At 41.6% G+C, this 72,089-nt stretch overlaps 3 protein-coding genes across 3 annotated transcripts in view; 1 reads left to right on the forward strand and 2 right to left on the reverse strand.

The window, feature by feature from the left end:
• Positions 1–297: 297 nt before the first annotated feature.
• LOC137750956 (transcription elongation factor A protein 1) lies at positions 298–30,842 on the reverse strand. Its single transcript, XM_068525364.1, has 10 exons — positions 30,628–30,842; positions 23,466–23,528; positions 18,534–18,639; positions 14,018–14,105; positions 10,918–11,063; positions 9,722–9,778; positions 7,884–8,038; positions 5,089–5,235; positions 2,543–2,614; positions 298–845 (listed from the first exon to the last, which is right to left on the reverse strand). Exons 1-10 carry the CDS (start codon positions 30,688–30,690, stop codon positions 837–839), a joined length of 906 nt encoding a protein of 301 aa, XP_068381465.1. The 5' UTR covers positions 30,691–30,842; the 3' UTR covers positions 298–836.
• A 9,212-nt stretch (positions 30,843–40,054) lies between these two features.
• LYPLA1 (lysophospholipase 1) lies at positions 40,055–58,962 on the reverse strand. Its single transcript, XM_068525365.1, has 9 exons — positions 58,792–58,962; positions 57,972–58,003; positions 51,788–51,853; positions 49,906–49,953; positions 48,025–48,095; positions 45,582–45,655; positions 43,365–43,466; positions 41,869–42,045; positions 40,055–40,252 (listed from the first exon to the last, which is right to left on the reverse strand). The coding sequence occupies exons 1-9, from the start codon at positions 58,858–58,860 to the stop codon at positions 40,199–40,201; spliced, it is 693 nt and encodes a 230-aa protein (XP_068381466.1). The 5' UTR covers positions 58,861–58,962; the 3' UTR covers positions 40,055–40,198.
• A 10,931-nt stretch (positions 58,963–69,893) lies between these two features.
• Positions 69,894–72,089, forward strand: part of MRPL15 (mitochondrial ribosomal protein L15) — a 5,166-nt gene continuing 2,970 nt past the window's right edge. The window contains exons 1-3 of the mRNA XM_068525753.1: positions 69,894–70,055; positions 70,877–71,031; positions 71,624–71,789. Coding sequence (XP_068381854.1) covers positions 69,948–70,055; positions 70,877–71,031; positions 71,624–71,789 — 429 coding nt within the window. The 5' untranslated portion in view covers positions 69,894–69,947. The remainder of the gene's footprint in view (positions 70,056–70,876; positions 71,032–71,623; positions 71,790–72,089) is intronic.

Here is a 72,089-nt window from a genome sequence, read left to right on the forward strand (position 1 = left end):
CCTACAAAAGGAAAAAACAGTCAAAAGTTTTCATTCTTTGCCTGAGCTGGGATTTAGGAAAAGCCTACTAAACTACAACAGTGTTCTGCAAAAGTAAAATACACTACAAAGTCAAACAGGTAAATAAACAACAAACCAAACTGATTTCAACAAAGTCAAGTCATGTTTCCAAAAGTAAAATCTATTACAAACAAGTAATAAACATGTACAAGAAATTACAAGAAATGAGGATCACAGTTAGTTACAAATGCAAAATAATAACTAATTATCCCAGACTTGTGAACATAATAATTAAAATCAATTTCATATGCTAGTTGAAATATTATGTACAGTTTAGATAAGCTGGTCAAGTATTATCTGAATACACACCATGTTTGATAAACTTATAATTATATTACCTCTTCTCCTCTTTTAATATTTGCAGGTACATGCCAATATAGGAAAAAAATGTAATTTCCATTTGTGTATTAACTGAGAAGAATACCATTTTTACTGTGTATGTTTCAGATTGTAAAAAAGTTAAGGTACATTTTCCTTTAAGAAGGAAAAAAAAAGGTAAAAATAAACTGCCAAAAGTTTAATATCAACTTACTTATAAAAATGGAAAAAAAAAGTTTTGAAACAGATACCATACAATTATTATGTGGTCTCCTTACTGCTCTGAAACTACAGAAGGCATTTAAGGAAGGGATCCTATGTCAAAAACAGAGACTAACCCAAGGGATATATGTTACTTTAAAAATCTGATTTGCAAACTAGTTGGTTGGGCCTAGTCTTAAAGCTAATTACAAAATCCATTTTCTTAATGGTCCAGACGTTTTGCCAATTCTTCCAACTCAACAGAACTGTCAAAAAAGAAGAAATATTTTGTGAGACCTTTAAATACAGACAATGGGGTGTACCCCTTCCCACATTTAACCCAGCATACACCTTAAATTGCTAAAGAAAGAGGCATTTTTTAAAAAGATGCTGTGTTTTCCAGACATGAATAGTCACCTATATTAAGTGTTTGGCTCTTCCAACTTAGAATTACTAGGAATACATAAATAAAGAAACAGTATAAAATATTTTCTTAAGTACCTCTCTCCTTAATTTCAGGTTAAAAAAATTAATTCCACATTTGAACTTCTAGAGTTAAGCCACTGTAGGCATCAGCTTTCTACATTAAATTGAATTTTCTTAAATCCAACAGGAACTACGTCAGCACTTAAGCAGCAAATTGCCTGCATTCAATACGAACTGCAATATACCCAGTCCTCCTCCTCATCATCCTCATCATCACCTTCATCATCACGATGCATCATGTAAACAAGTCCAAGAGCGCTCTGGAAAAGCCAGATTTGCCCAACAGGACTGAAAAAAAATGAACATCCCTCTCTTAGACCAATTAAAAAACCTGCCAACTCAGGAAGGGAGACACTGTTTCAAGCCATGAAGACACTCTCAGTACCATTAATCTCCCGGCCCAGAACGAATCTTTGTAATAAAATGTGTACTGTCCTCAAGCCCGGAAAGAGTGCCGAGAGCCAAAGTCTCACACTATACTCGAGAAGGATATTCTCCCATTGTCTGCCTTTTAATTCACTTCTGATTTTCAGAAAATGCTTTAACCTATATGAATAATTCAAAATAAGCATTAGACTAAAAAGTCTAACGTAAGTGTAACTTAAAAAAGAAAAGAATCTTATACAAATTTCACAAAAGCTAATAAAAGTAGCCAGCATTTTTGGAGCACCAACAATGACCAGACACTTTAAATATATTATTTCTACCACTCACCACACCCTGTAACGTGGGTCATGAGAACATCACAGTTCGGTAACGCTAAGTGGCAAAGCAGTTCAAAGCCTGTTTGGCTCCAGGGAGTATCTTCCTACCGTGTGAGCCCCCCCAATCGCACACTCCTAGTATCCCCAACTCTGTCTCAGGTATGATGTGTAATTCTTCTCCCAATTTTAAATTATATTTCTGTGGCTCACAAAAATCACTCAGGAATGAATCATTCAAATAACACAACTTGCCTGTGCGGGGCTAATTCAAGAGAACACAGACCGTACAAAGGAAGGCTTAGTGGAAAGCCTACGAAACCACAGCGGTGCTCATCTGGATTTCCTAAAATAAACACTAAAACCATCGGGCTGGATTTCAACAAGGTAGAGTAGTTTTTCCAGAACCAAAATCTATGAAGACAAGCCATACACTTGTACAGGTTTTCCGGAAGAACAAGAGTGGAAGCAACTGAATGGATATAGTATATACAGGACAGTGACACTGTACTGCACATTTAAGATTCAATCCTGTCATTTCTGCAACAAGACGACATGAAGGTTGGCAAATTAAGTCAACCTCTTTATTTCTAGGAGGGCAGCAAACAGTACGTTCCACGACAGACTGCAGCCACGGCCTTCCCCAGCACTGGGCAGCGTGAGCACGTGCACGCACCGGGACATCCAGGCGGCCCCTGAAGCAGACCCGGAGAGACCAGCCCATGGAGAACCACCCCACGTAAACAGGTGAGACGGGAACCCCAGGAGGCGCGTACCTTCCACCGGTTTCCACACTCGTTGCAGACAACAAACGTTGTCATCGGTTCATCAGCACTCCGTGTTTGGACCTGTGGCAAAGTCAGGTGAAAAATACTACTTTTCATAATACTACAAAAAGTCCAACCTAATTAAGAACGGTACCACAGTAAAATGTATAAGAGCCCGAAACAAGCTCAGATAAGCGAAATAATGTCAAACAAACACACATTTCCAAACTTCATTTTTCTAAGTCCTTCCTTGTCTTTTCATCTTTTATCTGTTCATCTAAAGTCACACATTATACTACTGATAAATGGCTAATAAATATGAAAATTTTTCATCGTAACTAAGAAGCACAGAAATGTTAATTAAAAGACATATCAATTTTCTCTTACAAATTAGCAAGGATGTAAAAATTACAAATATTTCATTATGACAAATATAAACTGCCACAACCTTTCTAAGTTAGGCAGCAACAAGAGCCTTAAATACCCATCTTCTGTGACCTAGGAGCTTGATATCTGATCTATCATAAGATGGTAATTAGAAACACAAAGATCTGTGTGCAGCTCAACATCACTAATCATTGGGAAAATGCAAATTAACACCACAAGAAAATATCACCTCACACCTGTTAGAACGGCTATTATCAAAAAGACAAGAACAAGCAAGTGTTGTCAAGGGTGTGGAGAAAAGGGAACCCTTGTGCACTGTTGGTGAGAATGTTAAGTTGGTGTGGCTGGTGTGGAGGTTCCTCAAAAAATTAAAAACAGAGCTACCATACTATCTAGCAATTCTGCATCTTGGTACACATCTGAAGGAAATGAAATCAGTATATCAAAGAGATTATCTGCACACATGTTCTCTGCAGAATTATTCACAATAGCCAAGACATGGAAACAACCTAAATGTCCTTCAACAGATAAATGGATAAAGAAAAAATGGCATATATACACGATGGAATATTATTCAGCCATAAAAAAGAAGGAAATCCTGCCCTTTGAGACAACATGGATGAACCTGGAAGGCATTATGCTAAATGAAACATGCCAAACAGAGAGAGACAAATACTGTATGATATCACTTATATGTGGCGTCTTAAAAAAAAAAAAAAAAAAGCTGAGTTTACAGAAACAGAATAGATGGGAGGACATGGGAAGATGTAGATCAAAGGGTATAAACTTTCAGTTATAAGAAGAATAAGTTCTGAGGATCTAACATACAGCATGGGGACTACTGTTAGCATAGATCTTAAGCATTCTCACCAAAAAAAAAAAAAAAAAAAAGAATGAAAATGTGAGGTGATAGATGTGTTAATTATCTTGATCTTGGTAAGCATTCCATGATGTATATGTGTATCAAAGCATCATATTGTACACTTTAAATATATACAATTATATTGGTCAATTATTTTTCAATAAAGTTGGGAGGGGAGATCTGTGTACAAGGATGTTTGAAGAGTATAATTTTATAATAACACAAACACTGGAAACAACCTTAACATCCAACAGGGAAATAATGAGATAAGTTAGAGTCTATCCATCTGATGGAATATTATACACAGCTATTAAGATGTTTATAAAGGTTTAAAAAAACAAACAAACAAAGGAAAATGCTTACACAAAGTGAGGAAAAGTATATAAAATGGTTTACAGTATTTAGCTGCAACTAGGTTTTTTAAAAATCCACAAAATACTACAAGCACCAAAATATAGATCATTGTCCTCTCTGGATGGCAGATTAATGAGTGACTTTAAATTTCTTGTTCATACTTTTCTGTATTTTCAAAATTTTCTATAAGTAGGTATACGCACAGAATAACAAATAAACTACACATTATTTTTATAAAGTGCTTAATTTTCTGTCAATCAAAAAATTCAATCCCCTAAGTCTCTCTAGTAACCTGAAACAATTAGTTGTTCTTTAAAGGGAACATTTTGAATTTAGCGGATTACAGACATAGCACAAACAGCCTAGTTAGCAACTGAAATTAATGACAGTGAGAAAAAATTTTGTCACATATGCACATACAATCAGAACAACTATAACGCGGCTCTTTTCAGCGGTTCAAGAACAAAAAGGAAAGTCAGTCACATCATATATGAAGATAAAAGCCATCAATAGGTTGCAAAAAAGGAATAAATGTCTGGAAACCAGTTAACCTAAAAGTACCCAGGCTCCGAGTGAGGAAGAGCAAAGAACTTTCCCTAAATTACATGATCGTGCCAAATAAAAAGAATTGTAGCCTGTTTATATACTAACCAATAATCAACTGCTTATTAGCTCTTAGAGAAAAAACATGGCCATTTTATTAAACTCTATAATATTTAATCAATTTCAGTTTGTACAGCTTTCACAGTAACAATTTCTATGGAAGTATAACTATTTCAACTTATTTTCAATTAACTGGAATCTGCTAGTATTAAGAATGCATTGTTATACTTAAGAGATATCTCCTCTCAAAAAATATCAAAATACTGGTAATTATCTTTACTACTTGTTTTGAAATAGGAGTTGCAAGCATTCTTAGTATGAAAATAAGAATCTATAAACAATCACAAACCTGTGTGTAAGTGCAGTTCTTCTTCTTGCATTTGCCACATGTGAACAAGTCCGTCTGGGTCCCACCTGTCTTGGCCATCTGATGCTCTCTGATGGCTTCTTTGGTCAAGTTTTTCCGCATCTCTTTGAGCTCATCGCTGGCCATCTCCTGTTCGGAAGGTGGCAATACCACTCAGTTACAGGCATCTTCTATACATATACGGAATGCTTTTTACGCTCCCTTAGTTTAATACTAACAGGATCAAAATCAACTTTTAAAGTTTTAAAAGTGAAAAATTAATATTTTTCCTCAAAGAACTCATAAGAGTTTGCTTACTCTTAAAATTTTTTCAAACACTTATAAGTCTGCATGTGAAAACTGGATTTAATTACTGTTCAAAGGCTTATAAACAATGTAAGCCTGTAGCAATGAGCACCTCTAGGATCCAGACTATGGTCTCTACTACTGCACCCCCCCGCCCACTACCAAAAAAGGAACCAGAGGCCTCTGGAGGAATGTCTGGTTCCAGTTTTGAGTCAAGAAAAGCACAAGATAAGTCAGAGTCATCTTGTGCCAGAAAGCGCGGAAACTACCTGACTACTGTGAGTGAGTCACATGGACAGAGGAGCTACATGCAGGAGCTCCCACTGGCCAGAGGGGATGATTTCTTCAGCCAACAATACGAATTACTGAAAAGACCAATCCCCACTGGATAAATAAGAAGTCACAAGTCTGTGATGACACTTAAAAAAGGAGAGCACAAACGCTTGCAAAAACGGCTTAAAAAAGGAGAGCACAAACGCTTGCAAAAACAGCAACAAAAGCCCCCACTGGCAGTTAGTAGGGCGCCAACTCCTCCTTCTGATAACTGTTAACCAAAAGGAAAGAACTACACATTTACCCTGCCTTTCCTGTTCTTACCAACAGTGTAACCAAGAGCCTTCGACTCAGGGAAAGTGCTTATCAAAGAAATCTAGCTAATAAATGTGAAAGGAATGACACAATTTTAGAAAACTCTATTTTGCAACTCCTAATGAAATCACCAATTCAGTGGATGAACACATAGATGAAAGGCTGATGCAGAACTTTACAACAGAGGGATCAGACTGTCAGTACACCAACCCCTGATCAATTTCCGCACCCTTAGAGCAACAAGGTATGTGTCTCCTGATGTGATGCAATATGAAATAAGAAGGACCACCGATGAAGAATTTATGCAGGAAAAGTTAAACTTGCATGTAACCAAGCCTATAGAACTAGCTTCCAGTTCATAGAAAATAAAGGGGACAGAAAAGTTAAATAACATCATGAGGAAGAAACAGGCAATTCATACTGTGAGATATACAAGAGATAAACTGGATTCTTCAACAGGTCAATGTTATGGAAAAAAAGGGGCAGGAGCAGGAGAAGAAACTGCTTTAGATTTAAATATGTACACACAAAATCTTAAGAGACCAAACTTAAGGTAACATCTAGACTTTGGATCCTGATACAGAATAAATGTACAATCAGGAACATAATACGAACATGAAATAGGTATTAGATATACCAAGGAATTATCATTAGATTTGTTAAATGTCATAATGACAATGTAGTTACATAAGAAAAATACCATATTTTTAAAGATATCTCCCAAGGATAGAAAGGTAAAAGGATATAATGTCTGGAATTTGCTTGAAAATAATTCAAGGGAGGGCTTCCCTGGTGGCGCAGTGGTTGAGAATCCACCTGCCAAGGCAGGGGACACAGGTTCGAGCCCTGGTCCAGGAAGATCCCACATGCCACGGAGCAACTAAGCCCGTGCACCACAACTACTGAGCCTGTGCTCTAGAGCCCATGAGCCACAACTACTGAGCCCACGTGCTGCAACTACTGAAGCCTGCGTGCCTAGAGCCTGTGCTCTGCAGCAAGAGAAGCCACAGCAATGAAAAGCCCGCGCACCGCAATGAAGAGTAGCCCCTGCTCTCCACAACTAGAGAAAGCCCGCGCGCAGAAACGAAGACCCAACATAGCCAAAAATAAATAAAATTATTAAAATCAATCAATCAATCAATCAATCCTGGATGTCATTTCTAAAAAAGTAATAGTAATAATAATAATTCAGGGGAAAAGAAAGAAAACAAAAAAAGGGATAGATGAAGAAGGTGACTAATTATTTAAAATACTTGAAGCTTGGGTGATGGATATATAGGATTTCATTATAGTTTGTTCTCTACTTTGTAAAAGTTTTAAATTATTTTGATGAGGTTTTAAAAAACGAATTTTAAAAATATAACAATTTTTATTAGCTATACAGAAAGAAATTCACTGTCTTGGATGCTTAGTCAGATAGTGAGACCGCAGACACACTGCAGCTATTATCTATGAACAGCTACAAATATAAATAGCAGACAATGAATTCCATTTTCTCCATCATTTTCTAAATAAATATAAGGAATAGTCAATAAGATACAACCAACTCTTTAGTATTTAACCATGAAAAGAGCTTAGAGGTTACAAAGTCTGTTTGCAATTAGAGATTCGACTCTTTGATTCTACATGAATCTACAATAAGTAAAAAACACTTTTGTTTTTAGACAATAATTTATTAAGGCAATCACCCAAAGATCACGGCACAGTTCTGAAAGGGACAAAGTACTGATGCCAACAGATTCAATCACCTTAAGTATTTGTCTGGTATACTGTATATATAAGTATATTAGAATAGCTAATAACAATTTACTAATATGTAGTATTTATATAGTACTTTATGATTTACATAGACTTTACACTTGATATCATGGAATACCATCATAGAAATGTACAAATATACTCACCTCTGCCGTCATTCTAGCAAATAAGTCAGGAGGAATATTCCCACACAGCACATTTTTCCTTAAATTTGGATTCTTAGCATCCTTAAGATTTGATATCCTACTTCGTACTCTATTTTTGTATTTCATGTCCGTATTCCTTATTTCTTGATAGATAGGTACTAGGCCATTAAGGAAAAAAAGGTTAAGTTATAAAGATAAGATAACTTTTTCCTATTCTGCCACAATAAGAATTCCTGAAAGTTCTAAGCAGTGTTTCCAATTTAGATTAAGTTAACAAGGCACTGTTTCTGCCTGATTTCTTGATCTGTATGTAACTGGCAAAAAATAGTGATCATACTTTTATGCTATGAATGAGCAATACTTTCTCAATGTTTAATGCCAAGCAAGACACAAAGTAAAAGGGTTTCAAAATGTAACTCAGATATGCAATCTGAGTGAGAAAACTTGAGAATAAGAGCTTGAACTTACACATGCTTTCCCTTGCCCAAATCTGCATTCTACCAAGGATCCTCAAAGTCTCAAAAAGACTACACAGGGACTTCCCTGGTGGCACAGTGGTTAAGAATCTGCCTGCCAAGTCAGGGGACACGGGTTCGAGCCCTGGCCCAGGAAGATCCCACATGCCGTGGAGCAACTAAGCCCGCGAGCCACAACTACTGAGCCCACGTGCCACAACTGCTGAAGCCCGTGCGCCTAGAGCCCGTGCTCCGCAGCAAGAGAAGCCATTGCAATGAGAAGCCCGTGCACCACAATGAAGAGTAGCCCCCGCTTGCTGCAACTAGAGAAAGCCCGCACGCAGCAACGAAAACCCAACGCAGTCAAAAATAAATAAATTAAAAAAAATAAGGGCTTCCCTGGCAGCGCAGTGGTTAAGAATCCGCCTGCCAAGTCAGGGGACACGGGTTCGATCCCTGGCCCGGGAAGATCCCACATGTCGCGGAGCAACTAAGCCCGTGCGCCACAACTACTGAGCCTGCGCTCTGGAGCCCGCGAGCCACAACTACTGAAGCCCGTGTGCCACAACTACTGAAGCCTGCGCGCCTAGAGCCCGTGCTCCGCAACAAGAGAAGCCACCGCAATGAAAAGCCTGTGCACTGCAACGAAGACCCAACACAGCCAAAAATAAAAACAAACAAATAAATAAATTTATTAAAAAAATAAAATCAAATCAAAAAAAAAAAAAAAAAAAAAAAGTCCACACAGCTCCCTGGAGGGCCTTCTGAGAGAAAACCTTTCACAGTAGCCCTGAGGGATCATTTCCTCCTTGGCTCAGCAAGAAGCTAGTTTAGCAGGTGGTTTTCTCAAGAGAACAGGCAACAGCAGGGGCCCAGCTCCAGAGCAGCTCCCTTTCTAACAAGGCCATTTCCTCAACCAGGACAGTCCCGCAGTCACACTGTCACCTAGATGTTCCCTGTTCTCCAGACCCACGTGCAAGACCCCTCCCTCTCCCAGAGCCCTTCCCAAGGCCCCCAGCATGAACACACTCCCGTCCAGGATAATGAGCTCAGGGGATTCTACATGCTTTGCTGAGAACCCCCAAAGATGAAACCCTACTTCCCATTTACTAGCATGTGTGTTTCCCATGCCCTTCTGCACTTCAATTGAGATGCTACGTTCTCAATTTGCAAGGCAGAAAAATAAAAATACTATCAGTACTATGTGTTTTACTTTTGAATGACAGGAAAACAAGAAGAATAAAATGACATGGATGGCCCTCCCCTTTCCCAACAAAACAGTCAAGATAGAAACTGAAGAATAAAACTTTGAATTCTTTACAGAAAGAAAAAATAATCTAGCGGATTTCTTAAAACAATTATGAATATACACGCAAAGGATATCTTCCTCGATTTGAGATCCTAATTCTTCCTCATCAGCTCCAATAGCGATGTAGTCATCTAAACACAGGCACAGAGAATTGTCATGAAAAAGTGATTATAACACATTAAAAGAAAATCTCAATACAGGGTCAATTAAACTGTATTCCTATTTCTTCAACCCCACTTGCCCTGCACAAAGAATCCTTTCAGTTTAGCTTCACTGGAATCTTGTCTCTCTACTACCCACTATGTTCCTCCTCTGGCTTCACCTAATGTCCAAAGGGCTCCTGCATGGATGGCTCCTTATCCCTCAGGAGCGGGGAAGTAATGCATCTAGCAGGCAATTCCTCACTTCACAACTCCATAAATTCTGGTTGCTCCAGCAGAGAGGAGAGAAAGTTATAAAGAACTGTCTTGTCTCCTGTGACTCAGGCTTCGATGCTAAGAAACCATTCATTTCATCTGCCAGTCACATATACGGACATAATCAGAAGACTCCTATGCAAATATTCAAAGGGATAGAAGGAAATAAAAAGAAACTAGGAAGAAAAAGAAAAAATATATAAAGAGACAGTAAAGGAATCAGAGTAGAAAGGGCAGAGTAAGGAGAAAACTAGGTGATACTAACTGTGGTTCAGTACAGTAGAAAAGAGAAAGGATGAATTTGTATAGGAGGATAAATATTTCTATACATGAAACTTTTAAAAGCAAAATTTTACTTAAGAATGAGTACCTCCAAATTAAATTAAAGCTCCCATATATAACTCAAGATCTCTTTTCCACTTAAAAAAAAAAGTAGGAAATGAAATTATGTATATAAAACTTACTATATGTCATACTAACATTTAACAATGGGACCCAAATACAGTATTGTTAACTCCCAATCTTGAGGGTAGAGTACTTAGTTTGCAGATTAAACGTGAGGAGAAAAAAGACTGCGAAGAAAAGCTTAAATTACTACAAATCAGGGGAAACATCCACATATTAGAAGGAACCCATTTCTCAGAAATACACAGTAATAAGCAGAGGCCCAGTTTGCGCCCTCCGCTCTGCCACCAGTAACCCCCCTCACAGCAAGCCCTCCCTGAGCTGGGCAGTGGCAAGCAGCTGTCATCAGGATCCCACCGGGAGGACAGACACAAGGAGGCGGACAGGGCAGCAGTGGCAGTGGTCAAAGGACTGACCGCCGAAACTCACGAGGCGTACGCAAAACTCACCTCCCGTTCGGAGAGCCGCGGCGAGCATCTCCCTACACTTTAACCGCACAGAATCAGAAGTGCTTGGTGCCCGAGGAAAAGATGAAACGTAAGTGTCTCGGGCATTTGTCTCATCCTTTCTGCTGCTTACGTTGCCACTGGAGCTACTGAAGTACACGTACACACACACACACACCAAAAAGAAGTCAGGAAAACTCTCTTAAAGTGAACATCGTTACTATCACTCTCTAAAAACAAAAATTTGGGGCATAAATAAATGAAACAGTATTTCAGTGACTCTTACATGAAAAAAAAATTGCCTGCATATAGATTAAAAAGAAGTTAAAATTTTAATAAAGATGACACAAATCTCATGTCTTTTACTTTTTTAACCTTGATCATCCTTTTAAACATTAAACAATATTTTTCATACAGAAAATACACATTACAGCTCAATACAACAACTGCAAAGCAAGGATCTTGGTTATGAGAGGGGTAAGGGGATGGCACCAGAGAATATGACCGCTCTCCACCGAAAACAGAGGGGAAAATGCTGGAAAAACCCTGTTGCAATTAGACAACCAGTGAGGTTTACACGTACAACACCCCTTTCGGGATAAAAACCACGTGTAGTGAGAAGTAGTTGTGAAAATACAACGTCTCTTAACTTCTCCCCAGAAACATCAATTCAATCAGGACAGTTGGGCAATTTTTCCAGTCAACCTAATCATTTCCACTACTTCTGATTAACTTCTTACATTAGATTCTTAGCAAAATGCCTTTCTGACTGGTTTCAGTTAACTTTATCCCAGTGCAGATTTCTGCCACAAACCTTTCCAGACGAAGCCAGCCCTTCACCCCACGGATGTAAGCAGCCGTGCTCGCAGACAGCCCGCGCGGGCAGGGCGGCCGCGGTGCAGGCAGGCCTCCTGAGTCCTGCTGCCCGTCTCCCAGAGCGCCGTCTACACACAGGTCTGTGCCTCCCGCCGCCAGCCCGAGCTTCTCACGAGCAAAGGTGAGCATTCACTCAGTTCACTCCTCTCTGTGCCCCGGGGCACAGTACCCAGCCTTCAGCGCACACCGATGAACACGCCCTGTTTAAAAACGCCACTCTCGGCTCCTTCAAGGACAAGCTCACTCTGTGCCCGTGGCCCCTGGGAGCTGCCAGGAGGACGAAGGGCCTTCTCTTCCCTCACGTCACTACCTCTGGCACCACTTCTGACGTTCTAAGCAGCTAACCGCACCACTTTCTCCTTAAATCCTTACACCAAGGCGTAAAACCCTTCTCACCTGCAACTCACTTAGATCTAACCTTCTATCTTCCTTTAGATGATACCTCAGACTCACTTCTTCAATATTTTATACTTTTTCTTCACTGTTTGAATGAGTGAGTGTGTGTGTGTGTGTGTATGGAAATACCAATCACTTACCTCGGCAGACTTCGCACAAAATAACCCTATGCTCTTGTAGAAAGGCTCTATCCCTAAACTTCAATCACTTAAAACTGATGAAAATATACTAAGAACTCACTCCTCCTTCACTGTCTATTTAAAATATTTGTCTGTACCTTTATACATTATATTCAAGGCATTAAATCATTCATTACTTTGAATGTAACACAGCTGAAAGCATGTGTTAAAAAATCCATAAATTATGGCCTGTACTTTTCAAAAACATCAAGGTCATGAAAGACAATGACAGACTGAAGAATTACTCTAGATTAAAGGAGCCAGATATGATAACTAAATGCAATGTGACCCAAGATGATATTTTGGAAAATTCTTTTTCCTTTGCAACAAAAGATATTATTGGGACACATGCTAAAATATGAATAAGGCCTGCAGATTAGGAAAAAGTATCAGATTTATGTTAATGTTCAGATATTGATATCTGTATTGTGGTTATCTGTGAGAAAATGTCCTTGTTCTTAGAAAAGACACATTGATGTATTTAGCATGTAGGGGTGTAAAGGGCATAACGTCTGTAAATTATTCTTGTCTGGTTCAAAATAAAACTCGTGTGTGTATTCATTTATACACACATATGTGTATACATATATAAATATCACTGGGGCAATTTGGGAGTTCTCTGCACTATTCGTACCACTTTCTACAAGCCCAAAATCACCTCAAAATAGTTGGAAAGAACTGAATGAACTTTATTAACAACTGGTGTCTAACCCTATCCTTTAGCTTACCTTTTTTAGCATCAAGTTAGTTAGCACTTACACATAACACACAGCGTAGGGGTATTAATCACTCTGCTGACTAACAAAACATGAGGAACGCGTTACCAGCCCGGGGAAAATACTGAGAAGCAAATGAAGTTAAAGCCGGCGGCCTAAAGTGTGCGTGCGCCAGAGTCACCTGGAGGGCCTGCTACAACACTGGCTGGCACCGCCACCAGAAACCCTGGTTCTGTAATTCCAGGGTAGGGCCCAAGAATCTGCTTTTCGCAAAGCTGCCAGGCTTGCTCCTGGGGACCGCCCTTTGAGAACTACTGCTCTAAGTCAAAGTCAAGGCTCCCAAGAACAGAGGGTCTGTATTTAATCTACTGAATACTAGGCACATCCCTGATCACGTCAACATGGGGACACGGCACAGTTCACTACGTGTCACAGGAAAGAATAAATGCAAAGAGGCCTCTTAAGTGGCCAAGGAATAACTTGAACTCCTCATTACTGAACACGTTTTAAGTTCTTACAACAAACAGCTAAATCGGGAAGGAACACAGAACCATGAAGAGGAGAAACGGATTCAGGGACAAAAATATCTAAAACAGAAATGTGGCAAATAAAGGAAGTAACCACATGAACCCTAGTCACCTAGTCAGTCCCCCCACTCCCAGCTCTCCCAGTGCCACCCCAGGGCCCATCCAACTACACTCGCCAAGTGCAATGTAAATCATTTCTCTTTTTCGTAGTATCTTCTAACTCTCTTTTAAATTACCAAGAAATCTTATAAGAAACCTTAGATATTTGGCTATATACATTTATACTGATTCCGTGTGACTGGAAAAAAGAAAGAGGAGTACAGACATGGGATCATAAGACCATGGAGGAAGTGACGGTCAAGTAAAACTATGACTTTCAACATAAATGAGTTTCCATAAAGTGAAATACCTTTCTTCTCTTGCTTCAGGGCTATTCTGTGATGTAACTGCAGTATCTTTTTTCTTTTCTTCAGAGTCTTTATCTGTTGCTGGTCCATCTGAAAATTTATGAAATTCCTAAGTTGTCAGCACTTGTTTAAACAAAACAAGACAAAACATGGGACTGCTACATGTTATCAAGCTATTTATGCAACCAAAAAAACCCCCGCTAAAATCCTAAGTTTTTAACAAGTAAATGAAGTTTATGCAAGCTATTCTATTAGCATATGTACATGGGGGCTCAGCCGGCATTCCCAAATAAACTCCTTCATTTGGGGGGAACCATAAATTCATTCGCCAGTGGTAACATAAAAGGGAGAAAAGTATTCAGAACAAGGGAAGGAAAGAATATGGAAAAACATTAGCACTGTCATTTAAAAAACTGAAAGTGCAAAGCATATACAGCAATATCGTTTTGATAATTTTTCATGAAGTCAAAAAGTTTGAGGTGGTACTCAAAATACAAATAAATATTTCAGGGATAGTAAACAACATTTTCAAAGAATATACCTCAGGATTATTAGTTACGCCTACCCAGCACCTCCTCTACCTTAAATAATCTGTAAACTAATACAGATTATTAATACTAATAAAGCAAAAGCCTTAAGACTGAAGGAAGTGAGCAATTAGACATGGGGAAATAAAGTATGTAAAATAGGTTGGGTCAAGGCAATAGTTCAGCACTGAAAAGAAACATTCATGTTTAAATCAACCAAAACAGCCTTGAAGCTAGGTTCAGAAAATTGTTGGATCTACTGTGTAACCCACTTTGATCTACATTTTGATCCCTACATGAGCTACATAAATAAGAGCTACATAAATAATTCCATTCTCCACATCCCTCTGTACAGGATACAGAAGAACAAACATTCAACTGTGTGGCAGGACCACCTAGGCAACTCTAAGCCTGTCCTTGTGCTCAAGCTCCCATCCCAAATCATGCCATCCACATCTCTGGCGGTGAGGCATGAGTGTCACCAGATGACCTAATACACCAACCTGGATGACGCCGACTGACCGAGAATGGTCTCAATCACAATTCTAGAACTTCACTTGTAAATGTTAGGGTGACCAAACCTGAAACACAATTCAAGTCCCTATGACACACGTCAGTTCTCACACACCAATTTTATTGCCCCCTTTATTCTATAATTCCCCTGGAAGGCCTAAAGACGCTACAGTATTGTGAGGTAGAAAACAAAGATCAATAATGACATTACAGAATACAGCAAGGACTAAGACGTATTCCCAAAGTAACAGGTAGAGAGCTTCGGAGAGGTGATATAACCAGGCGATACTAACAGGGGTCCAGTGATGGGGGGGCAGTAAAGCAGCTCTAGTGCAGTGTGTACTGGGGCAGTCCTCTGGGAAGGCAGGGCAGCAGAGGTATGACCAGTCATGAACAGAGTGCCGTGGGTAATACAGCAGAACCCCGGGGAAGTGCTCCAGCTCTGGGCTCAGACTGTCTGCAGATCACATCCCACCCTGGCGACTCACCACCAATCCAACTGCGCACAAGGCGCCTAATCTCTCAGTGCCTCCTGTGCCTCATCACCAAATGCGGGTTACAGTAGCACCGAGCGCACCGGATCGTCAGGAGAACTAAATGCACTAATACAGGTCAACGCTTGGCATATCTTAAGTATTCAAAACTGTGCCACCTAGAAGCAGTAGTAGACCTTCCAGAAATCTAGCTAACAATCTAAAGAAAAAGCTTTAAACAGAGAGATATTCATCACCCAGTAGATTATTCTGAAGCCAATAAAAATGAGCTACGATGATGGAAAAATACAAAAAAATTTCACTGAAAAGACAATATAAATAAGTATACATAGCATAAGTAAAATTATAGTTGAAGCAAAATTCATGCACCAGGAGGAAAAAGAGGAGAAATACAAGATATTAACTGACAGTTGTATTTAGAGAGAGATTTAATAAGGATTTTTCCCTCCTCCAACTCTCCAAATTTTATTTAATGAACATGTAAATCTTTTAGGATAAATAAGATTTTTAAAGAGGAACTTGTACTGATATTAGATACCTCCAATAAGTATACAAGAGTAAAACTTCTTTAAGATTAAATGAACATAACTGCAATGTCCACTCTTTTCTCCCACAAAACGTAAACCATTCTTTCCAGAAATAAAAATGTACATATATGGTCCTTAATCAACTTTCTGTTGCTAATTTTAATTATTATTTAATTTTAATGTGGAATTAATTTAAAATTTAAATGAAATACAGAGTTTCATTCTGTCTTTAAAGATCAGCCTTTTTTAAAAAGCTTTTTATTCGGAAAGAACTTGACAGTTGCACAGATGTTATAAGAACATTACAAACAGCTTTACTCAGACCGCCCCCCCCCCGACTGTTAACATTTTGGCACGCTTCCTTCCTCGCTCATTCATCCTCCACCCCCTGCCACGTACATACACACGCATGTGCAAACACATACACACTCACACGCACCACTGTGTGCACAAAGACATCTCTTTTGAACCATCTGAAAATGAGTAGCAGATACTATGCTCCCTTATCCCTAAATACTTCACTATGAATTCCCTAAGAATAAAAGAAATTCATGTATATAATCACCGTAAGTAGATCCAGCAATGATACAAGATCGTTTACCTACCCACTGACCTTATAAAATTCTGCCAATTATGCCAATAATGATCTTTATAGCAATGTTTCTTTCTGGTTAGGAATCCAATACAGGATCATATATTACATTAGTTTTCTTAAGATTAGACTTTCTAAATTTTATAGGCTTTACAATTTTTGGTTCCTAGTTTCCAAGCTCTTGTAAGTAATAAGTCTTTTATTATTACTATTGCTGTCTATGAAATCTTAAAAGCTTCACTTTTTCTATTTTCTCTTCCATATAAGGCTGATAACTGCTAGGGAAATGGCTCATTCCAGGGCTGGGTTAGATAAGTCCAACATATTTTGTGATGCCAGAGTGTAAGAAAGAGATAAAAAAAAAAACACACACACACAACTGAAGGGAGCTTGTCAAAGGGACACAGGAGACAGTCTGAAGGGGTGCCCACGGGTCAAAGCTGGGACAGTGTAAATACCAAAATAAATATGAGCAGTAATGGATTATAATCCATTATATAGAATAAGAATCCACGTGCCCACACTAATAATAGAAAAAGAACTGGGAGGTAAAAGGAGGGTTCTTTCTTATAGAATGATGATATATAAATACTGAAGAAGCAGAAAAGCTAGAAAATCATAACTTTGCAACTGTCACTGTAAAGGGTGGTTTCGGCCACAATCAGTGGGTACTAAACGGGGGGGGGGGGGGGGGGGGCGGTCCGATGGAGAGCAGGACGGTTTGAGGGTCTTAAAGTGACCGCCACAGAACTCCTACTAGACACAAGAGGAAAAATCATAACGATGCAGTGCACACCTCGGCTGGGTCTCAACCTTAACACCACCCTGCCTCTGCACGCGATACCTGGGAAAGACACAACACACGTATGCAGTACCTCAACTGTGGATGTGCAACCAGATCTAGTCATGAGAAAATGCCAGATAAACCCCAAATAAGGAACATGTTATTAAAAACAAAGCGGGGAATTCGCTGGTGGTCCAGTGGTTAGGACTCCGCGTTTTTCACTGCCATGGGCCTGGGTTCAATCACTGGTCAGGGAACTAAGATCCCACAAGCTGCGCTGTGCAGACCAAAAAAACAAAACAAACAAAGAAACAAAAACCCACACACAACCACAAAGGGGGGAGGGGGGAGGGGCGTGCGTTCTTCAAAAGTCAATGTACTATAAAAGAACTATTCCACATTGGCAGACTAGATTACATGGCCCTGGACTAGGTCCTGTTCGGGAGGAGAGAAAAGCTGGAAGAGTGGTTACTGGGACAACTGACAAAACTGCAACATGCACTGCAGAGTAAGGTACTGCACCAATGTTAAATTTCCTGAATTTCCTGTATTATGATTACATAAGAAAATAAACTTGTTCCAAGAACACACACACTTAAGTATTAAAGAGTAAATAAAGCATGACAGCGGCAACCTATTCACAAATGGTTCAGAAAAAATAATGTGTGTGTGAGAGTATATACATACAGAGGAGAGAGAATATGACAAAACAAATATGACATATGTTAAAAATTAATGATCTAGAAAAAGGACACGTTGAGTTATTTTTATTATTCTTGCAAATTTTCTGTAAGTTAGAAAACTATTTCAAAAACCTTTGCCAAAAGTGTCACACCTTCCCCTTGGAGGAAAATTTTCTTCTTAAAGAGGCAATTCAGTTGTAAGTGTTGAAAAACAAGAAAGCTAAATCTGACTAGTTTAAAAAGTAGAACCCTCAAGGAAGTCAGACTAAAGCCCCCTCCCGTATTATAAGGCACTGATTTCAAAACACCTATATTCATTAAGAGAAAAAAAATTCAACAACCCAATGTCTGAAGAAACCAGAACATCATAAATATATGTAATGGAAGCTCTATTATACCTAATAACTTTTTCCAGGATTTGATGAGGGACTTTGCTAAAGATGTAACTTCTTCATCTGTGCTCTGCTTGCGAATAGCATTCACTGACATTCCGATTCTTGTGGACTGCAAGGCAATGACAAAAAAATACGTATAAGCGCTTTTATTTCAGGCAATTCATTGTTTCCTTTTCTTCTTTCCCAGATGCCTGTATCCATTTTAGAACAGGAAAAAAAATCAATTATCTGAATTCTTTTAGTGGTAGACTGTAGACTTAAGACACAGACATCTTCAAATCAAACATTAGACGCATCAAGGTTCTCATCACTGAGACCTGCAAGCATGTAACTTGCTGCTAAAGTAAGGCTGGTTAACTAGCAAAACGAAATCAGTCTTTCCCACAAGAGAAGAACAGAAGATAAAGTGTCTGTGTTTGTACACAAGGCAGGCTGATGCAACCACGGCTAACACACGCACTTTGCTTCTCTACATTCTCCTACAGATTACTCTGTACACCACCTGTTGCAACTTATAAGGACACCCAAACAAATACCACCACCCACATAGGTTTAAACACCAGCACATAATCACAGATATTAAGAATGGACGTCACAGAACACACACAGATAATTTGACTTGTGGCGACACTACGTGCCTGGGGTTATGCTGGGAGCATCCATATTCATTACCCTAACAGCCCTTTAAAGTCGAGATCATTATCCCTGTTTTTAAAGATGAACAGACTGGAAGTATCAATAAATAACTGCCCAGCATCACACCACTACTAACTGGAAAAACTGGATTTTAATCCAGGTCTGTCACCTCTGAAGTCCATGCTCTTTCCAACACATCAACAGTTTTCAAATTGTGCTTAAAGAACACAAAGGCTATGACAGGCCAATTATGGATGATAAATAAAAAATGGTAAATTATTTAGTAAGTTCAGGTTGTCAGTAGACAATCTTTCAAAATATGGATACGGAAGAAAAAAATAACAAAAGGAATTGTTAGTGAGAAAAAAAAAAAAAAAGAGAAGGGAACCCCTGCTATAAACTTTAAGGTTGAGAAATAAATGGGTCCTTAGGATTTCCTTTTAAATTATTCAATGTACTCAACGAAGAGAATCGGGACAGTTGCTGAAGAATCTAGAATGTGTGTCTGGCTGGAGTGCCCTGTGTTCTCTCTTGGAGAGCTGAGCAAGGCGGATGAAGGTTCCACAGCAGAGAGACACAGGGGACTCATGGCTCTAAAACCCCAAGATGATTTGAGATTAGTGTTTTGGGGATTTTTTTCCCACAGAAAGTGGCTTCTTTCCTGTAGAAAATAATATGTTCTCAGAACTTTTTTCAGTGAAGAAAAGACTTTTAGAACTTTAGAATGTTTTAGAACTTCTCTAAAACACTACTTTGTTAGCTGGTGTGGCAGGCACTTCAATGTAGAAAACCTTCCAGAGGCAGGGGCCTGGGCGGACGGCACAGTTCAGTCGCGTGGTCTCCGAGCTTCCCCACAGGATGCCGCTAATGTGCTGACTGCTACCGCCCCGATGCCTGTGGCGTCCCTCCTTCCCTAGCACCCGACCCCCGCCTAGAAGAAAACCCAATTTTGGAATGAGTGGAGGAAATAACTTGAGTCACTAATACAGTTCTGGAGCTTGGGATCAACATGGATTGGCAAAGAAAATGGGACTTTAGGAGGTGGTCAGAGGCGAGCAAAGGTATAAGGAGATTATGAACAAACCGTGTGCTGTAGGGTGACTGCTTTTTAATTATCACAGAATGTTCTGATCACTAAAGAGACCAAACCTAAGCTCTGCTTAAAACCTAAGAAAACCCATAAGGAGAACACAGGGGTCTGTAATAAACATGCTCACTTAAGGGAGAGATTGTCCGGTCAAGAATAATAAGAAATGAGGCTGTGGAGGTAGAGTGAAACACTAAGATTATTTGAGTAAGTTTGTTTCTTCCTTTTAGGAGGTATTTTGGGAAGAGCAGAAGAAAGTAGAAAGAGGAAAGGACTATGAAGCTATCTGACAGCACCGCTCTAGGATATAAACTCAGCTACATAGCAGAATCTACATCTGTTTCACAGGCATCTCAAAACCCAATGGATCCAAAATTATCCTTTATCTCTTTACCCTTCCACCTTTATTTCCTTCTCATCCCAACCCCACCACATTAGGTTTTCTTGAATTTTGCTTTACTGTAAAATGGCACCACCTACCCAGTCACCATGGCAAACACCTCAATCATCCTAAACTCCACCATCTCCTTCACCCCCCCCAACCTGGTCGGCTACCAATTCTTGTAGGTTGTCCCTCAATAACAAGTACCCCTTCTCTCCACTACTACTGCTACGCCCTCAGTTCAGGCCCTCATCACTGCTCCCTGAGTACCTGCGTCAGTCAACAAGCTTCCCGATTCTTCCTCCCTGCAAACCTGGTCACGCACTCCCCCGCCCCACGCCGCCAGGCAGGATGCTCTCAGGATCGCAGCTGCAGCCCGGCATGCCAGCCAGCCTGTGTCTTCAGCCCTGCATCAGACTTCCTCCACCTGAACATGTCGTACTGCTTCCACATCCTGCCTTCTCTGCTGGAATACCCTTCCCAGTCCTATCTGCCTAGGGAGAACCTATTCATGTTTTGAGACTCAGTTTACACTTTATCACCATATGAAGGCTTTCCTGAGCCTCCCAGGTTAAGTAATCAGATTAAGAAGTAAACTTCTTTGTGCTTCTTTCTTGCCCTACCTATAACAAATACAATAAATCCCCCACATACAAACCTTCAAGTTGCGAACTTGCAAAGATGCGAACGGGTGTTCGCATGTCCAATCACATAAGTTAGTTCTATTTGAGGAGGCACTGTTAGTTTTTGAGGCACAGGACCCAAACGTAGAATGGTACACGAAGGTTGCAGAGGCCGTTCAGAATGCAATCCAGTGCTACCATGTCATCTATGACGAGAAAAAAAGAGCTACTACCCAAACATCACTGGACCGTTTTTTCAAGAGGGTAGATAGAATTGAATCCAGCAAGGACCCAGAACCTGTGCCATCAGCGTCAGGTGTGAGTGACATTGCAGCTTGCCCTCCGTCTCCTATTGCTGACCATCCTTCAGCTCTACCATCTCCCACCTCCTCTCCCTCCTCCAGTCAGTAACTCTTCCTGCCTGTTCACTCGATGCCAGCCCCTGGCCTGTTCACTGGATGCCAGCTGTTGTACTGCGCTACTGTACTTTTCAAGGTACTGTACTGTAAGATTAAAAATGTTTTATTTTTTGTGTTTGTTTTTTTATGTATTATTTGTGTGAAAAGTATTATAAACCTATTACAGTACAGTACAATACAGCCAATTGTATTGGTTGGGTACCTAGGCTAACTTTGTGGGACTTACAAACAAATTAGACTTATGAATGAGCTCTCAGAACGGAACTCGTTCGTATGTAGGGGACTTACTGTAAATCCTACACAGACTTCTATCCGGGCAACTATACCTTTCTGTTTGTTTACGTGGCAGTTTTCCTCTACTAGACTTTAAGCTCAATGAGGGGGAAAGACCATATTTTATTCATCTTTATAACCCCAACACAATTTCTAATCCTAATAAAAACTCAAATGTTTGTTATATAAATACATAAACTTTCCAAGGATTGAAGCATATAAAAAAATCAAAGTGTATTACAAATGATAACCCTACCCAAACTCCACACCCTCTATAAAACTACACATCTCTTAAACAAACACTGAGGTTACTGTTGTTTTCGATGTGATTATCCCCACACAGAACTGCTAGGATAAGGCCACACTAGGTGGTGAGGTACTGACACAAACTCAAGGTCATTCTCAGAACTGATTTGCCAGACCTGCAGATCCTTGGACAGGATATCTGAACTGAGAAGACAGGACTTAATGGCTTGCTTCCTTTCTCCTCTTGGTTCTATTCTTAGAGGAGGCATTCTTAACCTTTTTTCCCCACCATGGATCCCTTTGGTAAACTGAAGCTTATGGACTCCTCCTCAGAATGCTTTCAAAATGGATTAAATACATAGGATTACAAAGAAAAGCAGTTATATAAAGTTACAAAATGTTTTCTTAAATGTGATACAGTAATACACATGCTCCTTTATTAAAACATTAAATAAGATCTAGCATAACATATAAGAGCTACCATAATAACGGGCAAAAACACACATCAACATATCTATAACACGTATATCTACAACATGAGGTTAAAATATCTGTGATTTCTTTCAGTTAGTCATAAATACTAATTCAACTGTGGTTGACTGCCTTCATAATTGAAAGAAATGCTCGGTTTCAGTTAGATGTTAGTGAAAATACATGTGATTTTTTTTTCCTCAACCACGTACACACCCCTGTCACCCTTCCCTAAATTCTGACTTAATGGAATGGAAATATCAAAGGCGGCACTCATGGATAATAAGAAATGTGTAGTAGAAAATAGCCAGATTCATCTCACAATTCAGTTTCCTTTTTAACATTCTGACTTGTGTTAAAGTTGTATTTTTATGTTTTAGTCCTGCTGCAACATTAAGACTTGAGTAATGACTCTACACAATGACGACCAGACACCCAACTGTGCACAGGGCAGGCCGGCGCTGAGAGAGGGAGAAGAGAGAGCGACCCTTGCACCCTCACCCTCAGGCCAGCTTCACGCAGCACAGCTGGCGACCACAGATCCAGAAAGGGAAATCTTGGGACGTCAAGTCAGGGCCAAGAGTCCAATTTCCTTTCATAGTGAGTTTCACTCCCACTGTCAACCTCAGAGGGTATGTTTTATTCTTCCTGAGAAAGGCAACATTTTTCTACAATGGTAACTTAGTAGACTACTGATTTATGTTACCATCTTAAAAAAACGAAAGTTAATAATGTTTCACCATAACAGGAAAATACAAAAATACCTATTCAAAAATTATGATACATATTAGCACATACCTGTAATAATTCCAAGGTCATGGGAATATTCTTAAGCTCCTTCAGTAAATCCAATGCTCCAGCCTGTAAAATAAAATAATTTCAAATTGAATTTCCCAGATAGTAAAGCAAGGAGTAACTAGAGATCTAAATTTATATTTTCCTATCTACAATTCACTAGGGCTCACTTATTCATGTGAGGAGAATGGTATATAGATATATAGATGAGAGAGAGAGAGAAAGAGTTTTCCAAACAGGGGTTGCGACTCACTAGAGGATCATAAAATGCATTTACTGGGTTATAACCAGCACCTAAGCGTTGTTTTGTGAAAGTTTACTTTCAGCAGTATTTGTCTATATGTGCCCCAACTGCAAACACAGCACACCCAGGGAAAACAGAAAGCCCTGCAACACATCCCTCATACGCACCCCAAAGGGAGAAACAAGCATGGAACCTCATGGTATCAGTACATTTCTTAAATTTAAAATCAAGCAGAGGTTTCCAGTCAGATAATTTTTCCATTTAAAGCTGACAGACAGACTTGGCTGTAGAGAATAAAACAGTATTAACTTTTCTTCTGGCAACAAACAGAGACATCATTTTAATTTAACCCAGTACCTCATAAATAAAAACTTAAGTTCAAAAGAAATTATGAAACAGACTATTATGAAGGAAGGATGTTAATGATCCATTGCTTACAGATTCCTTCTGATCATAAAATTCCATAATTTTTCTTTAGAGGCAACTAAAAATAGTAAAACATTAGAGTTGTTCAAAAATAAAACACTGGTTTTAAATTTACTATTAATCAAGAATTTGTATAGGCACGACATTTTTGTGAGCGAGTATCTTCAATCCCGTATCTGCAAATCCCCAAACCAAAATCCCTTGAAAACCAAAAGACTTCTCATTTCTCACAGATCTTCAGTAAACTCGCTTGGCAGCAACATCCCATCTCAACAGATGCATAAAGCTATTTATGTTCTACTTACCCCACTTAATGCGAAAATGCTGCATTTCACTACAGAAATGCTAATATCTGATTACTGGGAACTGCCCAGATCTCACTGAGGATATCATGAAATATATGATGTTTGTACTACATCATCTTTATAAACCTGAAAAATTTGGAATTCTCAAATATATCAGACTCTAAAGGTTTTGATTGCGAGACTGTGGGCCTGTATCCTTATCTACCATAGATGTTTTTCTTCTACCCATGTCTCCATGGTCTTTCTGAACGATTTCTGACCTAGGATCAATTAAAAAGGAAGATAGGACTTCCTTGGTGGCGCAGTGGTTAAGAATCCGCCTGCCAATGCAGGGGACACGGGTTCGAGCCCTGGTCCTGGAAGATCCCACATGCCACGGAGCAACTAAGCCCGTGCGCCACAACTACTGAGCCTGCGCTCTAGAGCCCACAAGCCACAACTACTGAGCCCACGCACCACAACTACTGAAGCCCGCGTGCCTAGAGCCCGTGCTCTGCAGCAAGAGAAGCCACCGCAATGAGATGCCCAAACACTGCAACAAAGAGTAGCCCCCGCTCGCCGGAACTAGAGAAAGCCCGCGCGCAGCAACGAAGACCCAATGCAGGCAAAAATAAACAAATAAATAAATTTATAAAAAAAGAAATAAACAACTTTCATGATCTGGGTGAGTGAAAGGGCAAAAAAGAGATGATCGTATGTTAATTCAGTGACAAAAGCTTTTGAGTGTCATTGTGTGCCAAGCGCTGTGTTAAACACTTTACACGCAGTATCTCATTTCATCTTTACAATAAACCCTACGGAAGCAGGGAATCTTATCGTCCCCGTTTTACAGAGGAGGAAATTAAAGCCCAGGTTAAGTTAAGAAACTTGCACAAGGTCACATGATTACTAACTAGAAAAGGTGAGATTTACCCCATTCTGTCAAAGGACACTTATTGCCTCTCAACAAATACCCAACTAGCACCATGTGCCAAGCTCTGCCCTGCGCTGAGGACACAGCAATGAGCACAACAGAAACCCTTTCTGACCTCAGCGAATTCAAAAATAGGCGGAAACCTTTCAGCATCTACTTCAAACCCTCAATTATACAAGAAAAAAACCTTAAACTCAGAGAAGGTAAGTGACTTGCCCGAGGCCACACTGATGGGTAATGTAAAGGGACAAGAATCCAGTTTCCTGACCCTTACACCACTGCTCTTTCCATGCCATAACCCCTCCCCCAACCCCCGTGGCAGTTCTGCTCTGTGAACTCCGATGAACAGCATTACCAAACAGTCCCCAATCATCACCTGCCTCTAAAGGTCAAGTCTACTAGATTGCAGCATCTCCTATAGACAATGATGCAAGAGAAAGAAAGATTCTACCTTAACTTCGAGAGTCAAATTTAGTTCATAGTACTGGCTAAAAAATAAATAGCTACCACACTACCATATGACATAGGTGGTACTCCTACCTGTCATCAGAAAGAAGTACTTTTATAAAATGTATACTGAAAACCCAGTATATACAAGACTGTACAGGATACAAAAATCCTTCTCTTCAAAGGGACGTAAGAGAGAAGGAGCAACATGGAATATACAGTTGAGAACACGGGCTGCAAGTATACGACTGATCTAGATTCAAATCCATGTTCTGTCATTTCCAAATTATAAGATATGGGGAATGTTACTTGGCCTTCTCAAGCTTCAGCTTCTTTATATGTACATGAGCATAACACGCCAACCTTGAGTAGTTAAAATGGTCAAATGAGGTAATGTAACACATATGAAGTATCAATCTAGAGTGCCTAACAGAGGAGATGGTTGATAAGAGGTATAAAAGATATAAAAATTATCTGTTTCTACCATAACAATATTCTCAAAGAGCCATAAAGCCAGCATTTTAAGAGAGCATTATTTAAGCCCAATCAACTCAAAAACAATTCTTACTAAGAATTATGATGAGATTTTAAGGTCTAAAAAATTAAGATGCTACTTATTTTCTTAAAAAGGAAACAAATTATAAATATGTGAGTTACAGCTCAGCAACATCACTATAAACTAGGAAATATAAATTTACTATGTCGCCTCAAATTTGTAGTTATTCTACACCAAAAGCACAAGCAACAATAGAAAAAATATATAAATTCAACTTCATAAAAATTAAAAGCTTGTGGGAATTCCCTGGTGGTCCAGTGGTTAAGACTCAGTGCTTTCACTGCAGTGGCCTGGGTTTAATCCCTGGTGAGGGAATGAAGATCCTGCAAGCCACGCAGCGTGGTCAAAAAATGAATAAATAAAAATTAAAAAATAAAAGCTTTTATTTTTATTTTACTAAAGTAGATTAGTGGTTGGGGTAGATATGGTGGTTACTTAATGGACAGTTTCTATCTGGAGCGATGAAAATGTTCTAAAATTAGGTAGTGGTGATAGCTGCACAAATGTGCAAATATATTAAAAACCACTGAATTGTGTACTTTAAAAGGGTGAACTGTAATGTACAGCTAAATAAAGCTGTTATAAAAAATTGTGCAGTCATTCTAAATTTCAATTTATGCTAATTAATCTAACCCTGATATGGAAACCAAAGTTTTCTTTCTAACCCAGGTACAATAAAGACTTAGAAATGTACATATTTCAGGTATCCCTGCTCCTAGGAAATTCTAACACCTAGTTTCAGTTTCTCTCTCTGCAATTTAATTCTACTCAGCCCTGAGCCTTCAGAGCAGAAAAAATACACAAACCTCAACACCCCACAAAATGTGTCCGTGAGCTTGAAAATTCCACGCTCTCACCTGACTCCTCTTTCTACAGTCTAGTGCTATAAATCCTTTACAAAGATAACCCAGAAGTTTTTTTAGCCTTTACCATATCCTAGGCACTGCCAACAATTTCATATTCATCTAATCTTTACTAAACTATCTCCAATTTACTACCAAGAAAAACATTTCAGAGATGTTAAGAAGCTTGCCTAAGATCACACAGCTAAAGTTCAGAAGAGCCAGGATTTGAACCAAGATTAGGAGTCAAAGACTTGCTTATTGATAAAGTCAGAATGACAAGAAAAAAGCTATGTAAAAAACAGCTAATACCCTGGGGCTTCCCTGGTGGCGCAGTGGTTAAGAATCTGCCTGCTGATGCAGGGGACACAGGTTCGATCCTGGTCCGGGAGGATCCCACATGCTGCGGAGCAACTAAGCCCGTGTACCACAACTACTGAGCCTGCGTTCTAGAGCCCGCGAGCCACAACTACTGAGCCCACACGCCACAAATACTGAAGCCCACGCGCCTAGAGCCGGTGCTCCGCAACAAGAGAAGCCACCGCAATGAGAAACCCGCACACCGCAACGAAGAGCAGCCTCCGCTCGCTGCAACTAGAGAAAGCCCACGCACAGCAGTGAAGACCCAATGCAGCCAAAAATGAATACATAAATAAATTTTTAAAAATACATTATTTAAAAAAAGAAAGCTAATACCTGAAAATTTGGCACTAATTCACGTGATTCATCATGGCCTCAAAGTGTGTACTGTTTAAGATCAAGTACACACGTGAGGCAACACCCTGGGTAGTACCAGGTCAAGATATTGTTGGGATATTTAGGGAAGCCCGTCTGCCCCACGACAGCAAGTGCCCTGGTCGTACAACTGTACCCAGGCAAGGTTCAGATACAGATGCAAGGGTCTCCTAGAGATGCTGTAGTTGAACAGAGTAGTACTGGCTTTGAAACAAAATAGATTTAGATTCACATCTTCATTTGGTCTCTTTGTAGCTATTAGGCTTAAAACAATTCACTTAACTTTCTAAATACTTCATTTCCTCATTTTTAGAATAGAGATAATACTTATCTCAATAAACTGAGGAATAAATGAGATAAAGTAGGTAACTTAGTAGAATGCCTAGCTCAGAGTAATAGCTCAATAAATGGTAGCTGTTTTACTATTACTTAAAAGTGACACCTACGGTTTTATTAAAACAATATCTAATAACAGCACTTAAACTTCAATTCAGAGGATAACTATTACTTTTCAAGCAAAGTTTACTTTTTCACAGTATCAAAATAATATAAAAAATAACTCACAGAGAAAATCTGGAAACCAGACACACAAAAAAGAGAAACAAATCTACCATAATCCTAAAACCCCCAGAATGACTTCTGTTAAATTACTGAACACTTAAAAAACTATTTATGGGCTGCTGATGTGCTCTGGAGGGCAGAGAGGGAGAGTCATTCAGACCATTTCCCTTTCTCTATTTCATTTGCCTATTTGAATTTCTGTAAGACAGACAGGAAAAGAGAGAAGGAAAAAAAAGTAAAAGAGCCAGTCAATTTTACCTTTCTTTTGGGGGGGCAAGTTTTTATACTGGTAAAGTTCTGTACTACTACAAATATAAGATTTGAGAAGAAAAATGAGACTTGAGGATTATCTGCGGAGCTTATCCTCATTCTCCTGCTGACGCATTATGTGTTTATAATTTGAGAACTGCAGATAAATACAAACTGGTCTTCTCCATACTTGCTCACTAAGGAATTCCTCATTTCTAGGAAACGTCTATTTCAAGGAAAGGAAACAAACAAAAACACCTAGTGCACTAGATGATTAAAAGGTACACATTTTATAGCCTGAGTTCAAGAAAAAAATTACCCAAGAAACGGCCTTTTTCCCTAGGAGCCAGCTTCTACTAGGGGAGTCTAGGGTTCTCTAGGCAAAGAAAAAAAAACTTGCCAGTTTAAACAGAATAACAGAAACGTTCAGCCCATCAAATATACAGAACTCACCACTTGCAGTGAGGAATGAAAGGCCTGTATCAACAGAAAAAATAAATGACACAGGCAACGTCTGGAACAGAAAACAAACAGGAAATACTTTAAAAAGCCAAAATTGCAAATACAGATTAACAGGGTATGAAATTGCACGCTGGGCAATGCACCTGTTAAAGGAAAAGAGGTGCACACCAAGTCTGAAGTCTTAAGAATTCGGTGTTTAACACTACTTCTGCAGGCTGCCCAGCAGAAAACTCGGGTCCTGGCTTAATCCACAACGCACACTTCATTTAAGGAGGTGACCTGCTTGGTCTGACTCAGTTTCTTATTCTGTAAAATGAATGCAACACAGCTGTCGTGAGTCCCCAAAGAATTCTGCACAGACGCTTTGTAGCTCCAAAGTGCTGTGCAAATCAGAGCAGCCCTTCTCTCCTTCACATTCGTTTTACTTAGAATTTCAGAAGTTTAGCTGAAAACAGACGACTCGGAAGCAAGGGACTGAGAGTGGCCCACACAGGTGGACAGAAATGCAGAAACAGGAGCACTTCATACAAACCACAGGAGAACACGTTCACGTGCACACGTTATCAGTAACAGAAAACGCCACCGGTATCAACCGCAAGCCACTGAGAGAGGACCAGCAACGACATGTGTCCAGATCCAGCCGGCAGCACGGCCTCGTCGGCGGCAGTGCCTTAAACACAGCTCCCCGCACTCCGCGACCTAACAAGATCCACTTTTTCAAAAAAGTTTAGCAACTTGCCAAGTACACTGGCGTAATTCACCTTTTTTAATTGCTAAGCAAACATGCAGGGTAGTTGAGACTATCAAGGGAATGTTCAGCCTTCCTCAAAAATAAGATCCAGGAAATTCACGTTTTGCTTTAACAGTTTCATGTCTAAAACTGATCACAAACCTCTGTTTGATGTTGTTTTCTCGCTGCTGGCCGATGAGCCCGGGAAAGAGAACGAATTCTTTCAAACAGGGAGGGCTCTCTGCACTCTTCAGCTAAACCAGCGAGGCTTTACCACCGTCACGTTTAAAATAACGAGGAGGACGCCTCGATGGAGTTTACCGGGCTGCGCTCATCACGAGGAGCCTCGGGCGCCCAGGGCGGGTCCCAGCGCCGGTGGCCGCGGGACCGGACGCCCTCCCCGGGACCCCCCCCAGGACCCTCTCCCCGGGACGCGGCCGCGGGACAGGACGCCCCCCCCAGAACCCCTGCCCGGGACGCGGCCGCGGGACAGGACGCCCCCCAGAACCTCTGCCCGGGACGCGGCCGCGGGACACGAAGCCCCCCCCCTCCCCAGGACCCCCTCCCCAGAGCGCGGGCCTCGCCGCCGTCACGCGGCACCCGCCGCGCTCACCGCGGCCCGGAGCCCCCTCAGGCCGACTGGCCCCCGCCCGCCGCCCGGCCTCCCTCCGGCCCGCGCCGCCCGCCGCGCTCACCGCGTTCTTCTTCTGCACCATCTTGTCCATCTTCTTGGCAATGCGGACCACCTCGTCCTCCATGGCCCCGGCAGGCCTGCCCCGCGCCGGGCCGCGGGGCACGGGAAGCGAGCGGAGCTGGCGGGGCGGCGGGTGAGCCCAGGCGTCGGCAACGGCCCTCAGCAGGCCTGACCGAGGCGCTTCCTCACTCACGGAGCCCGCGGCGGCGGCGGCGGCGGCGGCGGCGGCGGCGGCGGCGGCGGCGGCGGCGGCGGCGGCGGCGGCGGCGGCGGCGGCGGCGGCGGCGGCGGCGGCGGCGGCGGCGGCGCTCCTCCCCCTCAGGCAGCGCCAATCGAGCTCCGCGCGCGCCGAGCAGGGGCCTCCAATCGACAGCCGACCAGCCGGGCAACAAGCCCGCCGGGCCGCAGGCCTTCTCCGGCTGTCGTGAAAGTGGGCGGGCGGCGCGGCCGAGCTTTGCGCGCGCTCCCTCCGGCCCCGCCCCGCCCCGCCCGCCCAGCGGACCCCGCCCCCTGTTCCCCGTTCACCGTCTCCCGGTCCCCCTTCCCCGGGCTGTGGCGCCCGCAGAGAGCCCCGGGGCGCCGAGCCCGGCGGCTTTGGACGCTGGAACGTGGGCGGCTTTTGCAGTCAGTCGGAACCCCAGCACTTTCCCCGCCGTCGACGGCTGCCTGGAAATCAGATTCCCCATCCCCCTAAATAGGCCTTTATCGTAGGAATGTGACCATTGTAAGCGCTTCCTCTTTAAAGTCGTTTGTAAGCGCCGTAAAGCCGGAGACCCAATCTTGTTTGTTTCCTGACTCAGAATATTGGACGCAGTACCTTGAATACAGTTGAGTAATAGTTGACAGTAACATTCTCATCAAAGAAGTTAATGAAGGCATCTCGCCTGCTCTGAAGGTCAGTGAGGAAGTCGACGTCCTAAAGGGTTATGACTAACAACATAAAGCCAAGGTGGAGAATTGAAATGATCAATACTGGAGAGTATAGGCTCCTTCAATAGGTCTTTGCCCAATTAACGCCCTTGACTACCATCTCGTGCAGTTTGCAGACCTATCCCCACACCCAATTTAACCATCATTAGTCAAAATTCACCACCTAATAATGTTTTTTCTATACTATGATGTCAGGTTTTGTTCTACCTCAGTTATTTGGGGGAAAGAGTAACTTGAACCATGTCCCTTTTTATTTATTTATTTATTTTCATCTTAAAATTGTCTTTTTATTATTGATTCCCAACTTAAATTGCAGTGAAAATATGCGATTGCAAAGTTACTGGTTCTAAGGTATTTACTGAGATTTGTTTTATCAATTTTTTATAAATATTTTATATGTCCTGAAAAAGAATGTGTATTCTATAACGGCAGATGTGAAGTTCTATGTGGGCCCATTAGCCCGAAATTAATTTTACTGTTCAAATACTTATACCTCAGTTTGTTGTCCACTTGATGCATCAGTTAATGAGTATGTACAAATCGCCATTTATGTTTGTAGTTTTGTACGTTTATTCTAATAATTGTCATTTTTGTTTTTTTCCAAAGAATCAGCTTACTATACTTTCACTGTGGTAAAATACACATAACACTGTCAAATGACAAAACTGAAACAATTTAGTGATGAGTCTGATGTGCTTTATCCAAAGGAAAACAATCCATGGATTGGGGAGTACCTTGCCTCACAAGCAGTGGCACACTTTTCCAGGGGTGTTGGGGGCAAGAGTTAGTTTTACAGATCTTACAAGAGGCAACCTGGAAACACTTAATTTTGTTAAAATGGCAATGATAAATCTTCATGACCTTGGATTTCGCAATGGTTTTTTAGGTATGACACCAAAAGTACAAGGAACAAAAGGAAACAGATAAACTGGACTTTGATAAAATTAAACAGGTTTGCACATCAAAGATTGCTATCAAGAGGAGAAAAGACAGCCCACCAAATGGGAAACAATAGTTGCAAATCATATCTGATAAGAACCTAGTGTCCTGGACATATAAAGCAGTCTTAAAACTCAACAACAAAAAGACAACCTGGTTAAAAGTTGGGCTAAGGCCTAGACATTTCTCCAGATGTATAAATGGCCAACAAGCACATTAAAATATGCTCAACACAATCAGTTATTAGGGAAATGCAAATTAAAGCTGCACGAGATACCATTTCACATCCACTAGGATGGTTAGAATTAAAGTATGGATAAAAACAAGTGTTGACAAGGATGTGGAGATAGTGGAACCGTAGTACAAATCTGGTGGTAACGGTATCAAAATTTGGGTGGGGGGAGAGATTTGCCGTCGTTCCTTCAAATATTCTTGCTGCCTCTCTCTTCTCTCCTAGGACTCCATGATGTGTATGTCATATACTTGATGGGTTCCCACAGATTTCTCAGGCTCTGTTCATCTTACATATGTAAGATGTAACCAATGGAGAAACCTGGGTGAAGTGTACACAGGACCTCTCTGTACTATCTTCATAATTCCCTGTCAGTCTATGAATGCTTCAAAAGGAAAGTTGTGGGTTTCTTATATACAATGGGAGGGATGACAGAAGTTGAAATATTCTATGGTTCTCCTATTTTCGGAAAATAGATGAGAAATAGTCATTCCATTTAGATTAAATTTTCACAATGTAAGGCTAAGTAAAAAAGAATACAACGATATGTAGCTTTCAAACTTGTAGGGGTGGGGATGAAATAAAGCTCAATTTTTCTGCATCCTCGCCAGCATTTGGCATTGACGTTATTTTTTATTTTAGCTGTTCTAATAAGTATATAGTGATATTTCATTTTGGTTTTAATTTTTCACTTCCCTAATGGTTTAGCGATGTTGAATGTATTTTCATCTGCTCGATTACCATCCAGGTAGCCTCTTCAGTGAGTATCTCTTCATGTTTTTTGGCCTGTTTTCTAATTGGATTTTTTTTTAACTGTTGAGTTTTGAGAGTTCTTTATATATTATAGGTACTGGATTATGTGGGTATGTGGTTTGTAGATATTTTCTCCCAGTCTTAATTTGTCTTTTCATCCTCTTAACAGGGTCTTTGAAAGAGCCAAAGTTTTAGATTTTGAGGAAGTCCAATTAATTTTTTTCTTTGAGGTATTATACTTTTGCTGTCTTATTTAGAAACACTTCAAGCCCTAGATCCTGAAGATTTTCTACTGGGTTTTCTTCTGTAAGTTTTATAGTTTTATATTTGATGTTTAAGTCTATGATCCAGTTTAAGTTAACTTCTGTATAAGGTATGAGGTCTAGTTCAAGGTTCATTTCTTTGGCTTTGGATGTCCAATTGCTTCAGCACCATTTGTTGAAAGACTATCATTCCTTCGTTTAATTGCTTTTGTACCTTTGTCCAAAACCATTTGGCTGTGCTTGTGTGGGGCTATTTCTGCTTTATCTTGTTCATCTATGTGTCTCTCTCTGCCAATACCACATAGTTTCGATTTCTGTCACTGTATAGTAAGTCTTGAAATCCAATGGATTTCTCCCACTTTCTTCTTTTTCAATACTGTTTAATCTATTCTGGTTTCTTCGCCTTTCCATATAAATTTTAGGATAATCTTGTGTATAGCTACAAGAATCTTGCTGGGATTCTGAGAGGTATTGCATTAAGTTTTCTATCCATTTGGGGAGAAGTAACATCTTTACTATACTGAGTCCTCCAATCCATGAACACGATGTTTGTCTCCATTTATTTACATCTTCTTTGATGTCTTTCATCAGCATTTTGTAGTTTTCAGCCTCCATATCCTATACATGATTTGTTAGGTTTACACTTAGGTATTTTTTCTTTTGGGCAATAATAAGTAGTATTGTATTTTAAATTTTGGTTTTACATGTTCCTTGCTAGTATATAAAATACAACTGATTTTGGCAGGTACTTCATTTTTGTCGTGTTTCAGCTCCCAAGTTAGTATTAGTTTCATGCAGTCGGTGCTTGTTTAGTTACCCAAATGTTTACCACTCTTTCCCCATTCTTTGCATCTCTCCTTTCCTCTGGCTCATTTTTTTTCTGAAAGAACACCTTTTAACAGTTCTGTCAGTATTCTTTTTCTCATAAACTTTCTATGTCAAAGTGGTTTTCTTTTGCCCTCACTGTGAAATGAGTTGACCTCTGTAGAAGTTCCCAGTTGTCCTTTTCTCTCCCACTTTGATGTTATTCCATTATCTTCTGACCTCTGGTGGTGTTTTTCTTAAGTATGCTGTGTGACAGTGAAAGCAGGCTCTCTCTGGTTGCTATTAAGATCTTTTTCTATGGTATGCAGTTTTGCTTTGCACCATGAAATGTCTCTTTAGAGACTTAGTTTATTTATCCCTGTTAGTAACTCATTTTTCTTCCTGAACCTGAGATTTCTTACCTTTCCTGAAGTCTGGAAAAATGTCAGTCATTTTATCTTCATGTATTGCTTCTCTCCCATTCTCTTCTCTCCTGCAACTTCCATTAAACTTTATATTGGACCTCTTAATTTTACTTTTCTAGTCTCTTACCCTCCCCTTTTGCTTGCTGGGATTTCTTCTGAGTAAATTCCTCAGAGCTTTCTTTCATACACAATTTCACACACATACACGTCTGTTGTGTCTAATATGCAGTTGTTGTTTTTTTTTAATATTTATTTGACTGCGCCGGGTCTTAGTTGCAGCATGTGGGATCTTTAGTTGCAGCATGTGGGATCTAGTTCCCTGACCAGGGATCGAACCCAGGCCCCCGTGGTGGGAGTGTGGAGTCTTAACCCCTGGACTACCAGGGAAGTCCCTAATATGCAGTTTAATTCATCCATTTGAATATTTTTTGTAGGTCAGATATTACAACTCAAAAATCTGAAGAACAAGGAGTATGGGGTTTCAGTTTGGGAAGTTGATAAAGTTCTGGAGGTGGATGGTGGTGACGGTTGCAAAACAATGTGGATGTAATTAATGCTACTGAACTGTATAATTTTAAAGTGGTTAAAACTGTAAATTTTGTTACATTTTACAACAGTAAAAAATCTGGAGAATAAAAAAAGCACATCCAAGGCCGGCCTTCTCCCCTCCTTTCCTTACCTGCCTCATCCGTTCCCCGATCCATAACCACTTTTATGAGATTCTTCTTTGCATCCTTCTCGCATTTGAGGTTTTCTTTTAATGCAAATTCTAGCCAAGTCAAATATATGGTCTTATTTCCTCCCCTTTGTTTTTTACATTATTTCTTCATCAATAATGTATTCTGAATCCTTCCCAAATTAATACAGAGCATCCTCATTCTTTTTTTATAGCAGTGTAACAATCCATTGTGTAGGTGGAGGGCAGTTTATTTAGCTGGCCCACTTTTATCCCACGTTGGGTTGTTTCAAATATTTTACCATCATAAATAATGCTTCTCCATTAAGATTTTTCACTTGAGTGGTTATTTTTCACTTCTAGACGTTTTCTTTTTCAAAGCTGCATTTTCTTTTTTTATATAAATTTATTTATTTATTTATTTTTGGCTGCGTTGGGTCTTCGTTGCTGCGCGCAGGCTTTCTCTAGTTGCAGCGAGCGGGGGCTACTCTTCGTTGTGGTGCGTGGGCTTCTCATCGCGGTGGCTTCTCTTGTTGCGGAGCACGGGCTCTAGGCGCGCGGGGTTCAGTAGTTGGCACGTGGGCTCTAGAGCGCAGGCTCAGTAGTTGTGGCTTAGTTGCTCCGTGGCATGTGGGATCTTCCCTGACCAGGGCTCGAACCCGTGTCCCCAAAGCTGCATTTTCTGATACTGTGTCCTTCTTCTCACTTGTCTGTTCTTTTCTCTGGTTGGTTAACTCTCTCATACCATCTATCCCCTTAAAGTTCCTGAGAGCCCAATGATCCCTTTACCTTTTGTGTCACCTCCTGTTCCTGTGTAGGTAGTTTTCTCATAGGCTTCATCCTTTGGGGGTGTTGAGCTCACTTTTGGCAGGGCTAAATTAACCAGCCTGGGTTCAGAATGTCACTCTCCATAAAGAATCTGTTTGGGGACTTCCCTGGTGGCACAGTGGTTAAGAATCCGCCTGCCAGTGCAGGGGACACGGGTTCGAGCCCTGGTCCGGGAAGATCCCACGTGCTGTGGAGCAACTAAGCCCGTGAGCCACAACTACTGAGCCCATGCGCCACAACTACGGAGCCCACATGCCTAGAGCCCGTGCTCTGCAACAAGATAAGTCACCGAAATGAGAAGCCCGCCTAAATACATAAACAAATAAAAAGAATCTGTTTGCCTCTTCCAGGTGCCCGAGGGGCAGAGCCAGTCTGAGGAAATTCTTTTTTTTTTTTTTTGCCTCGCCTTGCAGCATGCTGGATCTTAATTCCCCGACCAGGGATCGAACCCAAGCCCAGCAGTGAAAGTGCTGAGGCCTAACCACTGCACTGCCAGGGAAGTCCCCAAGGAAATTGTTGATATTAACTTAGAAGCTTATGTGTTTCCAGGCCACATTAATAGTATAAATTCAAAATCCAAATATCTATGAGGGCAAGCTTCTGGTTAAACAAATTCAAGTGAAGAGCTCCCTTCTCTCTCACTCAGAGCCCAAGCCAGAACAGACAAGCTTCCCCATCGCTTCCTGGCAGTCAGACTTTTTTCCAGTTCACCTTGTGACAAAGAGCGCAGCCCTTAAAAGGGTGCTAGCTTCATAACGGTGAGTTATTTCTGAGACCCCGAGTCAAGTGTGCTGTGTGGGTTTTAGGTCCCTTTTCAGTTCTCTCTGGGTACCGCAGGATGCAATTTCTTTAGGGCAAGCTGATTTTTACCCTAGTTTATTTAGCATTTCTAGGTGTTTTGAATTATATGAAATATAAGTTTGTGTTGTATTTATTTATTTATTTATTCATTTATTTATGTTTAGAAGCATTTAAATTACCTCACAGGGGCACAGGGCAAGGCAGGGGACCACAAAGTAATTAAGGCACATCATTTTGAACCCTGGCTCTTACACATAATAGCTCTGTAACCACAGGCAAACAGTTCATCTCTCCAGGGATCAGTTTCCTCTTCTGTAAAATGAAGATAAGGTTGATGTGAAGATTATATGAGGAAAGGATATAAAATGCTTAGTACAGTGCCTGCCTGGAATATATTAAGTACTTCACAAATAAACAAATTTTCACTTTTTAGTAAATTTTATGAATAAAATGGTATGTTGTTAGGAGGGTGTCACGTATCTACTTCTAAAAAGTAGCAATAAGGACTGCAGTAGTAGGCAAACCTCCCAGTGACTCACATACATAGACACTGTCGTTACCTGTCGACAGACGTAAACAATACCACGCTCTGACCACATCTGACTGTGAACCAAGAGTTTCAAAAGGATGATGAAATCAAAGATTATCACGTGAAATACAATGCTGCTGTGAAGAAGGATAAATCTAAAAAAGAGCTGAAGTTGAAGACAGCATTACAGTACAGAACTCTCTTACCACGAGGGCTACCCCAAAATGGAACAAGCAGCCTCGCAAAAATGTGAGCTGTCACTTTATTCAAAAGCAGAAGCTGAAGGACTGCTTTAGAGGCAGAACAGACGGGATTCCTTACTGGGGAAAGTCAGAAATCAGCAGTGAGATAAACGGAGAAGAAACTACTTGATAACTGATTTGTGACACTAATTTAAAAAATCCCATGACTACTACATGGAAGGAGAAGACAGAGGGAAACACCAAACTTCCTAAATAGGTTAGGAACACTGAAAATCAAACTGAAGATTGATTCAGCTTGTTCATAACACTGAGGAATAGGAAGCCTGGGCCCCGCCTGGAGAAGAGCCAGGCGGGGGCCACACCACCATCAAACTTCCCTCTCAATGTGTGTTCCTGGGATTACACTGTCGCTTTCCTCCTTTTCCTTACAGACAGCCATTCCAAGGAAACCCAAATGTTAAAAGTAATATTCCAAAGAGCCAGTCACAGAAAAGTCAGAATTACATTTTATTTCACATTGATAGAAACCGTGAAAAAGATTTACATTTTCCCACGTTACAGCACATTTCAATGGAGTATTTCTTGCCATAAATTAGATCTTGCTGATTTGTATAAGTGAAACAACAGTTTATATTCTTCAAGATAAAAGCAAAATGACTTAGTAAATGATTGTTTAAAAACTGTAAATCCAGACATAAACGTATGGCTTCATTATTAACATCCTACACTGTCCATACGAAATCATTTCCATCATCAGGTAGCACCCATTTATAAAGATGCGTTCCTAACGGTGTTCTAGTCAGTTGGAATACAGCAGAAAAATTAACAACAGTTCAGAAATATCAGGCGTACATTTTTGCTACATATTAAACTGGGTGGTAACTACACCACATGTATTGAGTTCTGACTAACTTTTATTACCCATAAACTTGTTTTCAAATAATGTTAACCAATAATCTGAAAAATCTATTTAAAATCAAATAATTGCTATTTTTATGTTTGCACAGAAACTAACTTAAAAAGATCCTCTCTGACTACAGTGAAAATTTCAAATAAGTCCACTGGCAGATAAAAGTAAAGCAAATTTTTCAAATGGATTGTTCATTTCCTACAGCAGTCGGTTTCAAACATGTGCAAAATAAGTAAACTAAAACTCTACGCTATGAGGAGAATCATCTTAGAACAAATCATCTTAGAAATTACAGTTTGTAAGATCAGTCTTAAATATTTCAGAACACAGTAGAATATGACCTAATTATTCTTTCAGTTAATTACAGAAATATACAACCACAGAATTATTCTCGTTACCTGGACTAAAGATTCGAGTAACTCTGCAGGACTAAACTGCAGACAAAGGTCCAGTTTAAGAAGTAGTGTAGAAACTTTGAAGGGATGTCTGGCTTCTTTCTACAAGTATAAATACATCTTCAGTGCCGTCATGTCTGTGATTAAGAATGTCAAATTACAGCACGTATTGACAGCAGATGTCTATGGCAAGTAGGCAATATTTGGTCTGTTATGAAGGATAAAAAAGAAGAAAGAACACATTTCTTTTCTAGGGAGGAAGAAAGAGTATTAAATAGAAATTATATTCAGGAAAGAAAAACCTGGTCCCCAAAATAAAAGGGCCATTAATTGAAGACAGCAATATTTCTCTTTATTGACACTTAGAAGCATTATCCCTATCATTAGGAATAATGTAGTAACACCTCATTCTTATTATGTATTATAATCATTAAGTACATATGAACACATATATAAAAATACAGATACTGCATGGTGATTAAGTAATTTGGGAATAAGTCCAGAGTCTAAGTCACAGCATGCATAGACTTTTTATGTCTTAACTGCTCATTTATACCTGAACAAGTTTTCATTAAGCATACTAATAATTTTCAAGTGATGTAATAAAAAATCTGGTTGCAGTATTTTATTATTTTGCTGAATTACATATGAGAGAAAGAAGCTAGCTGCTTCACCTATTTTAATACTAATATATGCTGGATCATGTTATACAAATACATACATAGAAACTTAAAAGATCATAAATTTCCCATGAGGAGATTTATTTAGTCTGTGTCATTGGTGTGTATTTGCAAAACACTTTAACACTGCAAACATCAGAGGTTTCAAGATCGGGTACGACAATGATGCTGGTGTGCACTTCTCCACAAGGCCTCTTAGTGACGTCAATCAATGGGAGGTAGGAGTTTATCAATGAACTGCTTGATATCCATCATTTCCTGTTTGGAATAAAGAGATTATTAATATGCAGTTACACAAATCAGAAATTAAATCCCCACTAAATACAACTAAAACCACATTTTTACTACAATTACATAAAAAGTGGTGAAAGAGAAATGAGGCGCCGATAGAAATTAGAAAACATTTCCTATGATGATGATTATTGTAATTCAATGATCCCTCTCACGTATTATGACGTCCTATGAAAATGGTCTGCATTTGCACTGCTTGAACAAAATAAAACACTGGGGGTGGCGGGGGGAGAGGAAGGGGGTCTAAAACTGACAGTAACCACGCAGAGAAGACTTGGCACGTACACAACTGCCGTCAAGCAAGTGTCCGCGCCCAGCTTCTAACACTCCCTCATTAGAATGAAATGCTAAATCAACAGCACCAAATGCTCTGTGCCTTTCAAAAGGATTCACACACAACCAGCCAGCTGAGGCTGAGGGGAGCAGGTCCCCAAGGCAGGCCTGGAGAGACGCAGAGGTGAATCCATCACAGAGGAAACTGCTCGACACCTCCTGCGTCTGGCCCAGCTTTCTCACTTCCCTCAAACACGTTTCCTGCTGCCACCCCTAGTATTTCACAGCTGAGCCTCCTAGACCCACACATGAGCATGCAGAGGACCTTCAACCGCATCACTTCCTCACTCGGGAAAGAAGGCACGGCACGGCGGTGGCCTGTCTCACCCGCTGTGTGGTCCCCAGGGGCTCCTGCGACACCACCTCCTCCAGCCCCACCTCCTGTCCCTTCCTGCCCCGAACCATCCGTCCAGTGTTCTCCAGTGTGGTGAACAGAGTCTCATCCACACACACACAGTCGCCTGCGTTTGCTCCTGAAGCCTCAATGTGCTGACTCAGAGGGACCGAGTCTGGAGTCCTGGCATCTGTGTGTTTGTTAAGCTCCGGGGGCGCCGGGTGTGCTTTGAAAACCACTGCCCTGGACCCTCAGCCCCTCCCTCCTGGTACCCAGCGTGTCACCCTTTCCGGATTCAACGCATCATCAGGGGCTCAACTATGTTCTCAGTAACACCTAGAATCCCAGGTTCCCCATCTTTCTGGATAAGTCATATTACTACCTGCCTTCTCTGTCCCGAAGCAAATGATTTCGCCAGCTGACAGTTGCAAAAAATGTTAACTTGGACTGTCTCAGTGCTTAGCGATTGATTTTTATTCTAGTCCTTTTCAAGCCTCCAAACCTATCCTGACAACCCTCATTCTTACGATCACCCGTCTCAGTTTTTCAGAGTACTTTTAAAAAACTTCTAATATAACACATATCGCATTCTGCTTTCTATATAGTTACTTGGATATATATCCTTCTCTCTATTAAAAATTTTCATTTTAAGTAATCTACTTTAGATTTTAACAGAGAAATGTTTTTTATTTGTCTTTGAATTATTTACAGTGTTTACATGTAATAAGAAATGAGTGAATGTCTGTTGAATTAAGTTGCATAAACTTTGATCTAAGTCCTACTAACCTATGGTTCAATGTGAATTCATTAATTAACTTCTTTAAATCCCCAAGCAGTCAAATGTTATTTATCTTAAAAATATCACATGCAAACAGTTGCAGACGTGTCTCTATAATCACTGCTTCCAAACACTCACCTGTTGACATGAACTGTGCATCATGCCTCCATAGGTTTTGAAGGTTACATTGGTTGGATTTACCAATGTCTTTAGCCTTTCAGCAGTAAGAGAACCAAACATGAGGGGAACTAAAGGATCCAAATCTCCATGGCACTGAAGAATAGAAATGTCTCTATTCACGCCACTGATGGGACCCTGCAAAAAACCAGAACAGAACCAGGATTATTTATTCAGGTGTGTGGAGCATTACGCTAGGCACATACAACACGTGCTTACTCACATTATAGGTTACATTTGGCCACAGAAATAAAATTCCTCCCATCCTTATACCCCCCCCATCTCTTTATTTAAACTTTTATAGGACATATGATTACCCTGCCGTGTACTGTATGTCTTCCTAATGAATCAGTTCCTGAAACACACTGTATCCTAATCGTATGTTCGGGCGGCTGGACACGAGAAGTATGTTTCAGCTGAGTCATGTTCTTTGCAGCTCTTATTCCCATTTGATTTTTTTATTTTATTTTTCTTTAAGAATGTGTATTTAATTAATTAATTAATTAATTAATTTAAATTTTTGTCCGCGTTGGGTCTTTGCTGCTGCACGCGGGCTTTCTCTAGTTGCAGCGAGCGCACGGGCTTAGCTGCTCCACGGCACGTGGGGTCTTCCTGGACCAGGGCTCGAACCCGTGTCCCCTGCATTGGCAGGCGGATTCTTAACACTGCGCCACCAGGGAAGCCCCTCTTATTTGATTTGAATAAGAAAGTTAATAAACAGCACTTACTATGTGCAAGACACCAAAGGGTTACTATATAGTGATAAGAAAAAAACCCCTAGGTTTAAGGATGAATTTGAAAATAAAATAACGTCCATATCCCCCACGTGTACTGTATCTTGCTTTATACTGTTGAGTATTTAGAAATTATATTCTACACTAAAATTCTGCTACCAAGCAATGAACATACTGAGCATTCAAAAACATCATTTCTATGTGTAAAAAATAGCCCTAATTTTGATATATATCTTAAAATGTACCAAAGACTTCAAATATAGAATTTATGACAATAAAGACTTCCTTCCTCCTTCCCTCTCCCTCCCTTTCTTCCTTTCTTTTTTTAAGGACTCATTTCTTATTCTATTCCATGCAACCCACGGTAAAGACAGTGTAGTATACAGATAAAGCCTAGCAATAGTACATCACAAAAGTCTAAGGCAATTCTTTTTAAAAAAGGATGACTGATGTAGACTATGGGCTTTGAGTGACACTGACGTGTCACCGTAGGTTCACGGGTTATACCAAATGTGTCCTGTGCTGTGGGATGCTGATGGGGGGCTGTGCATGTACGGGGACGCGGGTATATGGACACCTTCTGTACTTGCCGCTCAATTTGTTGTGAACCTGAAACTGCTTTAAAAAATTAAGTTTATTAATAATCATAACGTGACGGTGTCCTCAACATCATCTGCCATCCCTCAGCTCAGTGCTGCCGCGCTGCAGGCGTGGGCCAGGCACCTGTGGAAAGGAAGTCCGCAGGGGCAGCCAGCAGCTGAGAGCGGTGACGCCGGCCAGCTTCTGCTGTGTGGTCAGTGCCGTGTACAGAGATAAAGCTCCTCCCTGGAAAGACAACAGGGAAAGTCAGTGGGACACAACTTCTGCCGGCAGCAACGGGAGTGATTCTTGTTATCAACACCGTTCATAAAAAAATCAAAGTGGGTGGCTGACGCCCAATACAATAGGCAAACTGGTAGAAATACATGCACACCCCGCCATGTCCGCAAGGACCTGACTCTCCACACTGAAGACTGTCGTGAGACCACAGCAACTGCCCAACCAGCCAACGGCAGAGCCCGCTGCTGCCCTGACAATGCTGTAGGGACGCTCCGAACTTATAGTTACTATTTTCTTTGTTCTGGCAGCACCATGCATCATGTGGGATCTTAGTTCCCCAACCAGGGATCCAACCCACACCCCCTGCAGTGGGAGCGCGGAGTCTTAAGCAGTGGACCACAAGGGAAGTCCCCTAGAGTAACTATCTCCTCCTCGGCAAAGTTGCAGGTAGAAAATCGAATCTGGTCTTAAACTGGTATTACTTTCCAAAACAAGAACTCACGAGAAGGACCCTGCGGCGGACACCTCTGGAGCACAGGCCGCCGGCTCACAACACCCGTATCCTGGGGCCTGCGTGCCCGCTGACCCGTGCCCACGGCTCACGGGGGCCACGAGAGGACCTGAGATTCTTTCTCATCTGAGAGATTTTAAAACTGAAATTCAGAGACCGTCAGTCTCTCTTTGTGTGGCTGGAACTATAACATGTAAACTCAAGAACGGGAAAAGCCACAGGCAGCAGGTGGCCAGCTGCAGACAGACAGGAGAGTGAAGCCGACGGGCAGAGAAACAGGTGAGAGACAGCCCCGATGGCTTCCCGAGTCCTGGTGCCTCCTGGGGCCTTGCTTCATTCTCATCCGTGGCCTCCGTGATGTGACCCCAGACTCGTAACTTACTCTTCTTTGCCTAAGGTGTTAGGAGTTGGTTTCTGCAAACTACAATCAACGAATCTCATAGACAGACTCCTGTCTGAATGAAGCATTCATTTTTGTACCCATATTTATGTCACAGTGTGTAGTACAACGTACATTACCTGTGAGTTTCGACACATACCAAATCAATAACACGTCTTTTTACTGTATTATATCAACGACCTGTGTTTCTACTGAATTCTAACTTCTAAATGACTCCATAATTCTGACACTGCCCTAATTCAGGCAGTCTGGACACTAAATTGTTGACCCAGAGGATTTACAGACTGGCAGCTAGGGCAGTTCGGGGTGAGTGACATGGCAAACAGGTGATGAGCTGAAATTAAGATGTAAACTCAGTATGATGTAACTGTAGAAAAAGTATAGAAGGCAGGAGAAAAAGTACAGAAAGAGAAGAAAGATGCCGAAAAGAAACATCATATACTTTTATCTAAAACTTATCTTACACGACAAGAAGAGGGAAGAGGACAGAGTGGTGTTACCGAGACTGACTTCGCTCCCCTCCCAAGGACGACCACCATGTACTCAGGAACGGGAACCACTCAGGGGTCCCTGAACACGGGGTGAGGCTGAAGCACCCCCGACCCGGGGACCAGGACAGATGCAGTGGAGGTCAGGGAGCAGCCGGCGCAGCCCCTGCACTGGGGTCGCTTCGTGGGAGTCCCTACCCCGATCTCACCCCACCGCGATTACAGGGAAGTCCGCAGGGCTCGACCACTGGGAATCTGTGACAAACAGAGGGAAGGAATTCTCTGTTCTTCGACCTTATTATTCCACTGCTCGTCTTCTCCTGGGAAGGGGACTTAACACCTGCGTTTAGGCAGAGTTTTGTTCAGAGAGGTACAGAGTGTTAACTCAGACCTAACTGCATGTGTACTAGTTATTTTAGAAAAATACATTCCAGGTTCCAATCAGTTTCCTTAATAAATTGACTTTCAAGACATAATCTATAGGGTGAAGGCTATCACTGAAGAGAGAAAACTAAAAAAGGAAAAGAGCGTGACGTACTCTCTAATTAATCAATCATTATTTCTGGTCCATTCAAACTTAATCAGCATTAACAGTAAGTAATATATCAGATTCTATAACATCTTCTAAAAACAGGACTCCTCCATAGAAAAACGATTGAAACTACAAACTTCTAGATAAATATACTGATGACACTGACATATCACCCAAACTTTTATCTTACCTGAGAAAATCCTCCCAAAATAATTCTGTTAGAAGGAATGCCATTCTTCACCTCTTGGTCTATCAAAGCTTTTACTAAAAATAACATAAAAGTTAAATCACCAATACTTTCAAAGTTAAGCCCATTGATATAATTTAAATAGGAAAAAAATTAATAACAGAAAAGCACAAAGTATATTAAAGGTCGAAACAAGTGAAAAACTTGGAGCACTCCATTAAAATACAAAACTAGAATGGACTTTCAAAAACTCAGATTTTGCAGCTGTTACTTAAACTGTTCAACTATTTGTTGCATAATCTGTAAACCAGTTTTTTCTCTCATCAGCAGATGGACATGGATAGTCCTTTATCCATGGTCCATTCTGCTCATACATTTTACAGTTCTCTCTCTTCAATGAACCATAGGCATTTGTACCTAAAAGCTGTTATTTTTAAATCGTAGGTAGTTAAGTAGTTTACATGGTTTGTGCCTGACGTTGTTTAAACAGTTCACTATATTATTAAAAAAAAAAAAAGAAAAGATACAGTATACTTTTCCCTATAGCCAGTAAACAATGCGGGAGAAAAATCAAATGAATTCTTTTGTTTCTGCAAAATACTCTGACACGCATCATTAACTGTTATTACTTGATTAACTCCTAGAATTTCCTTTTTCTTTATAATACTATGTTTTGGGGATAACTGCACCTTTTACAAATTTATCTCCTCTCATTTTTGACATATGTGTAAGTTCCATCTTCTTAAGATGAAACTTTCCAACTTTATATTTCCTTTTTACCAAAAACCTAAAACCGGCTTTAATTAGAACACTGCAAAAACCCCAAAGCCCAAATTAAATGTTTTTTTCATTCTGTATAAATTTAGTTCTTAGTTAGAATCGCCTGAAAAGCAAGGGGTACCCTGGTGAGCGCGGGGAAAATGGGCTAGAGGAGAGGAGAGGGGTAAAGAGGTGAAAGCCTTGCTGAGAAGCCTGAGGCTTTACTGAGGGGGAACCGCAGGGCCCGGGCGGGAAAGGAGATGCAGCGGGCAGCAGCAGCCCTGTGCTGGGGAGGGGCAGGGAGCTGGGGCCACTTTCCCTCCGTTTCACACGGCTTCACTCCTCTGGTTACACCAAGCGCTGAGATAAAGTTAAACCACGTATGGTGACCGCAGTCAGCTGTGGAGTGACGGGTCCTGATTCCAGGCCCTGGATGCACCCTGAGCCCTTTCTTCTTTGTTCATGGGCACATCTTCCCGGCCCCAAATGGAGACACCCCTCATTCCTAACTCTGGGTCTCAACCCGATTCTCTCCAATCACACATCACGTCAGACACAAAGAATGCCACGGGCCAACCCTACCCGGGACGGGACTTTCACCCCGCAACCCACTAGGCCTGGCCGTCTGCGCCACAAGGCCCACCCTCCCTATGTTCCCAGGGTCTGACAACTCACCCCCAGACCCGACACGAGCTCTACCACCTATTATATTTTGACAAAATCCTAGCTCTAGGAGTCTAGCTTTGATCTACTTTTTGATGATCCTAAAAGTCAGTGTCCTTGGTTTGACATTCCTTAATATCCAATATGTTCTGAATGCATCTTCCCTGTTTTAAAGTTAAGAGTTCTTCTAAAAAATAAAAAGATTTTTAAAAAGGAACCTACCTACCGTTTTTGGTTTTTAAACGATTTTTGAAAATTTCCAACAAATGTAAAAATAGGAAGACCGTGCAGGGTTCCCTGGGTACCTATCACCTTGCATCTGTAACGAACGCCTCACAGCCAGGCCTGTCGCATCGAGGCCACCGTTGTCACCACCCAGGTCATGAGGGATGCCGGCCTGGCCATGGCGCTGTCTGCTTGTCAGTGTGTCAGTACATACGTGTCAGACACACGTGCTCCTGTGCATGGGCTAAAACCAGACTTCTCCCGATAAGTTAGCGTTCTTTATGCTTTCACCCCACAAGTAAGCGGGGTTACCATGTTCATAAGCGAGGACGTGACTGGAGACCCTGTAAAGCAGAGCTAACACTGTTACAGGAGTGCCCAGTGAGATGATTTACAGGAATCGCCTGGCAGGTCCAGCAATGTTCGAGCAGGGGCCCCTCACTAAAACTAACCATTGCCATAATTTTCATTATATAGCATGACATCATGTGTAGCCTTGTCTTTGTCCTTATTTCAAATCTCTTTAATGACAATAACTGGCCACAGCCATCAAACACGCTGTGATTTTCTCCATTTGCCTACGTCAATCAAAGCAGAACGACGCATCCGACAGCACTCAAGTCTGATAAATGCCGTTCCTCCCCATCCACCTCACCTTCACGGACCATAATTAACGAGTCAAACAAGACAGTGAGCCATCAGAAAGGAAGGACAGCGCCACCTGAGTTTAGATAGCTATGTAGTATTTCATCAACAACACTACCACGATTGAATCTACTACAAAACTTTTCTTACTTACCACTTTCTGCTGCCTGTTTAATTCCAGTTTCGTCTTCCTGTGAATCTGGTGAAAGCCCAATAATGTCAAACCTGGAAAATAAGGCAAAATTCTAAAAGAATCATTCAATTCTAAGAATATCTACTCTTGATAAGAAGATGGTAATTTTAGAGAAAAAAGGTTAACCAAAGATATTCTCTAGAACATTAAACTCAAATTAAACTGTCTCTGGGGACTTCCCTGGTGGTAGAGTGGGTAAGACTCCGCGCTCCCAATGCAGGGGGCCTGGGTTCGATCCCTGGCCGGGGAACTAAATCCCACATGCCGCAACTAAGAAGTCTGCATGCCGCAACTAAAAGATTCCACATGCCATAACTAAGACCTGGCACAGCCAAAATAAATAAATAAATATTAAAAACAAAAAACAAAAAAAACTGTCTCTGGAGGCCAAACGGTCAACTTAATTGCGTGAATGTGACATCCTGTAAGTTCCCTTCACACCAACTAGATACAGATTCTATTAAAAAGTCACAGTACCACATAATTTTAAGGTAGAGACACCTGAAGAATGACCTAGTCCGACCTGACACCCACACAGGAGTCTCAAACCACAGCCCTAAGATCTTTGGAATACACTCCAGCCCCTCGCCTCCCTCCTAGTGCATCGTAAGTCAGCCGTCTGGAAAGAGCTACTTCACCACGGCACCTGCGCACGCGCGGCCCACACCTACTGCACACAGGCCATCTCCATCCACGTTCTGCAAAACCTGTCACCACGCACTGCAGCGACCTCAGACCAGAGGCTGGGCGGCCCTCCTTTGGCCCCGACTACCTCGCTACCCACTGGGTGCTTCTGCTATGGTCTCGAGCAACGTGAGGTAGAAATTTTGCTTCTGGATAGGAATTTTGCCAGAGAGGGAAGGTGGAACAATCAAAGGTCAAGGTAGGAAGGAACCTGTAAAAGTTGCCAAGGAATGTCCGGCAGATAAAAACGAAGGTGCAGGGTGGGTTAGAGGTGAGTGGGAACAAGCAGAGGACAAGGTGGCGGCAGGCTGGAGTCCCCACGAGGCCTCAACAGGCAGCGCAGAGACGGGGGAGCAAACTCACAGGAGGAACAACTACGCTTGACAATCAGGTCTGAAGTAAGTGCCTTCAGAGATGGAACAGTTCCAGACGACAAAGCCCAGGGGATGCTGTGGGTGCCTGAAGCTGAGAGAGGAAAACGTCAGCGGGAAGAGGAGAGTCCAGGAAGTAAAAAGCCGGTCAAGGCTGTGAATGGGTCATTGACATTGGATCCCCTAGTCACCCGAAAGGTAAGATGGTGGCAGGAGCTAGAGGGGAAAGGAGAATAGGAATCAGCTGTCAAAGTCATCAGTTTTGAACAGACCTGATGGCAGAGTCTCAGAGCAGCAGGAAGAAAGCATGGTCTGGAAGTGGCTCAGAGAACAAAGAACCGACTGTAAAGCACACAGGGAATGCCTGACATCATGAATGTCTTGAGAGGGCTCAACAGGAAGTGCTTTCCTTAAAAACTGGCCAGCTCTCCAGGAAGGCAAGAAGGTGGGAGGTGGAGAGGCCGCGGCTTCACCAGAGTGGATGCCACGCGGGCGCGTCCACACGTTTGGTTACTGAAATCAACAAAGGTTTATCAAGCAGTAAGAGATGTTCTCTACAGTATTTCTCTCCACCCATTCTCTCCTGTTTCTCTACCTGTTGGTGCAGCTCCTTAAGTTTACCCCAAATCTAACATATAAAACCTGAAATAGTCGAATAAAGGTTACATATGTAACTTTGCAACTTAAAAATAATTAATTAAAAATTGCTATATGCAAAAGCACTTCTGATTAAAAAAAAAAAAGTATAAGTAAAAAGTTCTTATTGAATAAGTGAAGTCTTACTTACCAAGAAGGCATGGCCATGTTCATATTTAATGTTACAGGCATAACCGGTCTACATGGGGAAGAAAAAGAAAAGGAAGAATAAGCATAATATACCGAAGTACAAAACCTGATAAATTCCATCAACTGAAGATGATTCCTCGAGGCTCTCACAAAACTGAACGCTACAGTTTGAACAGACAAGCTGCCTCACTGCACGCACACCTGCACAGTCCCGTTCTCCGCGCCCTCCAGATGATTCTCAAGACAGAGCCGCAGCTGGAGTGGACTAAGCTCTGCGAATAAACCACATCTCCCTTCTTCAACATCTTTACTTGATACTTTCAAACCAGACACGAGAAGGAAAACAGTAACCAAGACAGATGAAAATTTCTGAGACTCTGACTAAGGGGCTAAGGATACAAGCAACTTACTGCACAGAAACGGTGGCATCAATTCCCATAGGCTCAAATTACATTTTTGCTTATTTTCTAGTTCTTAGCTATGTACCTGCTTGTTTAAGAGACCTCTAAATAAATAAGGGAAATATAAGTCTTGCCTAAGTGTCCATTTTACCCAACTCAATTCTGTGATGAAAAACTTGCTGGACAACTTGAATGCAGCTAGGTACAAAAGGAAAGAAAAACAAATATACTCTTAACTACATCTCACCACCATCCTCCTGACTCATGAAACAAGTCTACCTTAGAGGTCACAAAATATTAGTAAAATTTCCATGAGAACATAAACTTCCCTAGGTTGGGAAATAGCCTTAAACTAAATTCAATCCTGGAGCCAATAACAGTGTAGCAGAAATTCCAACACCATCAAGAATTCTGTCTTGCAGACATAGAGAATGGACTTGAGGACATGGGGAGGGGGAAGGGTAAGCTGGGACGAAGTGAGAGAGTGGCATGGACATATATACACTACCAAATGTAAAACAGATAGCTAGTGGGAAGCAGCTGCATAGCACAGGGAGATCAACTCGGTGCTTTGTGTCCACCTAGAGGGGTGGGATCAGGAGGGTGGGAGGGAGATGCAAGAGGGAGGGGATATGGGGATATATGTATACATATACCTGATTCACTTTGTTATAAAGCAGAAACTAAACTAACACACTATTGTAAAACAATATACTCCAATAAAGACCAAAAAAAAAAAAGAATTCTGTCTCTGGCATGAGTCAGATTAATAAGGACACAGCAACCCTTTTAGGATAAAAAGAGGAGGGAATGTTTTCTTACATAATCTCATATTTTTCCTCTTTCACATTTATCGACTCTGCTGCTACGACCACTTCCGAGGATGAATTACTAACCTATCAGCATGTATCTCACCCCACCTGTTTCTCCATGGCTACTGCTTCTCAGCACACTTTGACCTAAGACTTGTTCATCTTAGTGATTTTCTGAGTTTGCTCAAAACTTACTAGTTTCTGACACCCACAAATGTTTTCAGAATTCAAAACCAAACCTAACACTCTCCAAAGTCTCTGTTCTTTCCATGCTGCATCACATTGTCTCTAACTGATCAAATTTAGGCGTGTTTTCAAGGTAGTAGAGATTTCTCCCAAACCTGACAGGTAAATCCCCTTCAGAGACAGCTCGTGGATGTCCTGAGAACTTAACAGGCGCTTGTATGTCTACAAAAATTTTTCTGGCTGTGAGTTCAACTGATCTCCAAGAGAGCATTATTTTAAATTTCGCAACAAAAAAGATAAGAAAAATATTCAATGTAACCAGGACATATTTTAGTTTTACAGAACTTACTAATCTTTATTTTGAAGCTGAACATTTAAAAGATAAAAATTAATTATATTCAAATGCTTTGCTGGAAAAGTAAAGCTATCACGATTGTTCCTCTCCAGACTCTGAATCCCAAGCCCGAAAACTGAAAATACTTACGCGTGCGGGCAGATGTATTTGATGTGGGAGCTTCTGATACCTGCAAAGGCTTCTGCCCACCCATGCCTGGTGGAGAAACCATATGAATAACGCCATTAGATACTGCTTTAAATTCCAGTAAGTTAATAACAGAAGAGTAAATCTGTGAGGGTAAATTTCAACCCCTTAAAAGACCACTACCAACCTAGAAACAACCCAAAGCTTATGATTTCAGCTTTACCTGCGGATAAAAACTATCTCTCATGATTCCTGAAGAGCAGTGTTTTCTCTTTCATATACTTCACTGGGCTTTATAATTTATAAAATACATTTTTTTAATCTCTTTATGACCTCCCAACAATGTGCCTAACAAAGTAGGCAAGACAGATGATATAATTCATTTTACATGAAGAAAAAATCCTCAGAGAAGTAAAGTAAAGCAGCTGTCTGATACTTCTCCATGCTTACTACACCATTAAAAATAACAACCTTAGGGACTTCCCTGGTGGCACAGTGGTTAAGAATCTGCCTGCCAATGCAGGGCACACGGGTTCGAGCCCTGGTCCGGGAAGATCCCACATGCCGCGGAGCAACTAAGCCTGTGCGCCACAGCTACTGAGCCTGCGCTCTAGAGCCCGTGAGCCACAACTACTGAGCCCACGTGCCGCAACTACTGAAGCCCGGCACGCCTACACCCGTGCTCCACAACAAGAGAAGCCACCGCAATGAGAAGCCCACGCACCGCAACGAAGAGTAGCCCCCGCTCGCCCCAACTAGAGAAAGCCCGCGCACAGCAATGAAGACCCAATGCAGCCAAAAAAAAAAAAAGAAAAAGAAGTTGAAAAAATAACTTTAATTAACATTCTCTCCTTATGCGTATATGTACATATATATGTTAAAAACAGAATATGAGACGTCATCAAAATCCTTCTGGCCAGAAATAAACAGTTAATCTTTCTACGTATTTCCTTCCAATTTTTTTCATGCATATCACTTGAGAAATAGATACAGATTTTACAAGAGTGGGATCATACTATACATACATACAGCTCCCTGCGTCTTTACACTTGACATTACACCTGATACTTTCCACATATTACCTCTATTAGAGGGTAAAATAAAGGTAACTTAAGACGTTTTTGGATTACATAGTTTTGAAATAAATGTTAAATGCTTTTCTATTAACTACTTCTCTATTTTAATCCACCTTCCCCCAAAGTGTTAAGGAAATACAGAAAAGTTAGTAACATTATGAACATTAACACTTATGTAACACTGACACTGAGCCAGGCACTATTCTAGAAGTTATATATGGGTGCATGCATGTGCCTATGTGTGTTTCCATGTGGGTTCGTGTGTGTGTGTGTGTGTATATGAGACTTTAGTGTGAAAAGTACAAAACATGTTGAAAGAAATGAAAAAATATCTATATAATGGACATCCCACATTCTGGAAGACTTAATATTCTTAAGATGGAAGTGCTCCGCAAATGGATCCATAGTCAATGCAATCTCTAAAGAATCACAGCTGGCTTTGCAGAAACTGACAAGCTAACTCTAAAAGCAACAGTAATAAAGATTGTGACACTGAAAAGACATACAAATCAATGAAATAGATTTGAGAATACAGAAATAAACCCTCACATTTATGGTCAGTTTATTTCTGAACAGGGTGCCAAAACAAATCAATGGGGAAGGAACAGTCTTTTCAACAAAAGTAACTGGAATAAGTGGAAACCCACATGCAACAGGATGAAGTTAGACTCCTACCTCACACCATGTACAAAAATTAACTCAAAATATAGCAAAGACCTAAACGCAGGAGATCAAACTACAAAACTCCTAGAAGAAAACATGCGAAAATCTTTGTGACCTTGGACTTGGCAATGGTTTTTTAGACGTGAAGTCAAAAGCACAAGCAACAAAGGAAATTACTTTAGTAAATAATAAACGAGTAGGAATCTTGGGTTCTAGCCCCAACTCTGTCTCTATCTAGAAGTGTGGCCTCAAACAGTTCATTCAGTCCAGTGGTTTTCAAAAATGTGGTACCGTCTGGGAACTTGTTAAAAAGTCTGAGATTACACTAGTTCCTCGATTCCAGCCCAACACCACGGGGTTCTTCCTAGTCGTCCCCCTTCCCGTATTCGTAATTCCGCGCAAAGTTGGCTTGGGCTCTGGCAGTTCTGGGCCAGCAGTGCAGGTTGGGACCTGCCTCCCCCCAGGTGCCCCACCCATAGTCATGCTTCATGCATGGGAACACCCCCTCCCCTCACAGCTGACTGTGACACCGGAAAGCACAGCTCTGACGAAGGGGAGCAGGGAAGGAGAAAGCCGGGCCCTCTTCATGGAAACCCCTCCCTCCCCTCCATATATTCCAGGCGTCGCTGGTCTGTATTGCCCATCTGTGTGAGATTTTTCTAGGCCGAGATTGTAAAAGTTTATAAAACAAAGTTTCAAAGGCAGAAGTGGTTAAGTGGGTCAGATCTTACTGAGAGGTCAAACAAGGAGAGGATTGAAAATAATACTGTAGACTGCCAACGAATAAATACTGAATGAAGGAATTTTTTAAAACATCATTATTTGGCAACCATCACAATAATAGATCCAGACAGCAATCGTTAATGGGTGCTAAATCCACAGGTGAAAAATTGGTGAGAAACAGATATTTTCATAAAATCAAAGTATCTCCCCACAGAACACTTTTTAAGTGCAATCATATTTTTTAATTTTACTGTGGAGAAACCTGGCAGACACTACCTTAACCAGATAATGAAACATAGTATCATCAGCAAAGGCACAAAAATCAACACAGTGTGGTCCCAGGACCACCAGAGCAACCTCTGCAGTGTCTCTGCCAAAAGGGAGACGTCACATAAACCCGAACTGAGGGACATCCTACCTAGGAACTGGCCCATAGGGGAAAAGTGTCAAGGTCACCGAAGACAAGAAAATGGACTGCTCAGGACTGAAGGAGCCTCAGGAGACGTGACAGCTCAGTCTAACTTGAGATCCTGGACCCGTTAAGGACACCACTGGGTCAACCCAGGGAAACGCAAGTGGGGCTGCTGGATGCGATGGTAGCTTCAGATCAATGTTAACGGCCTGACTGATGGTTACACCATGGCTAAGTGGCCATGTCCTTGTACTTACAAAATACACACTGAAGTGGCTCTATAGAGTCATGAGGCAACATGTCTGCAACTTACTCTCAAGTGTGTAAGAAATGTTAACAACTGCGTAATCTGAGTGACAGGTAGAAGGACCTCTAAATACTATTTCTGCAACCTTCATGTAAACTTGAAGTTATTTTAAAAGAAGTAGTTAAAAATTTTACATAACAACAACGAGGGAATGTAACCCATGAAGTAAATCTACGAGTCCAAACTACACAAGTGGGGAGGGGCAAGCTAATAGACATCAAAGGAGTGGCAGAATTAGAAAATCACATCACAGTACAACCTACTCCAGCAAGAATCATCCACAGACGCTAAAAATACCAGGTGAAAGTCTGATGTACGATTCGCACCTCCCCACGACTCACTCTACCTACACAGGGAGAACAGGTGCCACAGAGAGACCCAGAGGAAGAAAGAGACCACCTTTATCGCATGCTCCAGGTCGGCATCAGTAATGGGACGAACGGCCCCACCTGCCTCCTGCCGTGATGCAATGAACAGGCCGTACCATGTACATGGTGTTCGTACCAAAAATGCACAAGCTGAACGTCATCGTGAGGAAATGTCAAACAAACCTAAATGGAGGGACCAGCCTGATCCCTGCAGAAACGTCCATGTCACGAACGCCAAAGAAGAGCCGAGGAAATGTTCCAGATTAAAAGAGGCTGAAGAGCTGCAGCAGCTCAGGGCAGCGCGGCTGGGATGGAAGCGCCGGCGGACAGGACTACTGCAAAGGACGCGACTGGGGCAGCTGCCAAGGTCTGTTAGGCAACAGACTCGACCGGATAACAATGTTAAATGGCACTGAATCTCCTGAATTTGGTAATTTTCTGTGGTTTCGTAAGAGACTCTGCTTGTTCTTAGGAGATACATGTTGAAGTCTGGAAATAAAGAATCATGGCATCGGCAATTTACTCTCCCAAGTTTTGGCAAGCACAGTAACATATTCGATAGAGATCAGTGAGTCTGAGTAGAAGGTTTTGAGGGATCTGTTTTATTCTTGCAACTCGTCTATAAATTTGAAAGCATTTCAAAATAAAACAGTTTTAAAACGCTATCAAAAATAAATATGTATCTCTGGGTTGTTCAACTGTTTTTCACCCTCTTCTCAAGCATATTTGCATTTGAATTTTTTTTACAAGACAAATGTAACATTTTCATAATCATAAGACAAGCTGTTTTTATTTTGGAAGGAAAACTGACCTTATGCAATATAGTTTGAACTAACATTTTATTATACATGTTATCCATAGAAACAATTTTGTGGTCCGATGTGTTTCCTGCAGAACTTTTCAGAGCTTTAAACATGCTAGTGTATACCCAGTAAATCTTCTAGAGGAGAATATGCCATATCATATTTCCTAGACACTACGATATAATCTAAGTGGCACCACTGAAAAAAAGCCTTTTATAAAAAATAAAAAAAAAAAATCACCACCACAATAACCACACGTGTCGTAAGATGAATACCCATCTCAGTAACATAAAAATGTGGGGGAAATGACATATTAGAATTGAGAAAATATAGAATTATACAGGGTCACCCAATCTTATTTGGCCATCAGAGACTTTTCATGAGAACACAGACTGCAAGACCCAAGTTACCAGACAGCACACCTTGGCTGGTCCTGCAAAAAAGAACCTTAACCAAGAAAGGCAAAGCTGCCCATTTTCATAGCTGAGTTGCTTAATCCCCATCACCCTCTACGTTAACCTGACAAAAGAACTTTAGTTCTCCAAAAAGTATCTCAAACATTGAATTGCCACTTGTCACATCGGCTGGTTCTGAATTTCGTCATGTGCTCATGGAAGCAATCTAGCGTCAGCTTTCTTTGGTGCCATCCCCCAGAGTAAATACTGTCAGAACTGGAGACCTCTAATTCTTTATATAAACTTAATTCTTAGTCAAGACGTCATGGCTGCTCTTGGTGTTTCTAATCTCACGTTGTTCATTTTTTTCATCACTTTCACTCTTAACTTTGGTCTAAAGAATCTGGCTACACTGGGGTCCACAGAGAATCTTTCTACAACTGAAGCTTTTACGCCCTGGACTGATTCTTCAGACCTTGAAGCTCTTTATTGGGAAAGTTACAGGTGAGCAAGATCCTCCCTGGGTCTCAGCATCAAGAAGGGTTTGGTGATAAAACAGAGCTCCTCTAAAACCTCTGTTTAGTAAAATAAATAAATAAATAGTAAAGTAAGTCTGTCCTTTTCATAGGACTACCTGATGGCCAGAAACAGTCCTATAACCTTTCCCGTAACTCCATGCAAGGCATGTGTCATGTACCTCTACTTGGGAGGCATAAAAGGATCTTAGGAATCACTTTTAAGAATTAATCTGGCCCAGTGCCTCCTTGCAAAGATTTAATAGTTTCTTGGCTATCTTATCAAAATTTATTTATCTTCATTTTTCCTCCAATTCTTCAATTTTGTAACAATGTTATAACAACAATTTGATCGAAGTTTCAAACAGATAACCACTGATTTAAATTTTAAAAAGCTCTCAATATAGAACGAGACTGAGTGAAAGATAAGCCACGTGGCTACAGTTAGCACAACAGAATGTATTTGATAAGCCTCCAAACAAATCTTTGAGCTGCATCCCCTGCCCTTCAACTGATTTTTTTCTTTTCAGGGAACATCGGAGCTCTCATTCAGAATGTTCACATTGCTATTATCTCACTTATCAAAATCAACTAGTTCTCCTCAACCTGCCCTGAAATTTTACCTCCTCTGGAAAGCTCTCACTTGCATCTCTACAAACATGCCTCCCATCGCTGGTATCCACTACCCACGGCAACTCAAGGAGGAGTTTGCAGTTTTAATATGTTCCAGACGCAGGAGATGAAGAATGACAGAATAAGAGGATGAGGGGAAAATTCTGGGGGTTTTCAAAAAAAGAAAGGATTCTATCTCATGACTGGACTGTACGAAATATGACTATCAATCTGTTTTTATACAATCCTAGAATTCTTTGCTCGTGTAGAGTTGCATGACCCGTTTCATTAGGGTACTAACAACGGTACCTACCCTGTGTCTCCCAATCCATGAAGGAAAATCACCTAGAACGGAAGAGGAACAATGAGTAAGCAATGCCTAAATAAACCCAGCGGACTGTTACACACTCCAGAGCCCCAGTTAAGGTCGAGGCCGGAATCACAGAACACTACCTTCAGCAAGTTAATCAATCTCTACAGACCTCGCGTAAGGGGCAAAAGCACTTAACGTCTCTCCGTGCAGCTCCTAAGATAATTAACGTGGGGGTTTTAGCACTGAAAGAGGTCCCAGTTAGACAGGCTTCTGGGCAAATGATCACATTCCAAGAAAAATCGTTTTGTCTCTTTCAGGTCAAACCATGAAAGTTCTCACGCGTGCAGTAGAATTTCTCCATCCCAAAAGGGAGCTTCCGGCGGCTAAAAGTAAGTTTGAGATCCTCACGCACAAGTTTCCTAAGGAACAGCGCCTCTGATCGAAAAGGACACTAAATCTTCAAACTTCTTTAACTGAGTACAGGCGTGCAAGGTGACACAATCAAGGCATCTCCCTCATGCACAGACAAGGCAGCAACGTGCTCCAGAGACACCTGGAGTTGGGGAGCCGTCAGCTCAAGCGGGGGCCTCCGGGGTCCCGGGGCGGATCCGCGCGCAGGGCCCGGGGGATGCGGGGCCGGGGGCGCTGGGCCTCGGGGCCGCCCGCCCGCCGCGCCCCCGCGCCCCCCGCACACAGCCCGGCCGGGCGGCGCCCACCACCCCGCCCGAACCCCCCGGACCGCACGCCCCGCCCCAGCCCCGGCCCGCCGCCCACCGGCCCGCGACGCGACCCCTCGCGAGGCCCCCAGCGCCGCACTCACCACGGCGGTGGCCTTCCGGACGGCGGGCACGATGGCGGGCAGCGGGGCCGACATGTTATTGCCGCACATACACCGGCTCCACCGACCGCGCGTCGGAAGCGGAAGGCGGAGCGGGCGCCGGGCCGCGGCCCAAGGCGGTGCGAGCGCCGAGTTCTGCCCGCCCACGGGCGCGCGCTCAGGCGCGTGCGCGCCCACGCCGCGCCGCCCCGTCCCCCGCCCCGCCCCGCCGGTCGCCCCGCGCGTCACAGTGCCCGGCCGCCCTCTGCCGCGTTGGCCGCGGCAGAGGGCGGCCCGAGCTGACCTCCGGCCCGCGGGCCGCGCGTGCTCCGTGCGGGCGGCCGGCCTGGGGGGCGGGGCCGCGCGGTCACTCCCGACCCCACTCACTTGCAAAGGTCGGGAAGGACTGGACCTGGGGGGCAGCTTCTGCGGTATTTCTATTGGGGTCTGCACAGGTGTGTAGTTTGGGGGCCCGCGCCTCGCCTACTTTAAACTGCAACTGGAGAGGGAAGCACTCAGTTGTCACCGAGTTTCCACAATTTGCTGATTGGTGGCTCTGGAGGTCCTACTGATTTGGGCCCCAGAACACATGACCCCATTCTACAGCGGTGGCCCGATGCCCATCAGATACCTGGTAGGATCTGGGAGGGGCGGAGATGGACACACCTAAAGGCAAAATGCCCTGACCTTCGGAGGGTTACAGTTGACCACTGGAGAAAACCCACACCGTGAGAGCTGTGGTTCCGTTTTATTTGGGGACTCACTGAGGGCTATTCCCTGGGACACCTCCTCTCAGCGTTGAGGACGTGCTTTGAAAAGGTGGGGCGGGTGGCGAGGTCAGTGGGTAGATGATTTTGGTCCAAGTGTGCATGCAGTCAAGCACGCGTCTCCCTAGAAGGTTGCTGCTAGTCAGAAGAGATTTAATGGTTTTAGTGCTTTTCTGAATGTGGGAAGATGCAAGAGTTTGGGTTCATAAAAATTTTCACCTGGAAGTATCTAATTATCTGAAGTCCCGTTCTGCCAGTTTTCCCCGGAGCACAGGGTACCTCATCCTGATCTCAGCTCTGAACTCCTTTCTGGAGGTGTTGAAGGTCAGCGACTGCAGTGGCTACTGCCTTCATCCTTGTAGAACCAGGTGGCAAACGACAGTTTTTAGTTGTCACAATCTAGTGGAGAAACTTAGAGGATATATACAATCTGTTAAAAGGAAGATAACAGGCCCAAAATGGAGTCACTTGTGCTAAGCCCACATCAGCCCCAAACTGAAACTTACTACCTAAACTTATTCGTTTCAATCTCTGGCAGAATGTAATCTTAAAGTCAGTCTGGAATTTCCTAGTCGGCGTTAGTGAGTTAATCAGCCTGTCTAGACCCCTTCCATCCCCCAAAGAAAAATGAAGTAATCTGCTCTTTCCTCGTTGCCCCCCTCTTTCTGCCTTTAAAAGTCTTCTGTTTGTGCGGCTCCCCGGAGCTCCTCTCTACTTGCTGGATGAGGTGCTGCCCCATTCATGAATCGTTGCATAAAGCAAATTAGATTTTTAAATTTACTCTGTTGAGGTTTGTTTTTTAACAGTCCTTAGGGAGTCCAGTGTAAGGGAAGGGGAAGCTAGTGAACAAAGATCTTAAAAACAAAACAACAGGGCTTCCCTGGTGGCGCAGTGGTTGAGAATCCGCCTGCCAATGCAGGGGACACGGGTTCGAGCCCTGGTCTGGGAAGATCCCACATGCCGCGGAGCAATTGGGCCCGTGAGCCACAACTACTGAGCCTGCGCGTCTGGAGCCTGTGCTCCCCAGCAAGAGAGGCCGCGACGGTGAAAGGCCCGCGCACCGCGATGAAGAGCGGTCCCCACTTGCCGCAGCTAGAGAAAGCCCTCGCACAGAAGCGAAGACCTAACACAGCCATAAATAAAATAAATAAATAATTAAAAAAAAAAAAAAGCAACAAGAGAAGGTCGGAAGTTGGAAATCATCTTAATTCTTAAAAAAAAAAACAAAAAAAGAACAAAACAACAAAATCTCCATTTTAATTATATGATAGCCAGAATGCTTGAAGTTTGGGGGTCTTATTCATAGTCTCTTTTATTTTTTCCCCAATCATTCTTATCCTGGATCTGAGTGCTGAGCATTTTGTGGGCTCTCAAAAATATGTTAAGTTGGTGCTGATTTCTCCAAAATAAAAAGGCTATTGGGAGTTTCATTGAGATTCTCATGAAGCTACAGACCAATTTGAGGAAATCTGACAACTGAGTCTTCTGAGCCAAGAACTAGTATGTATTTTTAGGTAATCTTGAATTTCTGTCAGTAATGTTTTATTTATTTATTTTTAAAGTGTTTCTTTGTTTTTATAAATTTTTATTTATTTATTTATGGCCGCATTGGGTCTTCGTTGCTGTGCGTGGGCTTTCTCTAGTTGTGGCAAGCGGGGGCTACTCTTCGTTGTAGTTCGTGGGCTTCTCATTGCGGTGGCTTCTCTTGTGGCAGAGCACAGGCTCTAGGCAGGTGGGCTTCAGTAGTTGTGGCTTGCGGGCTCTAGAGCACAGGATCAGTAGTTGTGGCGCACGGGCTTAGTTGCTCCGCGGCATGTGGGATCTTCCCGGACCAGGGCCCGAACCCGTATCCCCTGCACTGGCAGGTGTTCTTAACCTCTGTGCCACCAGGGAAGCCCTCTGTTAGTAATGTTTTATACTTTTCATTGTATAGGCCGGAATACCTTTTGTCAAATTTATGTCTAGAAAATCCATATTTTATGCAATTGTAAATGGTATTTCAAATTTCAATTTAATTATTTATTGCTAGATACAGAAATTTAATTTTTGCATACTGGCCTTGTATCTGAAATCTTGCTATACTCACTTAAGTTTTAGTAGCTTTTTTTTTTTTTTTTTGGTAGATTCCTTAGTTTTAGGCAATTATATACTTGAAAATAATTTCCATGTATCTGTGTATTTCCCAAATTTCTTTCACAAGTTCCATTGTGGTCAGAAAACATACTTTGTATGACTTCAAATTTTTAGTTCTATTGAGACAAGTTTTATGTCGCAGCGTATGGTCTATTTTGGAGACTGTTCCATGTGCATTTGAGAAGAATATGTATTCTGCTGTTGTTGGGTAGAGTGTTTGATAGATGTCTGTTATGTCCAGCTAGTTTTTAATGTTGTTCAAATGTTCTATAACCTCATCAGTCTTCTGCCTATTTATTCTGTCAATTATTGAATGAGGGGAATTCAAGTCCCCAACTCTTATTGTTGAATTGTCTATTGTCTTCTTTAGATTCTGTCAGTTTTTGCTTCCTGTTAACAATTTTCGTCTTAAAATCTATTTTTTCGGATATTAGCATAGCTGCTCCAGCTCTCTTATTGTTGCTGTTTATCTTTTTCCATCCTTTTACTTTGACAGCTTTATTGAGATATAATTTACAAATCATATAATTCATCCATTAAAGTGTACAATTCAATGATTTTTGGTACATTACATTATTAATTTTGTAATTGTAGTGAAATGTATTTAACATAAAATTTGCCATTTTTGCCATTTTAAAGTGTACAAATGCATTAATTGCATTTAAAATGTCGTGCAGTCTTCACCACTATTTCCAAAACTTTTGCATCACTCCAAACAGAAACTCTGTAACTATGAAGCAACACTCTCCATTCCACCCTCTCCCTAACCTTCTGTAATGTCTAATCTACTTTCTGTCTCTATGAATTTGCTTATTCCAGATATTTTATGTAAGTGGATTCATACAATATTTGTCCTTTTGTATCTCACTTATTTCATTTAGCATAATGTTTTCACGGTTCATCCATGTTGTGGCATGTATCCTATCTTCATTCCCTTTTATGACTGAATAAAATACCTCTGCAGGTGTACACTACTTTTTGTTTATCCATTCATCTGTTGATGGACACTTGGGTTGTTTCCACCTTTTGGTTTTTGTGAACAATGCTTCAATGAACATTGGCATACAAATATCTGTTTGACTTCCTGCTTTCAATTCCTTTGGACATATACCATCAGCTTTCAGCATTTGACCATGATGTGTCTGGGTGTAGACCTCCTTTCAGTCATGCTAAGAGTTTATTGAGCTTCTTGGATACGTAATGTTTCTCATAGTGTTTGGGAAGTTTTCAACCACTATATAGTCAATATTTTTCTGCTCCTCTCCCTCCTTTCCTTCAGTTACTTCCATTACACAAATGCTGGTATGCCTAATGGTATCCCACAATTCTGTAAGGCCCTGCTCAGTTTTCTTCATTCTTTTTCTCTGTTCCTCAGATTGTGTAACCTCTATCAATCTATATTTAAATTCTCTGACTGTTCCATCTTTCAGTTCAAGCTTACTGTTGTGCCCCTGTAGTGAATGATTGTCCAGTCACACCCTTGATGTTCCCTCCAGAATACTCTTTCTCATTTTTTGCAACATAGAAAGGCTGAGAAATTTCCAAATCTTCTCTTTTCGTTCCTTTTTCTAACATGCCCCTCAACACTCTCCCAGCCTCTACCCATTAACCAGTTCTAAAGTCACTTCCACAATTTTAGATGTTTGTTAGAGCAGTGCCCTAATTCCTGGTAGCAAAATCTCTATTAGTTTGCTAGGGCTACCATAACAAAGGACCACAGACTGGGTGGATTAACAGACAAATTAATTTGTTCACAGTTCTGGAGGTGAGATGTCTAAGATCAAGGTGTCAGCAAGGCTGGTTTCTTCTGAGGCCTCTCTCCTTGACTTGTAGATTACTGTCTTCTCCCCGTGTCTTCACAGTCTTCCCTCTATACAAATTGGCTCTGATTTGGGATGCGGGTATAAATCTGAGAATTTATAAACCATTTAAGATCACCTTGGGAGAACATCTGCATAGAAAAAATAAATTTCAACATTTAGAGGTCAGATAGTGTAGGAGGAGACAGTAAAAGTGAGAGAGGTCAGCCAGGATGGAAGAAAGAAACCAGAAATGTGGGCTGTCCAGAAATCGAACAAGGAAAATATTTCAAGTAGGGGTGGCCAACTGCTTTGAGTGCTGCTAAGAACTCACTTTAGAAGATAATTTCTACTTTTTAGCTTTATTGAGGTGTAATTAATATACACAAAATGTACATATTTAATGTGTACATTTTGATGAGTTTGGACATATGCTTACACTTTTGATACCATCACCACAATCATGGTAATAAACATTCCATCACCTCTTAAAGATTTCTTGTGTCCCCTTGCTTTTTTTCTTGTGATAAGAATGTTTAACATAAAATTTACCATCTTGGGACTTCCCGGGTGGTCCAGTGGTTAAGAATCCGCCTTCCAAGGCAGGGGATGCAGGTTTGATCCCTGGTCGGGGAACTAGGATCCCACATGCCTCGGGGCAACTAAGCCCGCGAGCCACAACTACTGAGCCCACGAGCCACAACTAGAGAGGCTGCGTGCCACAACAAAAGATCCCACATGCTCCATCGAAGATCCCGCATGCCGCAGCTAAGACCTGACGCAGCCAATAAATAAATAAATAAATATTTTTTAAAAAAAGATTTACCTTCTTAAGTTTTTAAGCACACACCACACTGCTAACTATAGGCACAATGTTGTAATGTTATAGATCTCTAGATCTTATAGATCCCTAGATCATATCATATAGATCCCTAGATAGTATTCATTCTGCATACCTGGAACTTTATACCCAGTCACCAACAACTCTCCATTTACCCCACTCCTAATCCCTAGCAATCACCAATTTATTTTCTACTTATCTGAGTTTGACTATTTTAGGTACATGATATAGGTGGAATCATGCAGTACTTGTCCTTCTCTGACTGACTTATTTCACTCAGCATAACATCTTCCAGGTCTATCCATGTTGTCACAAATGGTACAATTTCCTTGAATTTTAAGTTGGAATAATATTTAATTGTAGGTCTATCCCATAGTTCCTTTATCCATTTGTCTGTCGATGCACATGGGTTGTTTCCATGTCTTGGCTACTGTGAATAATGCTGCAGTAAACATGGAAGTGCAAATATCTCGTCGAGATACTGATTTCAGTTCTTTTGGACATATATACCCAGGAGTGGGATTGCCGGATAACGTAGCTCTATTTTTACTTAAAAAAAATTTTTTTAATTAAAAAAAATTTTTTTGGCTGTACTGTGTGGCACACAGGATCTTAGTTCCCCCACCGGGGACTGAACTCACTGGACTGCCAGGGAAGTCCCCTATTTTTACTTTTTTGAGGAACCTCCATACTGTTTTCCAAAGAGGCTGCACCATTTTACGTTTTTATATTCTGATTAGCAGTACAGGGAGAGATTGATAATGTAGGAAAGAAAGGGGATATGAAAACTACAGAATTCTTAAGCAGGTGGGAGGAGTCCAGATCACAGGTGGAAAGACTGACCATTAGGAGAAAAGCCACTTCCTTCTCTTTAATAGGATATAGAGGATGAATGCTGTTCTAGGAAGGACTGTACATTTACTGGTGGGATGTGGAAGAAATTCTCCATCTCATGACTTCTTTTTCTAAAGTATAAAGGAAAATCATTGACAGAGAGAGAGAGAGAGGGAGAGTAGATACAAAATAGTCATCATGGAGAGTGAAAAAGTAAGTTTTCTAGAACACTGAGGTAGGATGACCAATTTGAGGTTTATGGTCATGAATTTAAAGAAAGCCTGTCAACCTGAAAGCCAGTTCTCTGGGGCCAGGAAAGAGGGAAATACTGAACACTGGTCTAGAAAGAGCAAATACAGTAATTGTTGTAGCTTCTTATTCACACTAAATGATGATTGAAAGTGTACAGGTATATTGATAATCCATGACAATGGATTAAATTGTCAGTAAATTGTTAGTAAATAGACAGCTAACAGAAGTTGGAAATGAGAAGGGGCAAAGGAGTGACAGGTGAGGCTTGTCAGTATCTTCATCTTACTCAGAGGGAGGAGCTCATATATACTTCTGAAACTTGAACATCCAAGAAATAGTTCTTATATTATTTAAAGTTCTTATATTATTTAAATCACACAGTTTACCATGAGAGAAAAGAAAATACTAGAAGGAAGTAGTTTAATATAAATCTTCAGCTATCATAAGACAAGTGAATATACAATGTCAAAAGTTGATCAAAACAATTAGTGTAGGGAAATTTTAATTTGTAAATATGGAGGCAATCACCAGAAGAAATAAAAACAGAAAGTTAAAAGTGATTGCCTATGAAGAACTCCTGCTTCTCATTGTAGGCCCTTTTGTACAACTGCATTTTTTTCATAACAAATGTATGCATTATGTACTATGATAAAATCAAAACAAAAATTATCTAGGTGTGAATGAAGACCTTTGAGTCAGGACCAACCTTTGATAAAACTAGGTAATTTTTTTGAAGGTGACATTTATTTTCAACCCTTTTCATGCTCTCTTCTCTGTCTCAATATTTGTTGTCTCCCAATATCAAAGCCATTCACTTCTTTCCCGCCCTTGACTTCCTTCCTTCCTTCACTAAGAAAAATCACATCCCCAGTTTTTTTTACTCAACTTTGATCTTCACAAAATTAGCCTATTCTTCGTCGCATTCTAAAAATGACTTGTCAGTAATAATTGAATCACTGAAATTCCTTTCCTCCTCCTGTTCCCATCCCTGCCAAAATATTATTTAATGTGTGACCTCATTTAGGGAGATGAGATGGGAGACTTTTATGTGCATGCTTTTGTCTTGTTGTTTTTTAATCTCAGAAACAGTTGAGTTGATCTTTTTTAAATTTATTATTGTTTTATTTATTTATTTATTTTTGGCTGACTTCCATCTTCGTTGCTGTGTGCAGGCTTTCTCCAGTTGCAGAGAGCATGGGCTACTCTTTCTTGCTGTGTGCGGGCTTCTCACTGCAGTGGCTTCTCTTGTTGTGGAGCACGGGCTTCAGCAGTTGTGGCTCGCAGGGCCCTAGAGCGCAGGCTCAACAGTTGTGGCGCACGGGCTTAGTTGCTCCGCGGCACGTGGGATCTTCCCGGACCAGGGTTCAAACCCATGTCCCCTGCACTGGCAGGCGGATACTTAACCACTGCACCACCAGGGACGTCCTGATGTGACTCTTCATTTCATAGTGTATTATCATTATGGTTCATATACAGTACCTTGTGTGATGAATTTATCCCCTTTTATTTTCATCCCCGACTCCCATTCTGACATCCTTGAAAATTTTTATTTTAATTAATTAGCTAAAAGGAATCAATCTATATTGACAGACTGTCAAAGCACTGGGATAGGTGGGGGAAGATTATTTGGGAGTGTATGAGAAGGAGGGCCTTCCCAATGGACTTCAAATTATAGCATCTTTATAGGGTTCACTTCATTCTTTTATATAATGACTCAGTAGTCACTATTAACCAGGGCTGGAGTCAGGATGACTCTTAAATAGTTGCTGAGACGTTTTCTTATTACAAGGTCTCCTTAATGTGATTTAAACAGGGGCTAGGACAACATCCCAAGCATGTGGGTGCTTAATAAATATTATCCTGCAATGATAATGATGATGTAAAACTTCTGTAGACTTAAAGACCGATGACTTATTCACCACACACCCTTAATTTACATTTTTACAACACAGATGAGACTCATCAAATTATTTTGACTGTTTTATATGCTTGGTCAACATGTTGCATATGGGCTAAACAAATATGTAGCCTACAATTATTACTTCCACTATTATTAACTGATGTCCACCAATAACATTACATAATGTATACAACAAAAAGCATCTACTTCGCAGAAGTGCAGCACACTGTTTTATATTTCCTGTATCTCATTTATTCAATAAAAATTTTTTTCGATGATAAAAAATATTATTGGAACTAACACTCATCCAGAAGCTCATTACTTAGTGCAAACAATGATTTTCTAGATAGGGGGAAAACTGTGTATCTTTCTGTAAATTAGGACACATTTTGCAACATATTTTGCAATTTTCTTCCCAGAAGTATGAAATTTCTAACAGAAAGGTGATGAAATATATTGAATTGAAAACCCTTAAAGGCAGGAACTAGCTTCTATTTTTTTCACTATATTTCTTTCTACACTTCTAAATAGTATGGACTTTTATCTTCATATTGTTTTATAGAACTCACATATTTGTATTTCCCTTGTAGTGCTATTAGTTCTACAAGAGGCCTAATTCTTTTTTTTTTTTTTCCCCCCTAATTCTTTTTTAACTTTTCAAAAATATTCATTCTTGGGGAATTCCGTGGTGGTCCAGTCGTTAGGACTCCACGCTTTCATTGCCAAGGGCCCGGGTTTGATCCCTGGTCGGGGAACTAAGATTCCACAAGTGTGTGGTGCAGCCAAAAATAATAATAATAATTCCTGGGAAATCTCCCCTACTAGATTTCAAACAATCTGGGACCAAGATCCTGTTTGACTTCATCCATGTATATTTTTCAGTAACAAGTTCAGTGTCTTGCTCATAAATATTGCTCAAAAAAAGGAATGAATGCAACTTTTTCTTTCTGTGTGTTTTTTTTTTTTTTTTGCCACGTCACGGGGCTTGTGGGATCTTAGTTCCCTGACCAGGGATAGAACTCGGCCCCAGCAGTGAAAGCACAGAGTCCTAACCACTGGACCGCCAGGGAGTCACCTCTGTAGTTTTTCACACTTGATTTAAAATAACTTCAAAAATGTTTAGTTAAACATAGAAGTAGTTGCCCTCCAAAAATTTATTTCCACCTTCACTATTTGTGATCACCAGTAGGGACCAGCAGGAACAACCCCCCAGCAAGACAGTGAAACATAAAAAGAACAATAAAAGAAAGAAAAAGAAAAGAGCATAGTCTATGTTACTCACTTAAGACAAAAATGGGGAAGCTGATACTTTTGAGTGAAAATATTGTTATGTATTTTGTGCTGCAGATATTCAACTTTATATTATAAAAAACACTACTTATGTAATAGGAGGCAAAGTGTGAATCCTGGCTCTGCTGCTTGCTCTGAGACGTCGTTCAAGCTACCGCCCTTGCCAAGTCCGAAAGGTAATAACATCTACCCCACGAGGGGTTGTTTAGTTGATGAATCGAATGAGGGTGACTCAGCACGCGACTGACACATAGCCAAGCGCTCAGCGTGGCTCCTTCATTATTAACAGCAAGTGAAGTTAGCATGTCTGTGACTTGGTCAAAGCAACACAGACGCACTCGTACAGGATGCAGAGTTTGAGTCCTATTCACGGGTTGGTACCAGCCAGCCACTGTAATAGCTCGACCCTGGGTATTATTTTCGAATCTCAGGGTTGCCAACTAAAAGTCGGAACTTGCCACCTGCCTCTACAACGATGAAGTCAGTAGCCACTGCAGCCGCTGACCTCCAACACCCCCTGAAAAGACTTGAGGGCTGAGAGCAGGAATAAGGCGCGCTTTGCTCTGGGAAAACTGGCAGAACAGGCTTTCAGATAGGCATTTTCAGAAGATTTTATGAGCCCAAATTCTGGCATCTCTTTGTATCTAGAAGAGCACTAGAATCATTAACGGTGACATCTGCTCCTTGTGACCAGCAGCAAGCCTCTGCCAACATGTGTGCTTGATGACACGTACCTCCCTTCACGTAAATCACATATATACTGACCTTCTCCGGAGCAGTTCCTCGGAGCTGAGGGGCTATCTCCCAGGCTATAGCCCTCATCTTGCCCCAAATAACAATTAACCCACAACTCTCCGTTGTGCAATTCTTTTCAGAGGACAGGGCGTATAATTGGCTCAGCTCCAGGCCAGTACTTCAGCGCCCAGGGTTATCTTATTCTGGGCCCCACTTGGAGCTCGGAGAAGACCCTGCGCCTCTAAGGACCAGACTGGGAGACACATCAGGCCAGTGAATCCAAGCCCTCTAACGCACACCGTTTTCAACGCGTGCTTTGTGCGGCGGAAGAGAATGCAGCACATTCCGAGCCAAGGTCAAGGCACGACCTCTCAAAATAGGATCCCATCCCCAACGAACTAAACATAAAGCCGGTGCACAGCGAAGACACACCCTCGCACACCTGCCGCCGCCACAACTGCACTCGGCTCCCGGCATGCCCCGCGGCTGGCGGCGCGGCGCGGCGGGCCTGCAGCACGACAGAGGCGGGGCCGCGGCCGTAAAGCAGCGCCGGAAATCACGTGGCTCTGGCGGCCCGGCGCCCTTGCGGCTTGGCGGGCGCGCGGGTCATGGCCGGCCCGGTGCGGGGCGGGGGGCCCCAGGCCCTGGACCTGCTGCGGGCCCTGCCCCGTGTGAGCCTGGCTAACATGAGGCCGAACCCGGGCTCCAGGAAACCGGTAAGGCTGGGGGCGGCGCGGGGGCCCTCGGGGTCGCGGGTCCAGAGGCGCGGGGGGAACCAGGGACCCCTGAGCCCCTCTGCTTAGGTGACGCGGGAAAACCTGCCCACGTGGTCCCAGTTCTCGGTAAGGTTCAGGTTTAGAGGCTTAATTACGTTAATTAGGGCGGGGGCGCGAGGTCGCAGGAAGTACAAATGATTGTCTCTTTTAAAATTGGGTTTAACATGGAGTACTTTTCCATACCTTATCTTCATGGGAAAGATTTATTACGTTTGATGTCTCTTCTGCAAATCATTGAATATAGCTAGAAAAGCTGTCATGGACATACTGTCACTTTAAAAATCAATTTGTTGCTTTCCTGAAGTGACAGGATGTAAAGTAAGAAAAATATTTTCCTTATAAATTGGCATTTAAATAGAACGCTATATATATGGGTAACAATGGCATATTGACAGTAAATTCCAAAATAAATGCGCTTGCATATCATGCGAACTTTGCTTGTTGTGGATGTTTTAATTCTACAATTTTTTTCAGTTCCAACCTGTCACAGTCTCCTTTTTTTCATCTCATTCTTGGAACTTTCCCTCTGAAACACAACTTGGAGTTTGGTTGCAAGAATTAGCTACATCTTCAGAGGCAGAGTTGCTCATGTGGAGTGTTTGGACTTCAGAGCAGCTAGGATGGTGCCTGGCACGTAGTGGGCTTGGCTAGTCCTGCTTGGTTGGCTGAATGAAGGGCATAACCAAAAAATACAGTGCAAAGGTGAAATGCAATTTAAAAAGTGCATCTGTAGATCATAAAACATTCTTCTTTCCTTGCAGGAAAGACGACCAAGAGGTCAGAGAAGAGGTAGGAAATGTGGCAGAGGCCACAAGGGAGAACGACAGAGAGGAACCCGGCCCCGGCTGGGCTTTGAGGGAGGCCAGACTCCATTTTACCTTCGAATCCCAAAATATGGGTTTAATGAAGGACATAGGTAAGTTTACTTTGCTTCTTAGTGTAAAAGTAGCTAATTCTCACTGAGAGTTACCTAAAAATAGGTTGGTAGAAATTTAAATCCACTTTGAGGCAAACTTTCACTGCTGTTTCTCTGAACCATTTTTGGTAATGAAGTTTAGCCTGAATTGGGGAAAAAGCCAGACGTTGCACTAAGACTTGCAAAATGGAGATAATGGTGCCTGCTTGCGACGTTTAGGGTGATTACATATATAAAATCTGACTCATTGTCGTCACCCAGTAAATGGTAATCACCGTTACTTTGAGTTCCATTATTGTATAATTTACATAGCGGGTTAAATTTTCCACATATTTACTTATTTGTGTAAATGAGTGAAGTAGATGCCTAGGCAAATAATTGTTGGTGAAACAAAGTAAGTACTTACTGGTTTTGTTTCATTGCGCCCAAATCAAGGAATATTACATGTTTATGCCATACTCAGGGGTTTTATTTTGTTAAACCATATAAATTGATGGAGAAAAACCCAGGACAAAGCTCTGAGTTGATCTGGAGATCTTGCTGGAAGGTAAGTCTGACTGAGTTTTCCAACTACGGTTACTTTCTTGTGTAGCTTCAGACGCCAGTATCAGCCTTTGAGTCTCAACAGGCTGCAGTATCTTATTGATTTGGGTCGAGTTGATCCTACACAACCTATTGATTTAACCCAACTTGTCAATGGGAGAGGCGTGACCACCCAGCCATCTAAAAGGGATTATGGTGTCCAGCTGGTAGAGGAGGTAAGTCTGAATTAGATTTTTTTGGAGTTACATAGATGGCTATTTCTGATTTCCATATAATCGACACTCTGCCTTCTTTATTTTTATCCCTTTTGAGTTGTCATAACCATTATGTAGCGGCGATCGTGTTATACTCGTTGTGGTTTTAGAAAGCTGCATGCTCTTTGTGGCGGGAGGCAGGGGCGGCTCTGTTTCCTGGTCCTGGGATGTTCTTCTCCTGGGTACCCATTCATATTTCTCCCTCACTCTCTTTGGTTCTCTGTTCAAATGTCATCCTAGCAGGAAGATGTTTTTGACACT

The sequence above is a fragment of the Eschrichtius robustus genome, chromosome 17 (genome assembly GCF_028021215.1).
Source record: "Eschrichtius robustus isolate mEscRob2 chromosome 17, mEscRob2.pri, whole genome shotgun sequence".
Classification (NCBI taxonomy): domain Eukaryota; kingdom Metazoa; phylum Chordata; class Mammalia; order Artiodactyla; family Eschrichtiidae; genus Eschrichtius; species Eschrichtius robustus.

What these genes read in the sequence shown, in the direction of transcription:
- LOC137750956 (XM_068525364.1), bottom strand. Translation starts at nt 30,690, where the DNA reads ATGGAGGACGAGGTGGTCCGCATTGCCAAGAAGATGGACAAGATGGTG. An exon ending in ATCCTGGAAAAAGTTATTAG is followed by an intron (nt 14,106 to 18,533) that starts GTATAATAGAGC and finishes ATAAATTTTCAG; the next exon opens with ATGGACCAGCAACAGATAAA. An exon ending in CCTGAAGCAAGAGAAGAAAG is followed by an intron (nt 11,064 to 14,017) that starts GTATTTCACTTT and finishes CGTGTACTTCAG; the next exon opens with TAGCTCCAGTGGCAACGTAA.
- LYPLA1 (XM_068525365.1), bottom strand. Translation starts at nt 58,860, where the DNA reads ATGTGCGGCAATAACATGTCGGCCCCGCTGCCCGCCATCGTGCCCGCC. An exon ending in TAAACAGGCAGCAGAAAGTG is followed by an intron (nt 45,656 to 48,024) that starts GTAAGTAAGAAA and finishes TGTTATTTTTAG; the next exon opens with TAAAAGCTTTGATAGACCAA. An exon ending in TTTTGGGAGGATTTTCTCAG is followed by an intron (nt 43,467 to 45,581) that starts GTAAGATAAAAG and finishes TTGTCTTTCCAG; the next exon opens with GGAGGAGCTTTATCTCTGTA.